The sequence below is a fragment of the Nicotiana sylvestris genome, chromosome 9, assembly GCF_000393655.2.
Source record: "Nicotiana sylvestris chromosome 9, ASM39365v2, whole genome shotgun sequence".
In the NCBI taxonomy this organism is placed as follows: domain Eukaryota; kingdom Viridiplantae; phylum Streptophyta; class Magnoliopsida; order Solanales; family Solanaceae; genus Nicotiana; species Nicotiana sylvestris.
The window spans coordinates 97,815,056-97,887,144 of record NC_091065.1 but is presented as its reverse complement, the minus strand read 5'-3'; the positions used below and the strand labels follow the sequence as shown (position 1 = coordinate 97,887,144).

General features: G+C 38.0%; 3 protein-coding genes across 5 annotated transcripts; 2 read left to right on the top strand and 1 right to left on the bottom strand.

Annotated features, from left to right (window-relative positions):
- The first annotated feature begins 27,596 nt into the window (after positions 1 to 27,596).
- LOC104230237 (protein PHOSPHATE STARVATION RESPONSE 1-like) lies at positions 27,597 to 36,839 on the top strand. Of its 2 annotated transcripts, none has more exons than XM_009782996.2 (8): positions 27,597 to 27,819; positions 29,814 to 30,504; positions 30,633 to 30,843; positions 30,924 to 31,000; positions 31,099 to 31,138; positions 32,213 to 32,270; positions 35,509 to 35,578; positions 36,109 to 36,839. In XM_009782996.2, the coding sequence occupies exons 2-8, from the start codon at positions 29,899 to 29,901 to the stop codon at positions 36,424 to 36,426; spliced, it is 1,380 nt and encodes a 459-aa protein (XP_009781298.1). In that variant the 5' UTR covers positions 27,597 to 27,819; positions 29,814 to 29,898; the 3' UTR covers positions 36,427 to 36,839. The 2 variants fall into 2 exon arrangements, with proteins under 2 accessions (XP_009781298.1, XP_070012023.1); XM_070155922.1 differs by having other exon boundaries at positions 27,612 to 27,721.
- A 1,503-nt stretch (positions 36,840 to 38,342) lies between these two features.
- LOC104230239 (cellulose synthase A catalytic subunit 4 [UDP-forming]) lies at positions 38,343 to 46,716 on the top strand. 2 transcript variants are annotated; one of them, XM_009782998.2, is made up of 11 exons: positions 38,343 to 38,485; positions 38,576 to 38,801; positions 39,089 to 39,195; positions 42,294 to 42,366; positions 42,464 to 42,623; positions 43,265 to 43,877; positions 44,169 to 44,432; positions 44,537 to 44,749; positions 44,829 to 45,347; positions 45,459 to 45,809; positions 45,898 to 46,716. In XM_009782998.2, exons 1-11 carry the CDS (start codon positions 38,432 to 38,434, stop codon positions 46,477 to 46,479), a joined length of 3,162 nt encoding a protein of 1,053 aa, XP_009781300.1. In that variant the 5' UTR covers positions 38,343 to 38,431; the 3' UTR covers positions 46,480 to 46,716. The 2 variants fall into 2 exon arrangements, with proteins under 2 accessions (XP_009781300.1, XP_009781299.1); XM_009782997.2 differs by having other exon boundaries at positions 38,376 to 38,485; positions 38,573 to 38,801.
- A 331-nt stretch (positions 46,717 to 47,047) lies between these two features.
- LOC104230240 (MDIS1-interacting receptor like kinase 2-like) lies at positions 47,048 to 51,223 on the bottom strand. Its single transcript, XM_009782999.2, has 2 exons — positions 47,876 to 51,223; positions 47,048 to 47,639 (listed from the first exon to the last, which is right to left on the bottom strand). The coding sequence occupies exons 1-2, from the start codon at positions 51,171 to 51,173 to the stop codon at positions 47,275 to 47,277; spliced, it is 3,663 nt and encodes a 1,220-aa protein (XP_009781301.1). The 5' UTR covers positions 51,174 to 51,223; the 3' UTR covers positions 47,048 to 47,274.
- Positions 51,224 to 72,089: the final 20,866 nt, after the last annotated feature.

The window sequence follows — 72,089 nt, the reverse complement described above, 5'->3', positions numbered from 1 at the left end:
ATAAAAATGTTGAGATGAGCCTCGCCGAATAAAATGTACAAATTACGGGGCCGTCATTCAAATACTTAACTAAAATTTTAGAATTCGGGATGAGCCGTTTAGCGAATTTCATGGCCCGCCAAAGATAATAATGCGTTAGTCAGTTTAGGCGCGCTTTTAATAATTCACTTTCCTAAATTCGGGGGTGCATTTCATGTGACCCAAATCAAATCCCAAAATGTTGAATAAAATGTGTTCAGGATGGTGGCTGCATTTCATGTGACGCGATCCAATGACACATTTTAAACAACGTTCAACTTTCTTTAAAAAATTAAATAAAAGCAGTTAAAAGTAAAAATCGGCACACAAGTTCATCATGTAATAAAGTCAGATAAATAAGCTAAACACGACAGTTGAGCGACCGTGCTACAACCACGGAACCCGGAAATGCCCAACACCTTCTCCCGGGTTAACAGAATTCCTTACTCGGATTTTTGGTTCGCGGACTGTTAACAGAGTCATAATTTCCTTGGTTCGGGATTCAACCGGTGACTTGGGACATCATTAATCTCCCAAGTGGCGACTCTGAAATCTTAATAATAAATCCCGTTCCGATTGTCCTTTAATTGGAAAAACTCCTTTATGTCCTTGTGGGTGTAGTGAAAAGGAGGTGTGACAACTCTGGCGACTCTGCTGGGGATCGAACCCAGAATCTTTGGTTCAGGGTTCAAGAATTCGAGTTTAGAATAATTATTATAGTTGGCTTTATCCATTATCTGATTTTGTTACATGATTTGGGGCCTAATGTGCTAATTGATTGTTTTTACCGCTTTGATATTCCATGAACTGTATATAAACTGTTGCGAAATCCCTCTTCTCTCTGAGTCTTTTAAATCATGAAGAAGTGTGCACTTCGTGTGACTTCTTTTCTGTTAGAGTCATATCCCAAATTTAGAACGAGGTTCGGACAAGTTGCAAAGCCGGCGAAGCTTCTGTATTCCCGGTACGCTACCCCCCCTTGGCTCGAGTTGTCCGCTCGGGTAAGCCAAGTCTAGAGCACACACCCAGGTTCTGAACCTAGAATAACTCAACTTCATGCCGGATCCCTAGTAGGAACGCTTATTTGCATCATGTGCATTTGACTTAGGGGACTCAACACAGGGGTTGGGTCCGTCTAGGACAAGCAACCTGAAATGAAAAAGACCATCCTGATGCATCCTACTTGTTTTCTGTGCATTTATTTGTTCGGGCTTACATGCTGACCGGCTTCTGAATCTCGGGAATATCAGAAATTTGAGAAAATAAAAGAGAGAGAAAATAGCAGTGTAGAGAGTTAATTACCTATTTTTAGAATAAAACCAATGCCAAGTACTGTCAAAACTCTGCCGAACTTTTGAGAAAAATAAAAAGAAAATATTTTATGTTTCTAATTGTTTGTTTTACTCAAAAAGCAAATATGCGTGAAAGAATATTTTATTTTAGTTTGTCTTGTTTTCAAAAACGGAGGAGAAAAATAGTTTGTTTGTTTGTTATAAAAGGGAAATCTTGTTTTCAAAAAATAGCTAGTTTCTCCGCCCGAACTACGCAGGTTTGATTCTCACCGGATGTGAGATACGTAGGCAAACCTCATCGGGTCCAACCTCCCCTTTTGCAAAAATAGCCAAAAATGTCAAATTTTAATTGTTGTCATAAATAAGCCGGGTGATGCCGTTTTGTCAAAAATAGCCGAATGTCCCCAAAAGGGACGCTGGAAGGCCGATTTTGCATAAATAACCACCTTTGGTCATTTTTAAGATTTCGATCGGTTAATCCACACAACCTTAAAATCCTCGTCTCCGAAGTGCTGAAAGGCCGTGTTTGAAAAACCAGTTCCTTTATTTTAGTTTGAAAAAAAAAATAGTAGTTTTTGTTTCGAATCAAATAAATTTACCTTTTTCTTAATCACCTTAATAAATGTGCAGGATGAGCACAAAGGCAAGCGAATCTTTCACCGTACTTAATGAGGTCCCCCTCCAGCTCCACATGTGGTGGAATGATCTGGGAAAAGGCAACAAAGAAATAGTGGCTAGAATCCTGGGAGGTCTTGTCGGTTTACTAAATGTCAAGCCAAAGTCGGATGTCATCGAGGCCTTAATACCATTTTGGGACCCGACCCGCAATGTGTTTCGCTTTGGGGGTTTTGAGCTTACGCCCACGCTGGAGGAAGTCGCGGGTTATACGGGTCTGAATGGAAATCTGAGGGGTCAATATTTGTTGTCACCAAGACCGGTATCTCCGCACAAATTTTTGGATTTGCTAAACATCAGTCGGAGTGTTCAGAATGATGATTTGCCGGAAGGATGTTGCACTCTTCAGTTCCTGTATCAGCGTTATGGTAATCCTCGGGGTTTCGAAGAAACAAATCTGGGACTGACCCATGCTGGAAACAGAAGTAAGTGGGAAGCAAGACGAACCTTGGCGTTCATAACGGCATTCTTGGGAATCGTGATTTGCCCACGAGAAGATAAGAAAATAGAAGCAGGTCTTGTGGGGATGGTTGATGTTGCGATTAAAAGGGCAGATAGCACTATAGTCCCCCTGATTTTGTCAGATATTTACCGAGCGTTGACTGTGTGCAGGGAGGGAGGAAATTTTTTCCAAGGTTGGAATTTATTACTTCAGTTGTGGATGCAAGAATATCTGTGCCACCGGGCGGGGTACATGAACTATGGGCTGACTGGGTTAAGCTGTATCGAAGAATTTGAAAAGCGGGTAGGGGGTATTGCATTTCCTGAAGGTACCGAAGCTTGGCTCATACGACTGAGGTCATTGACTGCCGATCAAATTGAATGGGCATTTGGGTGGTTGCCTGTTACCGAGGTGCTATATATGTCAGCGGGAGAGTGTCATATTCTTTTAATGGGTGTTCGGAGTATCCAACCGTATGCTCCCCATCGGGTACTATGCCAACTGGGAAGGTTTCAAGTCGTCCCCAAAGATGAAAACTTGAGCAAGCACGTCATTGAGTTGAGTCCGAGAGCCACATTCCCGGAAGATAAAATTCGCAAATTATGGAACGAATGTCGGTTCCTCGAGCCTAAGACTATGGTCCGAGATCTGGCTAAAGGTGAGGTGGACCCAAAGTATAATGCGTGGTTTGGGAAAAGGTTCCAGATTCTCCAAACGCCCACCAAAAGAGCCCATGTCCAACAATTTACTAATGATTCACAAGAGCAATGGGGTTGGTTAGCAAAAGAAGAGGGTTACAGGGCAGAAATAGGCAAGCTGAATCGACAGATTAGAGACCTGGAATTTGAAAATAGTTTACAAGTTGATGCCGAGCGGGGAGAAAAGAACAAATTGGCCCAAGAAAATGAGGCGCTGAAAGCCCAAATCCGACAAATGAGGATAGATGCTGACAACCAACAAAGGAGTCGGTCGGATGAGCGGTTAATAAAAGGGTTGAAAAGGGAAATCAGTGAGTGCCGGGATGATTTGAAGAAATCTGAGGATACCATAGCACAACTCCAGGCACAATGGGCAAAAAGAACAAAAGAGCGCACACAGTACTTATAGCAGGCGAGGAAAGATTATGAAAAGACCATTGTCAGTCTAAAAAGGAAGGTGACCACCCTAGAAAATGAGGCAGCTAAACAAGCCAAGGCTTTTGAAACCGAAAGTGAGCACTACTATGATCTAATGGCCTTGATGGAAGATGAAATACAGTAGTTACAGAAACAACATCTGCATGATTCTCGGGTTTTGAAGGCTAGAGGGGATCAGATAGAACGCCTACTCCTGTAGAAAGACCGAATCAGGGACAAGATTTTGACTATTGCTCATGCTATTACCAGGAAATGTCGGGTGTGTGAAAACATGACCTGCACTACTTTCTTCTCGGCAGTGATGATATTTGTAAAGCAAATCATGTATGAATTGGAACAGCTGGAAAGGGGCCTTACACCTAAACCCGCGGCCAGGCTGGATGACGCCCCACGAGCACCCAAATTTAAAGCTTTAATGTATTCGTAGGTTGAGTCTGCATTTTCTTTCTCTTTGGAGTCTGTTGTCTGTTAGAGTCTGTTTTTCCTTTCGCGTCAGAGTCTGTCAAAAGTTTTTGAGTTTGTATTTGGTTTGGTTTCGAGTCTGTTATTTTCCTTTCTCAAAGTGTCTAGTTTGTAATAGAATGTTTATTAATGAAAATTGAAAATTTCCAAAATTGTCTCTTTACTTTTCGCACTTATCTTCACGAACTACGCTCGGTCTGATTCGTGCGGGGTCACGATACGTAGGCAATCCTTGTCGGATTCGGCCGTAACTTTAAGAGAAAAGCAAAAGAGAGAGGGAAGAAAATGAAAGAAAAACAAAAAAAGAAGTAAACGAACGGGAAAACAAGAAAGAGTGAAAATAAGAAGTCGAGGGAGTGAGAGAACCAAAATAAGCAGAAAACAAAGGCAAGAATTGAAAAGGAAACAGAGAAAAGAAAGGAAAATCAAGGAAAAAAGAAAGAAGGGAAAAAGGAAGCAAAAAGAGAAAGAAAGTTGTCGTCGGAAATAAAAGTCGGGATGACGCAAGCAGCCAAGCAAATGCATAATAGCATCCGTTAAACTGCTTAGGTGCATTCATTCCCCAATATGCGGTTATCAAATCTGCTCATGCCCTAACCATTGACCAAGCTGTTGTTGATGTTGAGTCCAGGTAGGTGGTTAGTTGTTTGGCATTCTGGCAACCTATCCATACAACACCCGGTCTAAAGATAAAGTGAACATGACTGGCCCGGAATCTGATATGAGTATTGCTGACCCATCAAAAGAAGTAGAAGAAATGGATGTTCATGCAATGAGGGAGGAAATGTATAAGCTGAAGCAACAAATGGCTGAAATGTACCAAGCCTGGGTGAAGGGGTGTCCACCGCCAGTTTTTCCCGCTAACCCCGCTTATATCCTACCATTGGCTCAGCCTCAGGAGCCACCCACTGTGAATTCATCTCCAGCATTTCCCCTCTACCAACAATGCCAAGGCACCACTTCTCATACATCACAGGCTCCTCTATCCAAACAAGTCTCATACCCTCCTCCACCAATCACTCCCATTTTTGTGGCACCTCCGCCTGCTACCATACACCGATCCCCCAGTGAACCTCTGTTCCAGATGCACGACAACCAATATTATCCCCCTGAGCCTACCTTCAAAGTTCCAGAACCCTACTCTCATACCCCTCATCTTGATCTCACGGAAGGTACCGAGAAGCCGCCCAAAAACCCTGAGCAGGAGGAGATGACCAGAAAGGTCAAAAGCCTGGAGCAATCATTCCGAGACATGAGGGGGTTAGGGGGCCAAGTAAGTGTGGCCTATAAAGATTTATATCTGTTCCTAGATGTTCAGTTACCGGCCGGGTTCAAGATGCCTAAGTTTGATTTGTACGACGGGCATGACAACCCAGTAGCACATTTAAGGGGATTCTGTAGCAAGATGAGAGGAGCAGGAGGGAGAGATGAATTGTTGATGGCATATTTCAGCCAAAGTTTGAGCGAATCGGCGTTGGAATGGTACACTAGACAAGACCATAGCAGGTGGTACACCTGGGACGACTTGGCCCAAGCCTTTGCCTATCAGTTTCAATATAATTTTGAAATTATCCCAGATCGACTGTCATTGACAAAGATCGAGAAGAAGCCCAGTGAGAGCTTTCGAGAATATGAGTTCTGTTGGAGAGAGCAAGCGGCGAGGGTTGACCCCCCGATGAAAGAGAGTGAAATGGTTGATTATTTCTTGCAGGCTTTGGAGCCCACCTATTTTGGTCATTTGGTGTCAGCAGTGGGCAAGTCCTTTAATGAAGTCGTGAAAATGGGAGGCATGGTTGAGGAGGGACTCAAATCTAATAAGATCATGAGTTATTCAGCAATTAAAGCAACCACCCAAGCCATTCAAAACGGCACTGGGGGTGTGCTTGGGAAAAAAGAAGAAAGAAGAGGTTGCAACTGTCGAATCCGGAGCATGGTCCAGGTCTAGAAGCCCTTCACCCTATTACAACCAACCTAGACCCCACCACCCAAATTATCCATATACCTCATATGGCCCTCCTCAACACTATTATCCACCACCAGAGCCACACTTTTCTGTCCACTATGCCCAAACTTATATGCAGCCTTCGGCTCACGCGCAATGGCGTACGCCGGCTCCCCAAAATACATACTCAGATCCGCAAAACACATATCCACCCCCGAGGTCTCACAGGCCAGGATCCGGCTTCCGCCCAAACCAAGCTTTCAGAAACGAGAGAATACAAAAACAGAAAACATTCACTCCGCTGGGAGAATCCTATACCACTTTTTTCCACAAACTGAGGCAGTTAGGCCTGTTGAACCCGGTTGAGACCAAAATGCCAAATCCACTTCCTAGGAATCTAAACCATTCAGTGAGCTATGAATATTGTTTAGGGGCTCCCGGACATGATACTGAGAAATGTTGGAGATTGAAAACTGCCATGCAAGAGCTTATTGACACAAACAGGATCGAGGTTCAGGCCCCGGAGGCACCAAATATCAACCAGAACCCGTTGCCAGCGCATCATGAGGCCAACATGATTGAACTGATACATAAGGGAGCAGAGCTTAAGAAGCCCTCACAGACAGTCATGATGATTCGTTCTAGCAAAGCCAAAGTGAATGAAAAGTCAGCTAGTGTGAAACCAGCGGTTCAGTTGAAAAGTATAGACAACAAGCCAGTTGTGGTGATGGGGAAAGGATCATCCATTGTTGCGAAGAAACCAGAGCCGATCAAGGTAGTGGTTCGGGAAGTATCAAGCATACCTGCGGTAGTCGTGAAGGGGGCTCACATAGAACCAGTTGTCATAAAGCCAGTAACCCAGTTACCAGTAATTGATAGTAAAGTCGTTCCATGGAAGTATGAACATGTAGTTGTGACCTACAAGGGGAAGGAAATCAAAGAGGAAGTCTATGAAACACAAGGTTTAACTCGCTCGGGACGTTGTTTTGCCCCCGAAGAGTTGAGAAAGGCTAGGGCTCCCAAGGAAAATCCGGTGCTAGTTAAGAAAGCTATTACGGAGGAAGAGGCAGAAGAGTTTTTGAAAAAGATGAAAGTGCAAGATTATTCTATTGTTGAGCAGCTAAGGAAAACACCAGCCCAAATCTCGTTTCTTTCATTGCTTATCCACTCGGATGAACATCGCCGGGCTCTGATGAAGATATTGAACGAAGCTCATGTCTCCAATAAAATTTCAGTGAATCATTTGGAGAAAATCGCGAACAAAATCTTTGAGGTAAACAAAGTGACATTTTCTGATGATGAATTGCCCGTGGAGGGTACAGAACATAATAGAGCTCTTTATTTGACCGTGAAATGTGAAGATTCGGTAGTCACTCGAGTACTGATTGATAATGGGTCCAGTGCCAATATCTGTCCTTTGTCTACATTGAACAAGTTGAAGGTTGATGATGACAGAATTCATAAGAATAGCATCTGCGTTCGGGGGTTTGATGGTGGTGGTACAGACACAGTGGGTGACATCATACTTGAATTGACAATTGGTCCGGTCGAGTTCACCATGGAGTTTCAGGTGTTAGATGTGGCGGTGTCTTATAATCTTTTGTTAGGGCGACCATGGATCCACGCTGCCAAAACGGTGCCTTCTACACTACATCAAATGGTCAAATTCGAGTGGGATAGACAAGAGATCGTAGTACATGGGGAAGACAACATGAGCCCTGTAAGTGATGCCATCGTACCCTTCATAGAGACTGATGATGATAAGGGGCCGTGGATTTACCAGGTTTTCGATAGAATCTCGGTAGAAAAGGTTCCTGAAGGAAAAAGCGTCCCGGTCCCCAGAATAACAGCTGTAACTGTCATGGTAGCCTCTGAAATGTTGAAAAACGGGTTTGTACCAGGCAAAGGGTTGGGTGCTGATTTGCAAGGTATTGTTCAGCCAGTTTATTTGCCCAAGAATGTGGATACCTTTGGGCTGGGGTTCAAGCCTACGACGGCGGATGTGAGATGAGCCCGCAAGATGAAGAAAAGAGTCTGGGTTCTTCCTAAACCAATTCCACGTCTGTCCAGGTCCTTCGTCAGGCCAAGTATCGGGAAGTAATTATTGGCAATGGTGTCTGGTCCACTGATTGGTGCGGATGGGAACTTGGAGAAAGGGCTTGAGAGGGTATTTGCTGAGGTGAACATGGTTGAGGCCGGGGAAAGGTCGAGCAAAGCAGATATACAGTACATCGGGCCATATGCTAAGGTCAACAACTAGTAAGCCACTCCTCTTCCATCTCATAGGGAGTCGCGGTAGTGGGTTTTGTTTTCCTTTTGTTCACCTGGATTATTCCAGGGTTTGTAATTCAGTTACTATGTTCCGTCCGTTTGGATGAGTTAAAACCCTGTTATCTTTACATTCAATGAAATGCAATTCCTTTTATTTCTTAATTCCTAATTTTGTTTCCATTTTTTCTTTTCTTTTCTGTACAGTTTTGTTATGCTGATATCAATGACATGACATGCATGAGGAATCTTCGGCCCAGTTTTAAAAGCCAATCTAACTCAGAAATAATAGTACAAGAAATCGGGTGTGATGATGAGGTGGAGTATGATGATGGAGAGGCCTATGAGGAAGTTAGTAAAGAATTAAGTCACTTTGAAGAAAAACCCAAACCTAACCTAAATGACACAGAAGCAGTTAATCTAGGGGACCAAAACAATGTCCGTGAAACTAAAATAAGTGTTCATCTGGAGCCACAACTCAAGGAGCAGATAATCAAAGCATTGTTTGAGTACAAGGATATTTTTGCATGGTCGTATGATGATAGGCCGGGGCTAAGTACTGATTTAGTGATTCACAAATTGCCCACTGACCCAGCATTCCCTCTTGTCAAGCAGAAGCTGAAAAAGTTCAAAACAAACATAAGTGTAAATATCAAAGAAGAAATTACCAAGCAGTTCGATGCGAAGGTCATTCGGGTTACACGATATCCCACCTGGTTAGCTAATGTTGTGCATGTGCCGAAGAAAGATGGCAAGACCAGGGTGTGTGTCGATTATCGGGATCTTAACAAGGCAAGTCCAAAAGACAATTTTCCGTTGCCAAACATCCACGTATTGATTGATAATTGTGCCAAACATGAGATTGGTTCTTTTGTGGATTGTTAGGCGGGTTATCATCAGATTTTAATGGACGAGAAAGATGCAGAAAAGACGACATTCATCACGCCATGAGGAACATACTGTTATCGGGTCATGCCGTTTGGTTTGAAAAATGCTGGGGCAACTTATATAAGGGCAATGAAAACAATATTCCATGATATGATACACAAGGAAATCAAGGTGTATGTGGACGATGTGATTGTAAAGTCTAGACAACAATCTGACCATGTCAGGGATCTGAGAAAGTTCTTCCAAAGGCTTCGCAGGTACAATCTCAAGCTTAATCCTCCAAAATGCACGTTCGGGGTGCCGTCTGGAAAGTTGTTGGGGTTCGTAGTCAGCCGCTGGGGTATTGAACTGGATCCATCAAAAATCAAGGCCATCCATGAATTGCCACCTCCGAGGAACAAGACCGAGGTGATGAGTTTGCTGGGGAGATTGAATTATATCAGCAGGTTCATCGCCCAGCTCACGACAACTTGTGAGCCTATCTTTAAGCTATTAAAGAAAGACGCTGCAGTCAAGTGGACAAATGAATGTCAGGAGGCGTTTGATAAGATAAAGGGGTATTTGTTCCGTGTTGGTTCCGCCAGAACCAGGGCGACCTTTGATTCTATATTTAACGGTATTGGACAATTCGTTCGGTTGTGTATTGGGTCAACATGATATCACTGGAAGGAAGGAGCATGCCATCTATTACCTCAGCAAGAAGTTCACATCCTACGAGGTTAAGTATACTCATCTTGAAAGGACATGTTGCGCCCTAACTTGGGTGGCACAGAAGCTGAAACACTATTTGTCATCTTATACTACTTACCTCATATCTCGTTTGGATCCGTTAAAGTATATCTTTCAGAAGCCTATGCCCGCAGGGAGGCTTGCAAAGTGGTAGATCCTGCTCACAGAGTTTGACATTGTCTACATGACTCGGACTGCGATGAAAGCACAGGCCTTGGTGGACCATCTGGCCGAGAATCCGGTTGATGAAGATTATGAACCTTTGAAGACTTATTTCTCTGATGAAGAGGTGATGCATATTGAAGAGTTGGAACAAGTTGAGAAGCCAGGATGGAAACTTTTCTTTGATGGGGCTGCAAACATAAAAGGCGTGAGAATAGGAGCGGTGCTTATTTCTGAAACAGGGCAACATTACCCTGTTACAGCTCAGCTTCGTTTCTATTGTACGAACAACATATCAGAATATGAGGCATGTATCTTGGGGTTGAGATTAGCTGTAGATATGGGTGTCCAGGAAGTCTTGGTCATGGGTGACTCGGACCTACTGATACACCAAATTCAAGGAAAATGGGAAACACGGGACTTAAAGATTATACCGTACCGACAATGTTTGCATGAGCTTTATCAGCGGTTTCAGTAAATAGAGATCAAGCACATTCCAAGGATTCATAATGAAGTGGCCGATGCGTTGGCTACTCTGACGTCGATGTTACACCATCCGAATAAGGCTTATGTAGACCCTTTGCAGATTCAGGTCCGCGATCAGCACGCTTATTGTAATGTGGTGGAAGAGGAACTTGACGGTGAGCCGTGGTTTCATGACATCAAGGAATATATCAGGATGGGTGTGTCTCCGATACAGGCCACAGGTGATCAGAAACGAACAATTCGACGGTTGGCAAGCGGGTTTTTCCTTAGTGGAGGAGTGTTGTACAAAAGAACTCCAGACCTCGGGTTGTTGAGATGCATTAATGCGAGACAGGCCACATCTATCATGACTGAGGCACATGCCGGAGTTTGTGGACCTCATATGAGAGGGTATGTTTTAGCAAAGAAGATTCTCCGAGCAGGTTATTATTGGCTCACGATGGAGCGGGATTGCATCAGCTATGTACGCAAATGTCATCAGTGTCAGGTGCATGGAGATTTGATTTATTCTCCACCCTCGGAGTTACACACGATGTCCGCACCATGGCCTTTTGTTTCATGGGGCATGGATGTTATTGAGCCAATTGAGCCAGTAGCGTCAAATGCGCACAGGTTCATTTTGGTGGCTATAGATTATTTTACCAAGTGGGTAGAGGCTAAAACATTCAAGTCCGTGACCAAGAAAGCTGTAGTGGACTTTGTGCATTCGAACATTATCTGTCGGTTTGAGATACCCAAAGTGATCATTACAGACAATGGAGCTAATCTCAACAGTCATTTGATGAAGGAGACATGTGAGCAGTTCAAGATTACTCATCGTCATTCTACTCCATACCGCCCAAAGGCAAATGGTGCGGTTGAGGCGGCCAATAAGAATATAAAGAAAATACTCCAGAAAATGGTGGAAGGATCTAGACAGTGGCATGAAAAGCTGCCTTTTGCATTGTTGGGATACAGCACCACTGTTCGGACTTCGGTGGGGGCGACTCCTTACTCTTTGGTGTATGGTACGGAAGCAGTGATACCCGCAGAAGTGGAAATCCCGTCTCTTTGAATCATTGCGGAGGCTGAGATCGATGATGATGAATGGGTGAAAATCCGCCTTGAGCAGTTGAGTTTGATTGACGAGAAGAGATTGGCATCCGTGTGTCATGGTCAGCTGTACCAGCAAAGAATGACAAGAGCGTACAATAAGAAAGTGCGTCCGAGGAAGTTTGAGGTAGGACAGTTAGTGTTGAGACGTATTTTGCCTAATTGGGCCGAAGCAAAAGGAAAGTTCGCTCCAAATTGGTAGGGACCATTTGTCATAACCAGAGTGTTGTCTAATGGTGCATTATATCTGACAGATGTGGAAGGAAAATGTGTATAAATGGCCATCAATTCCGATGCGGTCAAGAGATACTATGTATGATTTCTTTATTTTGATTGTACTTGTTTGTATTGGCATATTTTAAAGATTGAAATGACGAAAGCGTTTTGTTCTGCTATCTAAACACTTTTACCTCTTGTCATACCCTTTGAGCCTTACTTATTCTCTTTCATATCCCTCTTTCGGAATCAATGGCACCATTAAGAAATGCGAGTGCGGAAGAAAAGAAAATGAAAAGAAAAGAAAAAGAAAGAAAAGTGAAAAGAAAGGAAGAAAAGAAAGAAAAGAAAAGAAGAAGAAAATTGAAAGGAAAAAAAAAGAAAAAAAACACACAACAATGTAGTCTCTATAACGTGAACTACATTTGACTTGATCCCGCAAGGGTACGTAGGCAGCCTCGCCGAGGTTTATTTATACCAAGATAAAAATCCAAAAGTCCCCAAGCAAGAAAGTGGGGCAGAAGTTGTGGTTGTTGTGAAAGAAATTGGATTCCGAAAGTTGTAATTTTAACCCATTTTGAAATTGTTTTGAGCCTTTCATACCCTTTCTTTCTAACCCCGTCCAAAGCCCACATTACGGTCCAAAGAAAGACCTTCTGATCAGTCTTTGGGGAATGCCAAGTCAAGCAGGTAAAAGTAATTCCCGTCAGGGGCAACACTCTGGTACATGCAAGGAGAGAAATTAAAATGAGAGAGTCTTATTGGTGAAAACCCTCACGGGTACCGTAAGGCGATGGGAGTTGAGAGAAATTAAAATGAGAGAGTCTTATTGGTGAAAACCCTTACGGACACCGTAAGGCGAAAGGGAGTTGAGAGATGAATGAATGAAAGAGGGATGCTGGTGAAAATCTTTCAAGGCACCGCAAGATGAACAGGGTTAAAGATTTGGGTAAAGTAATCAAGTGATGGAAATTCTGGGGCAACAAAGTGTGGCAACCAAGAGCTGGGTAGTTGGACAGATTGGGCCGATTAGTCCAAAATGCATGTCATGACCATTGGTACCAGCTTTTCCGGTCAGATAAGTTTCTTTCCCTTTTCCTTTTGTAGCCGTCATCTGGTTTTGGATTCTTCTTATCCTTAACCCGCAAAGTCATTGCATTTCATTTCCTTTTGGGTTCATTTGTCTAAGATGTTTTAATGTCAGTCTTGTTCAAAGCAAGTCAAAGCTCACTACCAGCTTCCACATTTGCAAAGCACAGCGTGGTCAGAGCGTACTAAGGATAACGTGATGTGAGGGGGAGGGTTACAAGGAATCACCGGAAGTTTCATCGGTGGAATGGTTTGGTAATGTCATGGGAGATGCAAAGGTTCGGATAAAGGGGTCAGAGGCAAAACAACAGCATGAGTATGGAACACTCGGTTCGTCAAAGGTCAGGGGGTTCGAAGGTCAGTCGGAAAGTCAAAGCGGTTCAGGGCCAGTTCGGGAAGCCAGTCGGAACAAAACAATGCAGCAGAAAGATCTCCAACAAGAATGCCACCAACTAACCACCATTTTTGAACTGACAAATTTTCTTTGATTAAAATAGGGGTAGAAAAGTTCGTTTGTTTCAGAGGAACTCTCTGTGGAGAAAGGCAGTCACCAAACAGTTACCAAACTGGGACAGAAAAATTGTCTTTGTTTTATCTATTTTTGTGAAGTCAGGAACCCGCCTGGAGAGCAGGGAATACATTGCGAATTGAAGCCAGGAACCCGCCTGGAGAGCAGGGAACACTTTCAAATGCAGCAGTCAGGAGCCCGCCTGAAGAGCAGGGAATACATTCCAGTGCAGTAGTCAGGAGCCCGCCTGAAGAACAAGGGAGTACAATTTAAGTTTTAGCTTTCAAATTCTTTGTTTTGACTATTTTGAAGTCAGGAGCCCTCCTGGAGAGCAGGGAATACTTTCAAATGCAGCAGTCAGGAGCCCGCCTGGAAAGCAGGGAATACTTTCAAATGCAGCAGTCAGGAGCCCGCCTGGAAAGCAGGGAATACATTTCAAGTTCAGAAGTCAGGAGCCCGCCTGGAGAGCAGGGAATACATTTCAAGTTCAGAAGTTAGGAGCCCGCCTGGAGAATAGAGTCAGAAGTCCGCCCGGAGAATAGGAGAATCCATTTCGAGCTTTGAAGTGGGGAGCCCACCCGTACAACAGGGGAATACATTCAAGTTCAGCAATTTGAAGAAAGAAACAACACCTCAGTTTGTAGTTTGCAATGATAACAAGGGATTTTACCAAGAGAACACAAGACAACAAGGAAGTACAAGAACAAGTTTGAAGAACTTAGATAGGATTTCTTGTAATTCATAGATCATAGCTTAAGTTTAGCTTATTTTATTTTGACATGGTGTAATAAGGGAGGTCAGCAAGTAGTAGCAGTAGTAATCGCAGTGAAATCACAGATCCTGGTAGTCTCAGCTACCAGACACTCCTGAGCTACACCGACCTGATTCCTGTTTAGCACAGGATATGTAGGCAAACTCCGAAGCAGGGTGCGGTCAACTCTTTCAAAAATGCTTCACACGGAATATTCAAACGGGCAAAAATTGCTCATATTTGCTCACTTATCTTTGCCCGAAAACTTTTCATGTTTCCGAGCAAAGAGGGGCAGCTGTGAGCATGTGATTTTTGCCCTATATATGAATTATTCCCAAAATTCCAAACAAAATGATTTCTTTATTATTTCACAACTTTTGTGAATTTTGGTGTTATTTTTTGGTAATTGTTGCATTTTATCTGTGCATTTTTATTCATATGAAAAATACAAAAATATACATCTGCATTTAGGATCTAATTTCATATTTTTAGAATTAATTAGGGGTTAATTTGTTTTAGAATAAAATATAAAGAAAATAACAGAAATAATCCACTCTTGCATTTTTAGTTGTTAATTGTTGAATTTGTCATGAAATAGATTTTAAAACAATTTTAGGAGTTAATTAGTTTAACTTTGAATTATATTAGGTCTTTGTTTTAATTTTTTGTGCATCTTTACAAAATCAGAAAAATAATACAAAAATACAAAATGCAAAAACAAAGGAAAAGAAATAAAAGAAATAATTGAAAAAGAGTAAATAGAAAAGGTTTGGTCTTAAGAGACCTGTATTTGGGCTAAATGGGTAAGCCCAAACAAAATAACCTTTAAAATCTATACCTAAACCGACCCAGCCCAGTGCCCTAAACCCGGCCTGCCCTTTTTAAACGACCAAACGACGCCGTTTCGGCGTCAATCAATCTGGGCCGTCGAGGTTAATCAATCCAACGGTCGAGAAGCTTGGGTCGTTTGGTATATTAATGTCCAAACGTTACCCCCCCTACCTCTCCTCTCAGAACTCACCCTACCCAAACCCTAGAGATGTCGCCCCTATACGCTCCGTCAAGTTCTCCAGCGGCGATGACGGTAACCACGCCGTCCCCACCCAAAATGACACCATTTGTTCCCCTTCTCCTCCTCTTCACAAATCCACCCTCTGTTTCCTTCGAATCCCACCCCATCTCGTCAAATATTGGATCGAAGCTTTTCCGGCCATGACTCAAAGTAGCCCAAACACCACCAAAATTACACCATAGGACCATCACAATCTCCTCTATCAAAATCCCAAGGTCCTGACCCTCGAACGTGGCCGGAACTGTTCGAATATTAGTTTGACCTTTTCCGGCCAAAACCCTAGTTGCACCAAATTACCCCAAATTGATACCACATGGTCCCTGGGCTTCCCTCTTGAAGAATCTGCAGTCAATAACACCCAATTCCCACTGGAGATGATCGAATCTGGACTTTGAGAGTTGGCCGGATTTTGGAAGTTGAATTAGTGAGCTTTTGAGTTTTTCCCTTTCTTTGTTTAAATTCTTGCTTTTGATTCTGTTCTCATATTTGTTGACGTTTAGTTTAATTTGCGTTTTAATTTTTTGTCAATATTGTTCTAATCTTGTGTCCTGATTTGTTTTGATTAATCCTAGTTGTTTGTTTTTAATCTGTTCCAATTCCGGATTTTAGTTTGATTTTTAGTTAAGCTTTTGATAATTTGTTAACTAGTTTTATTAAGTTTTGTTTGAAGTAATTTCTGGTATTCCTTTAGTTTAGGTTAATTACTAGTTGGTTCAGTTTCAGTTTAATTAATCGTCATAGTTAGTTAAATTTGGTTATTGGTTCTGTGGTTATCAATTCTGATTAGATTAGCTTGTGTTAGTCTTTCTTTTGATAGTTAGTTTGGTCATTAATTCTGAGTTCAATTGCTAGGTTCAATAAGAGTTTAAATTGGGATAGATTCAGAGTTTAGGAAAATGTTTGGTTATAGATGTAATTTAGTTTAAGTTCAGGGGTAGCTTAGACATTTAGGATTGGGTAACACATAGTAGTTGAAACTAGAATCTTCTAGGGCCTTCCAAAGTAGGACTTTAGTGTAATTTCAGTAACTGTAGAGTATTAACTTGTGACACAAGTCAGAAAACAAGGGACTAATAGGCAACTGAAAATCTGAAGCTTCCCCTTAGTTTTGCCTATAAAAGGCAGTCTTTATTGCCTTGTTGGACAAGTTTTAAGACCCCAAAAAACCCTTGGTTGCAGATCTGAATTTCAGATTTGAATTTCAAAAATCTTCTTCTAGATTTTAGTTTCGAAAAATCCAGTAGAAAAATTTCAAAATTCAAAACCAAAAATAACAAAAAACTAAAAATCAAAACAAAACTCTATTGTTCCATTGAAATTGGAAGTTGATTTCAACTTCTGTTTACTGATTCACATTCTGCAGTTGTTGTCTTTGCTTGTTGAAGTGTAGAGGTTCATTTCGAGTTGAAATTAGTGTTTTAAGTCCAGCTTGGGTGTTTTTGTTGGCTGTCTATGCATTGGTGTTCGTTTTTGGGTTGACTTGCTGCTGTGTTGGAGTGGATTTGTTAGCTTTTGTTTGGTTTAAACATTCCTGAGCTGTTTGATTTTATTGCTGGGCTATTTGTGATTGATTGCTGATTGACGTTGACCTCTTCTTCTCCTTCATTGCTTTCTACTTCTAGGTACCTCCCTTGATCCCATGTAAGTTGTGATGGATCTTTGTAATTCAATTTGAAGGATAAATGAAGTTGAAGTGGATCGTTGAATTCACTCTACTATGTTTGATTTTAACGTGTTAGAACAGTCATGTGTAATTGACAATTAGTGTTTTTTTTGTAATAATTGGACTCTATGACTATTACTTTCATATTCATATGATGTTGGTTCTCGTGTTAACGATTAATATCAGTTGTCATGACAGCTTTTAAGCATTGATTTGTTTCCAATAATTGTAAAAACAAGTTTAAGTAGTTCTGTGTTTCCTATAACTCAATTCCATAGTCCAGCTAGTTTAAAATACTAAATTGCTTGAGTCTTAGTTTAATAGTAGTGGTTTAAATAATGAACTGTGTTGATTTGGGCCTTTAGCTGACTCGTATATAATAGGTAAGGTCACATGACTTCAACCTGTACTCCTAGTTCATTTTCACCATTAATAATTTGATTAGTGTTAGTCATGTTGTGAACTATTTGAATACATTTAGAATAATTTGAAAAGAGACAGCAGAATGAAGTTCATTTATTATTGGGCTTTAAGAGACAGGGCTGCCGATGGCCCAGTCTCTAAGACATTTAGTTTTGATTTGAGAAACAGTTCGTGGGTTGACTGGCTCAGGGAATTGATCCCTCGACCTTTCTCACGCAGCCTGACCAGTTTCAGTCTGTTCGAATTGAGCTGTTTGGGGCCCGAAACTGAAATGGGAATTGGGCTTTTCACAAGCCTGGTTCACTGGGCCAGCAGTCATGAAATAAGTTCATAAGGTTTGGCCATTTCAAATGAAATAATTGTTTAGGATTTTCTTTTATTTTTAGAGACAAATAAATAGAAAAATAATAGTCACTTTAGGATTGACCTTTAAATAAAAATGTTGAGATGAGTCTCGCCGAATAAAATGTACAAATTGCGGTGCCGTCATTCAAATGCTTAACTAAAATTTTAGAATTCGGGATGGGCCGTTTAGCGAATTTCATGGCCCCCCCAAAGATAATAACGCGTTAGTCAGTTTAGGCGCGCTTTTAATAATTCACTTTCCTAAATTCGGGTGTGCATTTCATGTGACCCAAATCAAATCCCAAAACGTTGAATAAAATGTGTTCAGGATGGCGGGTGCATTTCATGTGACGCGATCCAAAGACACGTTTTAAACGACGTTCAACTTTCTTTAAAAAATTAAATAAAAGCGGTTAAAAGTAAAAATCGGCACACAGGTTCATCATGTAATAAAGTCAGATAAATAAGCTAAACACGACAGTTGAGCGACAGTGCTAGAACCACGGAACCCAAAAATGCCCAACACCTTCTCCCGGGTTAACAAAATTCTTTACTCGAATTTCTGGTTTCCGGACTGTTAACAGAGTCATAATTTCCTCGGTTTGGGATTCAACCGGTGACTTGGGACACCATTAATCTCCGAAGTGGCGACTCTGAAATCTTAATAATAAATCCCGTTCCGATTGTCCTTTAATTGGAAAAACTCCTTTATGCCCTTGCGGATGTAGTGAAAAGGAGGTATGACATCGGAGACTGTCATTCATCACCAATCGCCATGCACTGGAAAACTCGAAATTGTAAGACCCCTAGCGAGCAAACTCGGCGTAACCAGATCTATTCAACATTACAAAAACTGTAAGACTTAAATAGGAATGACAAACTGTAAGGCCTCAACGGGCATGAAAATCTCGAAGTTTAGGCTATACGTCGCATTTGTAAGAATCCCGAAAGGGCACACCCTCGGTGTAGACGCCTAAACTGTCACTCGGGATCAAAAAATGGCTACGGCCAAACACATATGAATACGGCCAAAACGGTTGATACAGCCAAACTAACGCGACTCGGGGACGCCTGACCGTCGCTAAACGAAAATCGCAGGCCACTACTTTGAATATACTTCGGAAAGAACCGGTTAAAACAGGCTTCCCTCAACAGGCAAAAATGAGCTTCGACCATATCAGCTCCAAATCACAAGGCTTCGACCTACTCATCCAACGAGCTATGAACCTTTCGAGGTGCTCAAAACATCGCTGATAACGACTTGAAGTCGAGGTTCTTCCAGAACCGATGACGGGTCAGGCAAAAATCTTTCAAAAGACCTTAACGAGCGGAAAACAAAGCCTACAAAAATGCCCACAGGCAAAAACAACGTCAGAGCCATTGTCGCCAACTAAGCAAGCCTCCGGGCCACATACTAAAAGGTCTCTACGACCAAACAACGTGAGAGCCATCGTTGCCAGCTAAAAAATTGATAACTTGAGGATTTAAATGAGCTCGAATCGTAACCTGATTCGAAGACCGGATCCAAAATAGTTAACTATGCAGCCTCCGGACCACATATTGAAAGGTCTCAATGACCAAAATAGTGTAAGAGGCACTATCGCCGGTATGAAAATACTTAAGGGTCAATTAAAGCTCGAATCGGAATGCGACTTGGAGACTGGACCCGAAATAGTTAAACTGCAACATACCTAAAGGCACAACATAAATGCCACTATCGCCAGCCGAGTGAGCCTCCGGCCCACCCACCTGTAAGGTCACTTCGACCCGAAACACAGAAGGCCATCGCCATTCGCCCATGCAGGTAGGAAAGAACTTGAAGGTCAATTGAAGCTCGAATTGCAATGCGACTCGGAGACTGGACCCGAAATGGCTAAACTACAATATGCCTAAGGGCAAGGCATAAATTCCACTATCAGTGAGCCTCAGGGCCACCCACATGTAAGGTCACTTCGACCCGAAGCACAAAAGGCCATCGTCGACCACCCATGCAGGCAGGAAAGAACTTGAGGGTCAATTGAAGCTCGAATCGCAACGCAACTCGGAGACTGGACCCAAAATAGTTGAAACAGAAAAATGCCCAAAGGAAAAAGATAAGAACCATCATCACCTGATCGGGCGGGCACGGGAAAGCGGAAATCAATAGGGCTCAGGACAAACCGGCCCGAAAACTCAACGTAAGATAGTGGGGTAAAAGCGTGAGATCCCTCACGACGGTTCATGTCGGAGGACGCATAACCGGCCACGCGACAAATTCCCGAGCCAGCCCAAAAGGGCCACAAGGCTATATTGCATATCTCAGGTTTTTTCGCCAAAAATTGGTTAATTCAAAACAGAAAGGGAAACAGAGTCGCAGAATTCTCTGCATACAAATGCCAAATTAAAAAGTACTGTACAACAAACAGGGAGATCGACAGGAAAAAACATCAGATCCTAATCTATTGTCAAACCAACGGCCTCAAAGGTTGCATCCAGGCGATTACAGATCCCCCAATGGCCTTTTCTCGACAGCGTCGCCCCTCTCCGGGGGATCCACCCCCATTTTTAACCCCGTTTGAGCTGCCTTCCAATATGCCCTCGACGGTCAGCCCTCGGGAAAACGGCCAAGCATGACTTATGGTTCGAGGCAAATTCGGGCCAGCCCCCTCGAACGCCCTCTCAACACAAGAATCTACGACAACCGCTCCTCCCCCATGAGAAGATACAAGCGTCTCAGCCTCAACTTTGATCTGGAGCAATGTAGCCACCAACTCGAAATGAAGGCTCTTATACTTGTCGCTATCCTCCCTCGCGCCCTGAAGCTGGCGCTCAATCAAGGTAACTCTCTCTCTGAGGTTGTCCCTTTCGGAAGACACCTCGCTCACACGCCGGCTAAGCCCGGAGATTTCATTATCCTTGGCCCGAAGCTCCCCTCTCAGCAGGGCATTTTCCTTCTAAAACTGCACAAGTCGAGGCACGAAGAGTTAAAAGCGATGAAATTTTACAAGGGCTCAAATGATAGCAAAAGCAAGGGATAGATGACCTGTTTGGTGAAAAATGATTTCTCGCGCTCACGATGACTCACCTCATCCTGACACTAGGTAAGGGCCTGGTTATAAATCACCTCGGCCTGAAACCATATAAAAAGTAAAGAAGATAAAGGACGGAGCAGCCCGAAGCAGCAAACAAGGCTAGATGAAGTTACCCGCTCACAAAGCCTGCCCATCTCGCCAAAAATAGATGAGGCGTCGACCTCGGAACTACCTTCGAGCATGATCGCCGGCCTCCTGAGTGCGTCTCCGCCTTTGACCAGTGCTCCCGCCACGAAAGGCTCCTCACGAGATTCCTCTTGCATTCCAGAAGATGGAAGGATATCCCTTTTTGGAGAATCAACAATATCCAACGGGCTAACAAGGTTAATCTGAATCTCCATCCTCTGTTCATCCCGAGACACAGCTCGAGGTACCTCCAAACTGCCTGTCAAGGGCATCCCAGTTCGGGGAGAACTCCGGCCACCTATAAATTCAAGGTCAGTACTCGATACCCCATCCGTTGCCTCGCCACCACGAATCTGAGTTGCACAAGTATTAGACTCCTGTCCGGAACCATCTATTCTCACGGCCCGAGGATCAGTCGACCCCAAACGCTCTTCAAAGGGTGCCGAGAAGGTGCTTTCTCCCTCACCTTCAACACGAGGATTTCTCGTTGCCCCGGATATTGAGGTCAATGGGTCAACCTTGGAATCCTCTACTATGGTCCTCTTGGGCTCCGACGGCTCAATCGATAGGCTCTCTTGCCTCTTCCTCTCTTCGTCATGCATCTGAATATCCCCTCCAACGAACGACACCTCCCCTACCACTAGGGTTCCTTCCAGACCTGCATAGATGCAAATGTTAAAATGCACGGTACGGATAAAGCTACTAACGTCAAGCTACATCAAAATGCACGGATACGTCGGGACTCAAGGCTTACCAGGGCCCCCGGCCTCCCACCGAGCTCGGGATAAATCTCGCCATGCTTGGTCAGTATACGGGCAGATTGAGTGCAAACGACCGATCCAACCCTGAAGGTCCGGCACCGCGCCGGGGTAGATCGTTGTGGCTAAAAAGACAAAAAAGGCAGAGTCAAATATATAAAGAAAAGTTACCAAGAAAGGGCAAGTGCACCACGGCTACTTACGCCCAACGTTCCATTTCTCAGGGAACATCATCTTTTCCACTGGAATTAGATCAGACGTCCTCACTCGGACAAATCGGCTTAACCACGCATTATCCCCAAATTCCTCGGTGGGGGCAAAAAGGGACCTCGAAGATCGACAGTGAAGCTTGACTAAGCCTCCGCGAAGCAGACAAGGGCAATACATCCGGATCAAGTGGTTCAGGGTGAAGGGCATTCCCTCTATCATGCTCGAATAATGCCTGATCATATAAACCACGCACCAGAACGAAGGGTGGACTTGACCTAGATTCACCTGATAACTCTGGCAGAAGTCGAGAATCACGGGGTCAATCAGGTGCGAGGACGGCCCCAAAGAGAATGGGTAGGTATACACACTCAAAAAGCCGGCTTTATGAGCCTAATATCTTTATCCCGATCGGGGATCTCCACGAGCACGGTATCTCCCCAGCAGCAGTCTGCCTTCACTCTTTTGATGTCCGTTATAGAACTAATATATGGAGTTACAGGCTCGCGGCGCCCCGACTTCGAGGAGGGTCTCTCGACCCTAAAATTGGAGGTCATCACAAAGCGTCCCGGAACACACTCCTCAGCACGGGGAGGGGGGGATGGCCACTTCACCTCGAGAGAAAAGCGAAGAGGATGAGCCCGCAGCCTCTTGGGAAGCAGAAGTGGTAATATTCGTCATCCTTGGAGAATTCTGAGGAAAGAAGAAAAAGGGGATTGCGTCCCTGAGAAAGAACGAGAACGAGGGGAAACAGACCTCACTAAGGGTTTTTGAGCACAAGATGGAATCTAAAAAGGAAGAAACAAGTATTTATAAAAGCATCCTAGGCATATTGAAAGAAGCCAACTGCCGCAGTCAATGCCGAAATCTGTAAGAACGATGCATGTAATGCTCCTTAATACCTTGTATCCGTTCGCAAGGGCACCAGAGGAAGCAGGGGTCAGAACCGTTTCTTATTGTTTCTTGTCGCCTTCACTCTAAGCAACGCGGAGACTATCTGTATACGGCGAATACGGGGGCCTGATTCCCCCCGTCATAGAATCGTCTCACAGTCGTGCCCCTCGAAGCCAAAGGTCGAGACTCATCCTCGAGGCTCGATGTATATATCGGCCCGAAGGATATTGTATTTTGACAAGTACAGTAAGCTATGACTGGCGAGAGGGGAGTTCCCGAGGCACGCAACTTAACCTGACATGGTTGGTCTATCCGGGGCCTATTTTAAAGATGTCATGTCTAGCCTCCTATCTCCATACCTTTACGATTAAGACGTTCTGTACCTTAACGGATTCCCCTCCTATATAAAGGGAATCCCCATTACTTTGTAGACTCGACTGATGTTGCTCCAATTCCCTTCAAGAGCAATAATATCTCTCTCTCTCTCTCTCTCTTTTCTTTCTAACTTGTTCGTTCTCACTAGCCCGAAGTTGCCTCGATATCCGTCATTTTCTTACTTGTTCTTCATCATATAACCTAGTATTGGCCATAAAGAGCCTTGTTTAATTATATCTTCAATTGTTATCCCATCCCCGACTATCCCCGATAGCTCAAACTCGACCCTGACATCGACCCCGAGGTCCCTCATCGACCAGACCTATATCCGGGCAGCAGGCCCTTCGGTTCAATTATTATCTCGTTTTAGCCTGTATTTAATCTTTAAACTCCATATTATTAGCATCAACTGCTCTAACTAGCTCGGGAATAGATCACGTATTTTTAGAATCTCATCTATAAATTTAATTGTTGTTACCATTTTTATGATAAACAATTTTGTTTCTTAAAAATTTAGAAGAGTTTCTCTCTAGTATATAAGGGGGACAAAAACCTCGTAATAGGGCATCGATACTATGGGAAACTTACTATTCTTGAATGAAAAGAAACTTAACAACCATCTTCTCTTTATCTACCATTATTCATTCTAGAGATTATTATTTTCAGCTAAGATTTGCCCCTTCATCTTTGATTGATTTGTTCAAAAGGTTTTAACATCTTTTGAGTCAAACAAGGAGAACAAAGAGTGTAAATTTGACTAATTAGTTTCTTAGTTAAATAATATCCTTTCTAAGATAAGTTAAATAATGTTCTTTTTATATCACCGTAATTTATGTCAATTCACTTTCTTTTTCCCTCCATCGCATGTCCCGAAATTTTCATTTGAAATGAAGCCATGTTTACAACAAAAATAATTACTGAATTATGCAACATTCTATCCTTGCTCCGTGTCATAGTAATACGGGGAGGGGACAAAAATAATTCTCTCTGTCCCAATTTAGTTTTTTATGTTTGGTAAATTGATTATTTTTTGTTCTTGTTACATTTAAACCACGCGACAACAATAATTTTGTGAAATTGGTTTATGAGAAGCACATGATCTATTATTCTCTCAGTCCCAATTTATGTGATACTCTTTCTTTTTAAGTCAATCCCAAAAAGAATCTTAATTCCTTATTTAAAAATATTTTATCCTTAGTCCTATTTTATTCCTAATAAATTAATTTATAGTGACATAAATATTCATAACTTATTTTAGATAATAAATTTTAATTTTTTTTCTTTCTTAAACTCGATGACGAGTGTTAAATTGGGAGAAAGAGAGTAAAACAGAGAAACCATAGAGTCAAGTTTCTAAGAGCCCGTTTGGGTTAGCTGAATTTAAGTAGTTTTTAAGCAGTAAATACTTAAAAGCACTTTTTAAGTGCTGGAGTTGAATTTATAATTAATCAGTTATGTATTTAGATAAAAAAGCAGGATCTGAAAATAAGCAATTGGTGTGTTTGGTAAAAAGTGCTGAAAAGTTCTTTTTCTGTTAAGATGATTGAAATACTCTTAAAATTGTTAAGCGAAAAATGAGTTTGTTATTGCAATAATTTTAAATTTTAAATTAATTCAAACACAAATTAAGTTATATCTCAATTAACTTTAAGTTATAGATTGTTTTGATAAGATTATTTTTAATAAATATAAATTATTTTATAAAGTATTTTTAAAAAAGCATTACCTTTGTTTTTGAAATATACAATAAATTAGAGTCGTCTCACCAGCACAACTTGAAATTTGCTACATAAAAGCCAAACAAAGAAAGGCATCCACAGTGGCAATATTGTCACTGCCCTATCAAGATACTTGTATTGAATCAAATCGCTCAATTACTCCATTATTCTTAAAAGAGGCTACAGAACCATGACCAAAATATCTAGAGCCACATCTATACCTGGTAGAATGTCCAAAACAAAATTGAAAATAGCTAATGCCAATTATCTTATAGAAATTACAAGCGTTCAGCATATTGCCAAATATCATCAGCAATCACGTCACAAGTAGCCATCCAAATGTTGTCACTTTGATTTTTCACCTTTTCTACGTTTACGCTATTAGCCCCAGAGATGTGCCAACATCATACTCAATAGATGGAATATATTTCTCATCCTCGACTGCTCGAAATGCATCATCCACCTTACATTATTTATAATATAATTATGAATGGCCATAGTAATGACGGTATCCCTCTGGATATCAATGTGAAGAAAATAAAAATTCTTCATAAGCTCTATACAATAATATTCTAGCCTAAAAAGTAAATAAATAAAAAATATTTCATCATAAAAGGAAATAGAAAATAGTAGCTTCTAAAATTCTTGATTGTGATAGAAGCTAAATGTAATGGGTGACTAATATTCTTTCTGTAAATAGAGCATCCACATGATGCAAATAATAAAAACTTCCTTTTTTTCCTACAAAAATAATGATAATTTCAACCTCCTAAAGTGCATGTTGCCACATTCTTCCTTACTTTAAATAAAATTCATATATAACAAGTTATCGACGATAGAGCAATACACTTGCACTCAATCTAATTAACGGAAGAATTTGCAGATAAACAATCTATAGCTTCCCTTGCAAAGAATGATCGATCAGCTATACTTTTTCTTCATTTGTAGCCAAACAATGCATTATCTTCGGGAGAAATTCAAAAATAGCCAGATTTACAAGTGATCATTCAAAAATAGTCATAGTTTCAAAAGTAACCGAAATTTAGCCACTTTTCATGTAAAGATAAATCTGAACGAAAATACTATTCAAACTCCGGAAAATACTCCAGCATAATATACTGGAGTTCCAGCATAAGTATATTGGAACTCCAACATATTATAATGGAGTTCCAGCATAAGTATATTGGAACTCCAGCATAATATACTGGAGTTCCAGTATAATATATCGGTCCAGCATAATATGCTTGAAGTTCATACACATGTGCTCCAATCTCCAGTATATTATGCTGGAACTTTTCGCGTGTTGGAGTTCCAGCATAATATGTTGGAAGTTCATACACAGGTACACCGATCTCCAGTATATTATGCTGGACCGGTCCCTGTTACAGCAAAATAGTGGCTATTTTTAATGACTTTGCAAACGTTGACTATTTTTAAATGAACAGTCCAAAAACTGGCTAGCCCGTGCTATTTTTATATTATCTTCCTCGTGAATGCAAAAACTCATAAATTGTTCATAATATTAAATTGTTTATTATTAGAGCAATTATTACTTATGAATTGTACGATGCTATAAAGTGGACTATTTTCTCCAATATGTTCAATTTTATGATAATGATTCTCTACTATGCAACAGAAAAAAATTGCATCAAATAATGACAACAATATACTCAGGACTATAGTGATTTTATGACTGATATATAATAGAAACAAGGATATACCATAAACATTGCAACTATTCATCCATGCAACGTTAAATTGCTTCAACCATTCATATTAAACTTTCTTCAAATAATAAAAGAAAAAAGAAGGGACATAATTGTTTGGTTAGTAAATCACTAATATCTCATAATGATCTTAAAACGAAATAAAACCAAAGTAAAAGAGAGGATCTTATCTTAAATTGATTAACAACGTTGTCTACCAAGCAACTCAACCTCCAAGTTTCTTTACTGCATGTAGACTTTTATCTCCAAACGAGGAAGAGATTGTGAGCTCGAGTGAGAGATGAGGGATTGAGAGATTGCAGCGTAGGAAGGAAAGTTACGTTCTCTGGAGAAAGATTGCAGAAAGAAAACATCAAGATTGACTGGGAAAAGAAAAGAGTCGTAGTTAGGGTTTTAACGAGGGTATTTTGGGGTTTATAAAATAATTGAAGGGATAGTAAAGTAAGTTTTTTGGTCAAACGAAAAAAGCTGTTAAGCTAAAAAGAACAAGTTTGGGGTGACTAACTTATGACTTTTAGCTTGTTTTGGCTTAAAACACCTGGACTTAAAAGTACTTAGATGTTGAGCAAACACCAAATTAAGCCAAAAAAATGCTTAAGCCCACACAAACACCCTCTAATTAATTTTTCCAACTCGTACCTCAAAAAAAAAAAAATTGAATTGAATATCCGTTCAGTGATTGACATGTGTCCCAAGATTCCCCGGAACCACTCATACTTGAGCAAGTGAAGAAAAAAGAAGCCTTCAAAATGATTCATTTTAGGCCTTCCGAATTGGCCTTTTAACCCACTCAAAGACCTCACAATTATTAAAATCCTTTTCTAAGAAATAAAATGATTATTAAAATCCCAAATAACGAAAGGGAGATTTTAACCACACGTGCACCGCACGAGGCAGTCACCTCACAAACCAATGGGCACGCGTTTATCAAAAGTGGGACCCGTCACATGAGAGTCACCAACATCTCCTCATATTCCCCACTGTCTACGCGCTCTTCTCAAGCGCGTCTAAATCACCTCTCCACGACAACAATCTCTGCAACTAGCACTGTAGACTAGAATACAAAATTCGCAGCCAGCCAACCAAAATCAACGCTCACCGATCAATTCCGCCGGTGATGAAACCTCCCCAAAATCCGCACCTACGATTTAATCTACACCACAGGATTTATGCGTACAGTATACAGGTGATTGATATACGTTTATGAGCTCTATGATTGGCGTCTGCCTCCGATTAATCATGGAGCTTTTTGATTCTCAATTGATTACTTTTTTGCTTTTTTAGGTAATCATTCGTTATACCCTTTTCTTCTTCTACTACTTCAATAATTTCGATATTTTTCTTTAATTTGAGTTATTCGTATGTGAAATGGCTTATCTTGATTTTTAGCTTCCTTCTTTATTGTAATTTCTTAAAATTATTTTGTGTGTTTGTGGTTGATGATAATCTGGTGATTATATTAAATCTTTTCCCGTGTGGATAATCCTAAAGGAGTGATTTTTATGTTTGCATGGCTTCATGACTGTAAATTTATCTTTTAATTTTTTTTGATTATCTGAGTAGTAACTCTAATTGGAATTCTCTTGTGGGGCGGTGGGGGTGGGGGAGAAATTGTCTCGAATAACCTATTATCTCTCAGAATTAAACGGTCTGAGCTAAGAACAAATAGGGAAAAAAACAAAGGTTTCATATAGGCATATCAACTAGTTGAAATTAACTTAGTTGATAGAGAACATGCATGAGGTCAGGAGTTCCCTCGGGGTATTTTTTCATCTCATTAGCAACTAGGAATAAGTGCGAGATTTTAGAGAAACTCTAATTTTAGAAATTAAAGAACCCCTAATTTGTCTTATTCACCAATATTAGAATGAAATAAGTCTGAGTAAAGCAAAATGAATATTAGAGGATTCATACATATAGCCCATTCTAACTAATAGCTTGAGGCATAGTTAATTGATCGAGTTGCCTGTTTTTGTTTAGATTAAATTGGTTGGGAATACAAAGCTTCAATATTGACTCTAAGTCTGGACTTCTTACAGCTCTGCATTCAGTTTATCTGGTTGGGGTACTTAGATAAAGGCGGGCGCTTTAGGTTATAGCGTATTTCTAGTGCTAAATTAGCTTGACATGATCAATTCTAGTCAGAGCAAAAGAAAAAGATGAAGATAGGAGGTTAGTCTCATTCTTTGATTGTTAGGAGGTTAGTCTCATTCTTTGATTGTTAGGAGGTTAGTCCTTTATAGACAGGGTTTAATTAGCAAGTGGGTTCTTCTTGCATTTGGAAATTTACTCATCTCTTATCCGGACGTGACGGTGCTACGCAGCTGTTCAACATTGTCCAACTCAGTGCTACATTAGTTTGTTACTGTCTCACTTAAGTCATTCATTTTTTGGATTGAAACCAAAGGCATACAAGCCTTTTTCTTCTAACACAAGCTATGCTCATGTTTTGTGCTAAATTACTTGATTTTTTTGCCAGTAATCTCGACTCTCATAACTTTGTTCTTGCATGGTTGAATCCTTACTATAGACGCGAGAGAATGAAAGCCTTGATGTCAACCTAATGCCTTTCATTCTGAATTCATGGCAGAAATCATAATTCTTCTTGTTTGACTCATCAATGAAATAATCCTGTTGGGATTTCTAATGTGGATAAGTGTGAAAATGCATAATACTTCCATGTGTAGGAGCTGCAATGATGCAATTCCGCTTTATTTTATTCAACATTGCTACAACATAAGATTGTGACTGTGATGAGTTTCTTTGGTTGGCAAGGTTGCAATAGTAGTGTTAAATTACATAGAATTACTATGGTCACAAAAAAGATTCCAGATGTACCATATGTTCTACTTGGCAGTGCCAGTGTCCTGCATCATCGAGCGCTTGGTTGTAAGTTAGCTGTCATATTTTGAAATATGACTTTCATGTGTTGGGTTTTAGCATGTACCTATCTTGCACTGTTTACTGAATTTTCTCCATTGACAAAACTATGCTTGACCATCTAAATTATCCTTAATATGTCAAGACTCTAAGTTTATCTTGTATATTCCTTTTCAGCTGTAGTACCCTTGTTGTTTTCATTCATAATAATCCATGCTACTGCCTATTGATGTTGCTAACCACTTAATCTTTAATATAGTTACTTCTTTTTTATTCTTTCAAATTTTGTGTCCAGTTATGAGCACCGTGGGTGCTTAATAATCCTAAATGCAATGTATGCATCGTATTGGCTTTGAGGTTCTTGGGGTTTTGAATCTGATGTCCTGCCGGTGATGCAGGATCTGGCCGCAGGTGACTAAGAAATTAAAAAGACATTATTTGAGGTGAATATAGCAGTGTGCCGTATTCCTGCACAAAGTTCAAATGGAAGCACGTCCCGCCGTGTCTGTTCAAAGTGTGGTTGCAAGTCAACTCAGTAATTGTGGTGCATCAGGGGCACTTTCTTCTTCTTTCCCTATGCTTCCAACAGTCCTAGGAGAGAAGTATCCTTTGTTGCCAGACTTGCAGCAGGCTTCGATGGAAAAGGAACTCAAGCAACATCCTGGAACTTTTGTTTCTCATTTGCCTTCCAACAGTGGGGCTGTTGGTCTTATGTTTTCATCATCATCAGGATTCTCGGCGGATCTTCATTTCTCATCTGTTCCACCCCAAGAAAGTCACTCAGGACCTGCACCTTTCATTTCTCAGTCAACAAATAGTGAGACATCAATCCTATTACCTCATTCTGGAGTTCTTCAATCCACAGCATCTAGCCAATATTTGAACGAAAACAATGAACCCTGGTGTATAGATCCATTGCCTGATTTCCTTGACTATTCGATGAATACTCCTGTCCAGAATAGTCAGCTAGCTTGTAGCAATAAACAAAGTGATTGGCAGGAATGGGCGGACCTCGTAATCAATGAGGAAGATGCTCTGACTTCTAATTGGAACGAGATCATGGCTGATACAAGCCTTGCCGAGACAGAGGTGAAAGTCAGCTATATTTTTCTGAATTTTAATCCTCATTCATTTACTTTTCTTCTTCTTACTTTTCTTATTGATGATGAAAGAACAAAAGGAGACCCATTCTTATTTTGTTTGTTGTGTGATCAAAGATGCAAGATCAGGAGGAAAAACAACATTCAAATTTCCCAATGCAGCAAGTCCAAACATCACAGCAAATCCCAGCTGTGGCTGTAGAAAATTCAGCTATTGCTCCTGCATCATCCCCTGCAAGTGGTGCTGCAACAAAGCAACGCATGCGTTGGACACCAGAACTTCATGAAGCCTTTGTGGAAGCAGTCAACAAGCTTGGTGGAAGTGAAAGTGAGTTCTCTTGTTGTGCATCATAAATCAATTTTTAGTATTACACTGTTGTCTGACTCAGGATTTTACTTGAACTGCAGGAGCTACTCCCAAAGGTGTGCTAAAATTGATGAAAGTTGAAGGTTTGACCATCTATCATGTAAAAAGCCACTTGCAGGTTTGTGCAACCTCTTGTCCTCAAACTAGTTCCCTTTTGAGATGTACCTGTTGTTTTTCCTTACTGATGAATATGAACTTTTTTTTACTGAAATGCAGAAATATCGAACAGCTAGATATAAACCAGAAGCATCAGAGGGTATGTAAAAATTTCTCATTGTTTTGTGTCTGTCCCAGGAATTGGACTTGTGCTCTGTTTGAGATCTTCTTATGCGTGGTATTTTTGCCATGCTTGGGTTGGGAATTGTTTGAGATATGTTAAGAACTGAATGAGATAATGTAGTGGGAAAGTTATAGCAGCGGAAACTATACAGAGTGTTGGGGCTACTTAAGGGAAACCAAAAATTTTGCACACGATTTCCGAAATCATACTTTTCTTTTGTTTTGTATACTTCTCGTAGCCTTGTTTCACTCGTTTAAAAAACTCTTTTCTTATGTGTGTTTTTCCCTCCCTCCCTCCCTCCCTCTCTCTCTCTCTCTCTCTCTCTCTCTCTCCTTAGCCAAATCTTTTCTTTCAAACTTACACTGCATGCCTTATTTTCGTCTTTACTCCTATCCCTTTTTTCCGATAAGTAAAGAAGAACATAACAAACTGATACTGCACCAGCACAAAACAGTCTACTGGATTCCAAAAGCTCCAGCATACATCAATGTCATTAGCAAAAGAAGCATTACACCAGCATTTCTAAATATGGATACATCTAAATCAGATTCTTACAATTCTTTCTCAGTCAAAAAATAACCTCCCATATCAGAGTACTACTCCATCCATCGTTTTTTTTCCGGTCATTCTTTTGCTTTTTCACTCATTTTAAAAAGTAGCCACATTTTTCCTTATATTTACCCACTTGAACTAAAACCTGTCTTATAAGGACATATTGTGGTGAAGGCTAGTTTTTGAATGAAAAAAATCTTATTCGGAAGTGCGACACTACGTTGGACATCCCAGACAGGAAATAGTGACAAATATTTTAGGATAAAAGAGTATTATGAACTTGATAATGTTTTGTAAAAAAAAGTCAAGCTGTCTTTCTTTACATGAGTCATTGGCTCTTCAAATTAATGGTTAATCAGCATAATTATTTCATTGCTAAATATCCTGTGTATCTCTTGTCATTTCTTATTTCCAGGTTGTGCTTAATAAGTTTCTCCATCCGTTCTTGTCTTCTGATGATTTTGCTTGCTGACGACCTTTTCTTTGATCTCATTGCAGAGTCTTCAGAGAAGAAACATTCTTCAATTGATGATTTGTCATCTCTGGACTTAAAAACGTAAGTTGCCTAGTTCCTGTCCAGAGCTCTATTAATCAGCTATTTACATCCTTTGAAATATTGTTTGATAGGTAAATGCATCCTTTGAATGCGTATCATTCTATGTCACTTTGTTATTCTATGCATAAGAAAAACCTTCAACGATATATCTTTTATGAAGTATTAATTTATTCATATAACGAGAATCCTGATATACAAGATGTGGAGAGTGGTAGAGGCTCTTACAAAAGAATATTATTCTCTACGAGGGACTACTATCATATGTGCTTTAAAAGTATTCTAAAAACAAAAACATTATACTAACTTTTACGTGGTTATTCTCTACTTTTTCGAACACTTTTCTTCTCTTTCCATATTGTTTACAAAGCAAAGGAGCTACTTTTAGGGGTACTACAATACAATAAGTTTCTTGGATAAACTAGTGATGTCACTGTCTTCTTCGATGAGCCGACTGTTTGTCATGGAAAATGGTTTCCTTTTGGGCTTGGCCTTGTGATTAATGCATTAGACTGAAGGTTTTTTTTTTTGGACTTGGGATGTCTGGTTTTGGTGCTTGAAATCTCAGGCTCTGGATCTTAAGTTTGGGTTATTGGTTCAGATCTAGATTTTGGTGTTTTAATCTTTTCTACATTGTGGATTTGGTTTAATATGTGTTAGGTTGGGTATAGGCTTGTAGGTTTGGTTGTTATTAGAGGGACGCACGTTGTGTCATTTTCGTTGGCATTGGGCCAAGTTATTTTACAATCCTTGGACCAAAACAAACGTTAACATCAATATCAAGTACATACTTGATTTATCCACTTTTTGGGGGCATCCTTTACCTGGTCAATTTGGATTGCTTGTTTGTCCTCTAATTTACGAAAGAAGTGACTGACTATTACCAGCATTATCTTCATCATTTGCAATCACAGGGCAGTTTTAAGAAACAATTACTGCTGGAGTATTTAGAACATTAACATGGAATGTTGCCCCCCCCCCCCTTTTCTACCTTGCTTCATCCTCAAATGGGGCTTCCCAATGTGGATGCTGCATGCAGAGTCTCTGAAATGCATTTACATAACCTTAGCATGTGGTATGTCCCCTTTCATTATGCATCATATTGATGCTTAGGTTCTATTTCTTAACTATCTGATTTAGCTTTCATGATATCAGGGGTGGGGTAGGAATGTGATTTGGAGGTAAAGTATTTATCATATATATGCTCATTCCCAATTTAATCATCTTGTTTCACCTTTCATAGATCAAGCCAACAATATCTGAAGTAAACAGGACATGGATAAAATATCATCCAATACATTATTTAGAGATTACAAACTGAAAATTCAACAACTTGTAAAAATCTTCATTTGAAAATATTCAAATAATTACGGTAGAAACTTTTACATTAAGATTGACCGGTGGAAAGCCCAAATTGACAAATTTTTCTGGAGGGTAAAATTGAGTTGATATCTGAAGATTTGAAATTCTCTTGCACATATTTAATGAGAGCAATTTCTACTTCTCCATGAATCAGGAGTATAATTCATTCATTAGAAGTAACTGTATAATGGACTTCGTTGAGAGTACCATTTCCGCATATGCCCGGGGATTGAAAATATAGTATAAAGAAAAACCCAAACAAAAATATGTTGGGACAAAATAATTTTATTATCGTGGATTGTTACACCACGAACACTTACTTATATAAACATGTTATTAGAAACAAGGAATTTTCTTGGTATGGCATATGTTTATGCTAATTCTGAAAAGGAAAAGGCTGACAATAATACTGGGTGATGTTTAGTAGAAGCAGAGGCGGATCCAGGATTTTGAGACCATGAGTGCACCACTGGCTTTAACGTGGTGCTTGTAAATAGTGTCAAAAAATAATTTGATTCATAATGTCAATTGATGTGAGAACTTTTAGTATTTTATGACTTATTATCAATTTTAAATATTATTTAAAGAGATAATTTATACACTTCTTAAACAACTCAGTTCTAACCATCAAAATTCAAAACAAAGAGGGGAAATAAAATGCTAATGACAATTTAATACTGTAAAATTTGAAACTTGTGAAAATTTTAGTGCAAAAAGAAGCACAAAAAATATTACAAAAATCTTAACATATGACTAATTCTTTATATGTAAATTACTTACAAAAATAAACTAAAATATTCCTTAAGAAACTATACTAACAATTCAAAATTCTTTGAGGTTAAAGCAATTAAAAACTTAGAAGCAAAAAGGGTAAATAGAAAATTACTTGAGAGATGTGATTGAGGTTGCCATAAATTGGTATTCGGGGGAATAAAACACTGTAGGACGAGAAAAAATTAAAGATTAAAAAAAAAAAAAAAAAACTGTAGAATGAGATAGTCCAAGAGGAATCGATCCTTTGTCCTTGGATAAGTAAAACAACCATCTAGCCGGTGCACCACTTATCCTTGTAGTGCATGGGTTCCTAAGAATTATATTAGACCATTTATGTAAATTATATACATGAAAAAATTAATTTGCCGGAAGACCATGGGTTCACCGGAACCCAAATTTATAGGGTGGATCCGCCCCTGAGTAGAAGGATGTATTTGTTCCCCCAATAAAGAGAGAGGGAGGGAGGGAGAGGGAGAGGGAGAGGGAGAGGGAGAGGGAGAGGGAGAGGGAGAGGGAGAGGGAGAGGGAGAGAGAGATGGAGAGCGAGAGGGAGCGAGGGAAAGGGAGAAACAAGTTGAAGGACAAGGTGCAGAAAAGGAAGAGATTCAAATAGTTAAATTGAGGGTTTTGTGACTGAGGCCGGATAGCTGCAAGAGTTTTGTGCATTTATTATGTGCTAATTCTGAAAAGTAAAAGGCTGACAATAATACTGGGTGATGTTTAGTAGAAGGATGTATTTGTTCCCCCAATAAAGAGAGAGGGAGGGAGGGAGAGGGAGAGGGAGGGGAGAGGGAGAGGAAGAGAGGGAGAGAGATGGAGCGAGGGAGAGGGAGAGGGAGAGGGAGAAACAAGTTGAAGGACAAGGTGCAGAAAAGGAAGAGATTCAAATAGTTAAATTGTGGGTTCTGTGACTGAGGCCGGATAGCTGTAAGACTTTTGTGCATTTATTATGTGACGCTGGCAATAATGGTTCTCTGAATACAAAGAATGGGTGGTACCTTTAAGGGCTTTATTTATGTAATTTTGAGTTTCCCGTTATATCTTATTGTCGTGTATTCTTATGCAATGGTTTTCATTCAAATATGATGTGTTGGCTGCGATACAGGGGAATTGAGATAACAGAAGCATTGCGACTACAGATGGAAGTTCAGAAGCGTCTGCATGAACAGCTTGAGGTATGATTTCTTGCTTTGAAGTAAAAAGTACTTACAGTTTGATACTTTGATTGGTGGTCATTGCTTACATTCAACAAGGAACTGTATCTGTCACATGAGGAGAATGTCTGTCTGCCTGTGATGTTTTAGTTGGTTGCTTGTGGCCTTTCTGATCTTCCAATCGTGATAAACAGTTCTGAAAATAAGGAGAAGCGCAAGTCATAGTTTCTCCTTTTGTATGTTCTGTTTAATTTATGATGCAAGCAATTCCCTTAGGTTTCTCTTCCTCCTTGTGGAAGACTATTGAGATATAAGCAGTCAATCTTGAGTGCCTCATTTTTGTTGTTTTTAAAAAAAAGTAAATCTTGAGTTCCTCATAGTTCAGTACTGGGATACGAATCCTCTCTATCATAGGTAATAGAATAGCGTTCATTGATAATATGAATAGCCAACTCGTCCGGTCTATTATTTGATGGTCTTGTGGTAGCTAAAGATGCATGTGCGTTATTTATGATGTTATGTGCACTTATGGTTGTCATGTCCTTTTGCAGATTCAAAGAAATCTGCAGCTGCGTATAGAAGAACAAGGGCGATACCTCCAGGAGATGTTTGAGAAGCAGTGCAAGTCAATGCCTGGCGTGGACTTGGCTAAAGGCTCATCATCCACAGCAGATGATGCCTTTGCACAATTGTCAGATGCCGTTCAAAGTTCCTCCTGCAAAAATGATCCTGGAGTGTCGCAGGTTGATATTTCTAAAGAGGTTGATGAGAAGCAGAAAAAGCGGGAAAAAGAAGTTGGAGAGCCTGAGACAAATATAACCAGCACATTTGATTCACCACCTTCAAAGCGCTCTAAATTGGATGAATAAGCCTCCCTAGGTCACAAAACCTTTGGTAGGATAGTTATATTTTGATGCTTGGAACATCAAATTCTTGAGTAGAACAAGGTTTGGCTCGCGAAGGAGCTAAAAATGCCATGGTGTTCTTTTCATGGCAATACTTCGATGAACCATGGTGTATCCTCTCATTTGACACAGATCATAAAGAAATATCGAACTTTTGATGTTAGATTTGTCAATATGTGTCATTCTAGACTCTAGAGCTACCAAAGGTAGAACGAGGAACTGGTGGTCCTCCTGATGTCTATTTCTTGTTCAGTAAGGTTTGAGGTACCAAGATTCTTCCCCCCATCATTTGAAAATTAATGTAGGTCGTTTGAGTTGTCCGGTTACAGTGTATGTATCAGGAATGGAAGTAGTTCTTATTGCTTGGATTCTCATCAGTCGCATTATGTAGTCTTTGTTAAAGATAATGGTTTTATCATGTTGAAGCAGGCTTAGGAATTCCAGAGTAGTGAGTATTTTTCCTAAAAATTGAAAGGGACTTTCGAAAAGATTGCAGCTATTGCGAAGCAACTTAATCATATAACAACAGTTTTAAATTCTCTGACTGATACTACTGATAAAACATTTACAAAATCAGATCAGTTAATTACATGTAAGTTTTAAGGGACAAATTCAAAAATAGTCAGATTTACAAGTGGTCGTTCAAAAATATCCCAGTTTCAAAAGTAATCGAAATTTAGCCACTTTTCATATAAAGATAAATCTGAGCGAAAACACTGTTCAAAACTCGGAAAATACGCCAGTATATTATGCTGGAGTTCCAGCATAAGTATACTTGAACTCCAACATAAGTACACTAGAACTCCAGCATAATATACTGGAGTTCCAGCAAAGTATACCGGTCCAGTATAATATGCTGGAAGTTCATACACAAGTGCTCGAATCTTCAGTATATTATGCTGGAACTTTCTGTGTGTTGGAGTTCCAGCATAATATGCTGGAAGTTCATATACAGGTGCACCGAACTCCAGTATATTATGCTGGACCGGTCTCTATTGCAGCAAAATAGTGGCTATTTTTTATTGACTTGATAAACGTTGGCTATTTTTGAATGACCAGTCCGAAAACTGGCTAGACCGTGCTATTTTTACAAGTTTTAATGATAAGCATTAGCAGTAGTCTGGCGTTACTTAAAGGAAAAGTGACACTATGTAGTTGCTCTCAAAATAATAGTCGAATAAATGTATATATTTTTTTGTATATATACATTATAAAAGTTATAGTACATAAGTTTTATACACTTTTTCGGCTATCGATTGTATATGGTTTTTGATGCGGACTAAAAGTGAAAAAAACCTTTGCAACAAATTGAATTTAACTAATATACACTTGACAATGTTAAAAAGATTTTACTATCAGGATATTTAAAAATCACTTATAAGTAACTTTATATCGCAAACATGTTAAATGACCCATTACAATGCACTTAGGTGTATGTGCAACTGGTTCAGATCATGATCTAGCACAAATACAAAAGCAAGAGAAAAACTTTTACAAGTAAAATTACACTGATATTTAAATACAAATTACTACTAATAAGTAAATATCCAGATATAAATGGTTGGATACCTTTGTGTCAAAGCTATGTACAGCCTAACCATTCATCATACACTACTACCATCTAATTAGTACTCCGTATAAATAGAGAATACTTTAAAAAAGAACAATTTTATGATCACTACTACCATCTTATTAGGATAAAAAATATCGAGAACAAATTAAAAAGAAATTTTTAAAAAATGAGTCTGCATGTGTAGAGAAATAGCATGTAGAAGAAGCAAGCGTCAAGCTGTCCCTAGTTCCAAGTAACGTCTCTTCTAATCAAACCAATGACCCTTCAACTATCAGTTGGTGAGAAATCTGAACCTCCCACCAAAAAGTAGAACATTTTTTCTCCTTAATATACTCTCTTCTACTCATTCCCTTTCATTGCTCATTCCCCCAATTTGCCTTAGTGGCATTTAACACAATGGCTGGTTCTCATTCTCGCAGTGAACTTCATGTTTTCCACACTGGGGATGATGTAATATTCTTAATTATTTCTTCTTAAAATATACTACTACTCATTTTCTTTTGGTTTCTAACACGATTTAGATCATTTTTATATCAGCAGCGACCTCAGCCAGCAGAAACCAGAGATCAGTCAGAAGCTCGGATGTCTTCTTTGAAGAAAATATGCAAGATTTGTGGAGACGAGATTGGAGTGAAGGAAAACGGGGACGCGTTTGTTGCTTGTAGTGAGTGTGGATTCCCAGTTTGCAGGCCATGTTATGAGTATGAGAGGAGTGAAGGCAATCAGTCTTGCCCTCACTGTCATTCTCGCTATAAGCGTCATAAAGGTGCATGCCTCTCACTTTTATTCTTTCAAAATCTTACGTGCACCCAAGTATAGATTTAGTTTTACCGCTCTATCATCAGGTTAAGTTATGAGTTTAATTTGTTTTTCTTTTTATGTAATGACTGCGTAAAAATATTTACACGATTAGTTCACTTATAAGGTAATTACATGTAATTAATATGTGCATGCATGCATGCATGGCCATCAAAACCTGTTTCATATATATGATGCATTTGATCTTGAAATGATCTGTACCTTACAATAGCTGTATTCTGCAATGTGGTTTAGGTTGTCCTAGAGTTGCAGGTGATGATGAAGATGACTTTGATCATGATGATTTTGACCAAGAATTTCAGATCAAGAATCATCATACTTCTCCCAACCACCACCACTCGGTTAGTTAATACTTATTCATTTCAACAAATCACCAACCTATTCTTTTTTCTCTTTTCTTAGTTAAATGAAACACAACATTGTCCTTTATGTATGTGTCTAACTCTCGTCCAAGTTTAAACGAATTGAATTATTACCTTCTGAATTGAATTCGAAATGATCCATTAAAATCAGGTCAAGTCGTATAAACTACACTCCTTCCGTTCCAACTTATGTGAATCTGTTTGACCGGACACAGAGTTTAAAAAAAATGAAGACTTTTGAAATTTGTGGTCCTAAACAAGTTAAAAAGGGGCACATAGTATTTTTGTGATTATAAAATCTTCTCATTAAGGGTAGAATTGGAAGTTTAAGCTAAATTATTTTCAAATTTAGAAATGGGTCATTCTTTTTGGAACGGACTAAAAAGGAAATAGGTTCACTGGAACGGAGGGAATACTTCTATTGGTCAACATGCAGCCTAAACATACAAAATCAAGTTTAGAGAGTAGGAATTATGTAAATTTGGAAGAACTAAGTTAATACTTGAAAAAAATGAATGAGCTTGCACCTTTTTTTTTTTTTCTCAAAAAAGCAAAACAGGAAAAATTAGGGAATGTTGGATGATGTATTGTTAGGGGACTTGGATTATGACCCGTTATTGGACCCATCCAAAAAGACCCAACAAATTTTGAGTGACTTGGGGTTATGAACCGTTTATTGATATAAGGAATTTTTTCATTCCTATACACTATTGAAAACTTTATTATCCTAAATGTTCATGTTTAGTAAATTACCCTACCTACACAAGTTTTATTTACAAAATATATACATTCTACCTTAAAAGACTCTCAATCTATTATTAGTGTCTTCAATTAAGGGATTTAGTTACACCCTTTTCCTTTTTTTTTTCTCCTCTTCTCTTTCCATATTTTTCAACAATCGTAAACTTAGTTTCATGATAAATCCTCACATTTCAGTAAACTTATTTGTTCATGAACTGATTGCTAAATAACTGTAAGTATTACATATATTCCACATATGCTAGCGGCATGATAATATCGTAAATGTAAAATCATAAAAAAAAAAAAAAAAACTAAACAATAACCTAAATAACTATTTCTTCAAGTGTTGATTAATTTCCTTTGTTTTTTCTTCTTGTCTGCGACGAAAGTTATATTTTTTGGTTAGAATTCTGTAAATTTCAATTTCACCTTCCATCAGGATGCTTTCTAACAACTTGGATCAAGCTTCTGTAAGTTTTAAAATTTTAATACTTATCTACAACTTCGATCAAAATATATACAATCCACCTTAAAAATAAATTTCATACAACTAATTATATATTATACAATTTATCTACAATTTTCACACATTATTTTTACCCAGTTAAATACAATTAATAACATACAACTTAAATACATATTTTATACAAATATGTCTTTTGTCATAGTAAAAATAAATTTCATACAACTAATTATATATTATACAACTTATCTACAATTTCATACATTATTTCTACTCAATTATATACAACTATAATATCATACAACTTAAGTATAATTTTTATACAATGTTGTTCAACTTTCATACAATAGTTAAATAAACAAAATAAAAATATATAAACAACAGAATATAATTTTTCTACAATTTTACTACAATTTCTGCAGTATACAATATGTCATGTCGTCTTCTTCTTCTTTTTCTTCGAGTTTTACTCTGAAATTCAGCCAAAACCAAGTCTAATCTTCACCAAAACCCCTCAAAATTGAGATATAAACTCCAAATCATATTCCCAATTATTTGCAACAATACCCAATCCAAACAAAAAATGATTTTTGAAAACCCAAATTCGAATTCAAAGCTTCAAAGCTTTTTAATGGCTGTCAGTGGTGGAATTGCTGCTCTCTTTTCCTTTATTTTATATTATTGAAATTAGGGATTGAGAGATAGAGAGAGACGTAGAGAGAATTCTCAATTCTTTGCAACAACATCCAATTCAAACAAAAAAATGATTTTTGAAAACCCAAATTCGAATTCAAAGCTTCAAAGCTTTTTAATGACTGTCAATGGTGGAATTGCTGCTCTCTTGTGCAAGATACGTGGGGGAGGGGGGTGAGATGTGGAGAGAGAAATGTGGGGGAGTGGAAGATATGTTAGAGTAATTTTAGGACACTAATTATTATCATTAATTCTCTTAAAATGTACATAAATGGTAATTGGGTATATAAAATGTAATTATAGTAAAACTTGAGTAGGGAGAGTAATATAGTTTTATATAGTGTATTTGATCCACTCATTTGGTAAAAATAGCACGGGCTAGCCAGTTTTCGGACTGTTAATTGAAAAATAGTTGGCGTTTGTAAAGTCATTGAAAAATAGCCACTATTTTGCTGCAACACGAAAAGTTCCAACATAATATACTGGAGATTGACTGTGTATGAACTTCCAGCATATTATGCTGGAACTAGGGGGATTCATAGGGTAAAATGTGGGGCACGTGAACCCATGGTCTTTCTTCAAAATTAAATATTTTATGTACATATTTTTTAAAATTGGTATATTATTAAGTGTTGGCACCCATGCTCCAAGAAAGTTGAATGTTGCACTTGGTTGAAAGTTGAGTTATTTATCAGAAGGAAGAGGGATCAATTCCCACTTAATACATTTTTTTCTCTTTTTTAGTAGTGCACTCATATACTAAAAATCCTAAATCCGCCTCTGGCTGGAACTACAATACACGGAAAGTTCCAGCATAATATACTGGAAATTGAAGCACATATATATGAACTTCCAGCATATTATGCTGGAACTCTAGTATATTATGTTGGAAGTACAATATATTATGCTGTAAGTCCACTATATTATGCTGGAAGTTCACTATATATTGCTAGAATATTTTTCGGATTTTGAACAGTATTTTCATTCAGATTTATCTTTACGTAAAAAGTGGCTAAATTTCGATTGCTTTTGAAACTGTTACTATTTTTCAATTGTCACTTGTAAATGTGACTATTTTTGAATTTCACCCGCTCAAATGTGACCTAATCTGTCCATTTGCAACCTCTAACTCCATACAATATTAGAAATGAAATGAAATCAAGTGTTTGTATGTTGGCAGGAGAATGGAGACTATAATCAACAGCATCACAACGCAAATGGCGCTGCTTATAATCAATCCGTTACTGGAAGCGGTAAATCAATCTATTCTCATCCAAATAAGTAACTGTTGCACTTTATTATTTATTGGAGCATGTCAATGTGACTTTCTTCTCAATGGAAAAATTACAGTGGCAGGCAAAGATTTGGAAGATGAGCAGAAAGAAACTTATGGTGACGCAGAATGGAAGGAAAGAGTTGAGAAATGGAAGAACAGGCAAGAAAAGAGAGGTCTAGTAAGCAAATTGGGTGATGGTGGAAATGATCAAGCTGATGAAGATGATGACTATCTGTAAGTCTTTTCTTTTTCTCCAATTTATTTCTCTCCCTCTGCCTTCACAAGGTCTGCGTACACACTACCTTCCACAGACCCCAATATGTGGGATTATACCAGGTTTGTTATGGTTGTTGTTGTTGTTATTTGACCTATGTATTGTATTAGTAATAGTGGAAGATAATATTACTTCCTCCGACCCTTTTTATCTCTTACTTTAACAAACGAACTTGGTTTAAAACATTTGTTACATTAGAAAATCAAGAATGCATTAAGTTTTTTTTCTTTCTAATTCCACCCTTACTACTCCAAGTAGGCATATAATCATTCAATTACTCATTTAAGGAAGAGATAAAGTTAATTGAGTCAAGTACCCCATATAATGGTGATAATAAATGGTTGTCTTAATAGGTGCCCAAAACCAAGTTGAGAAGTTATTGGTAATGAAGACATTACATTCTTAAAGTTTGAATAGTTGCATGAATTTGAAGTCTTGCTAATTGTTGAAGTTGTATATGTAATATTACTAACAAATTGGGTCAAATACTACAATGGTCCAACATGAAAGGAGTATTTATGAATTGAAACAGATCAAGCATTAAGCATATAAAACTTGCAAAGATTTCAATGTTTTAACCATTTCAATGATTTTCAAACAGTTTGGCTGAAGCTCGGCAACCACTCTGGCGAAAAGTTCCACTTCCATCAAGCCTAATTAGTCCATATCGCATAGTCATTGTACTCAGGCTTGTAATTCTTGGATTCTTCTTCCATTTCCGGATCTTAACGCCAGCCAATGATGCTTATCCATTATGGATTATCTCTGTAATATGTGAAATATGGTTTGGTCTATCATGGATACTTGATCAGTTCCCCAAATGGTCACCCATAAACCGTGAAACTTACCTTGATCGCTTGGCATTGAGGTTTGAGCGTGAAGGCGAGCCGAATCGTTTAGCTCCAGTGGATGTGTTTGTGAGCACAGTTGATCCCCTTAAGGAGCCTCCTATTATCACTGCAAACACAGTTTTGTCGATCTTGGCTGTTGATTACCCTGTTGAGAAGGTCAGCTGTTATGTATCAGATGATGGTGCATCAATGCTGCTGTTTGATGCATTAGCAAAAACGGCGGAATTCGCAAGGAGATGGGTGCCATTTTGTAAGAAATATAACGTAGAGCCTCGAGCACCTGATTTCTACTTCAATGAAAAGATTGATTACTTGAAAGATAAAGTTCAGCCTACCTTCGTCAAGGACCGCAGAGCCATGAAGGTATCTATTAGTACTTCATTTGTCTCATTTTATATGGCTTTATCGGAGTAGACGTGTTGTCTAAATAGTTAATTTGAATTACATCGTTAAAAAGTTAGTTTAAAAGAGAATCCTATTCAAATAGTTTATTGTGAAAGTTGTAGAAATGGAATCGTGTCAAACATTTTCCGACGTCCCATAATGGAAAGTGTCATATAAATTCGGATAGAAGGAGTATCACTTGTCAGGGGTTTAAGTTTCTTTGGCTAAATCATATTTGCTGCAAATTGAAAAGTCATTATCTTGTGGCAGAGAGAATATGAAGAATTCAAGGTAAGAATTAATGCATTAGTGGCAAAGGCTCAGAAAAAACCAGAAGAAGGATGGGTAATGCAAGACGGAACTCCATGGCCTGGTAACAATACCAGAGACCATCCTGGTATGATTCAAGTTTATCTTGGTAGTGAAGGTGCACTTGACGTTGAAGGAAAAGAGCTACCGCGCCTTGTCTATGTTTCCCGTGAGAAACGACCAGGCTATCAACACAACAAGAAAGCTGGTGCCATGAATGCTTTGGTTAGTAATTCGTACTAGTATTAATTTCTGGCTGGCCTTCCTTGACATTCTTTTAAGTCTTCTTCGGCATGTTATATGTAATTGATTCTGTTTTTTCTAAATAGGTTCGAGTCTCTGCAGTGCTGACGAATGCACCATTTATGTTGAACTTGGATTGTGATCACTACCTTAACAACAGCAAGGCAGTTAGAGAAGCCATGTGCTTTTTAATGGACCCACAAATTGGAAAGAAGCTCTGTTATGTCCAATTTCCCCAGAGATTTGATGGTATTGATCGCCATGATCGATATGCCAACCGTAATGTTGTCTTCTTTGATGTAAGTTTAAACGCAGCAATGTGGTTAGCAAAGGGTTTATTCTCAGTATTTAATGAGTTCTTTTTCTTCATGGCGACAGATCAACATGAAAGGCCTGGATGGCATTCAAGGGCCAGTATATGTTGGAACAGGTTGTGTTTTCAACAGGCCGGCATTATACGGCTATGATCCACCTGTTTCAGAGAAGCGGCCAAAGATGACATGTGATTGCTGGCCTAGTTGGTGCTGCTGCTGTTGTGGTGGTTCAAGAAAGCCCAAGTCCAGGTCCAAGAAGAAGAGCATCAAGTCCTTACTTGGGCTATATAGCAAGAAAAAGAGAACAATGAATGGAAAGAACTACACTAGGAAGCCATCTGGACCTGTCTTTGATCTTGAGGAAATTGAAGAAGGACTTGAAGGATATGATGAGCTTGAGAAATCATCTCTTATGTCCCAAAAGAACTTTGAGAAACGATTTGGGCAGTCCCCAGTTTTCATAGCTTCCACACTCATGGAAGATGGTGGGCTTCCTGAAGGGACAAATCCAACAACACTCATAAAAGAAGCCATTCATGTTATTAGCTGTGGGTATGAAGAGAAAACTGAGTGGGGCAAAGAGGTTAGAATCATAATGAGTTATCAATGGTCGCTTCGCTAGCTTCTACTAATTGGTTTGATGGTCGCTTCACTAGCTTCTACTAATTGCTTTTCTTTCTTATTTTCTTGACAGATTGGGTGGATTTATGGTTCTGTCACAGAGGACATTTTGACTGGATTCAAGATGCACTGCAGAGGATGGAGATCAGTTTATTGCTGTCCAAAAAGAGCAGCTTTTAAGGGATCAGCTCCCATCAATCTATCAGATAGATTGCACCAAGTCCTGAGATGGGCTCTTGGTTCTGTCGAAATCTTCATGAGTCGTCATTGTCCCCTTTGGTATGCCTGGGGTGGTAAACTCAAATTGTTGGAAAGGCTAGCTTACATTAACACCATTGTTTACCCTTTCACTTCCATTGCTCTTCTAGCTTACTGCACCCTTCCAGCTGTATGCCTTCTCACTGGAAAATTTATCGTCCCAACAGTAAGCGAACTTTTAAGTCATCTGGTTCAACAATATGTTGAAGATTGATTTTAATTTTCTAAGTCAAAGATCATGTTTCTTTTTGCAGCTTAATAACTTTGCAAGCATTTGGTTCATGGCTCTCTTCCTCTCCATCATAGTCACAAGCGTACTCGAGCTGCGATGGAGTGGAGTAAGCATTGAGGCCTGGTGGCGTAACGAGCAATTTTGGGTCATTGGAGGTGTTTCAGCACATTTGTTTGCAGTTTTCCAAGGCCTTCTTAAAGTTCTTGCTGGTGTAGACACAAATTTCACCGTAACAGCAAAAGCAGCTGAGGACACTGAGTTTGGGGAGCTTTACCTCTTCAAATGGACCACACTCCTCATCCCACCAACCACTCTGATCATCTTGAATATGGTTGGTGTTGTGGCTGGTGTTTCGGATGCCATCAACAATGGTTATGGTTCATGGGGTCCTCTCTTCGGAAAGTTATTCTTCGCCTTTTGGGTTATTGTCCATCTCTATCCTTTCCTAAAGGGATTGATGGGCAGGCAGAATAGGACTCCCACCATTGTGGTCCTATGGTCAATTCTTCTTGCTTCAATCTTCTCACTGGTTTGGGTCAGAATAGACCCTTTCCTACCAAAACAGAAGGGCCCTATACTCAAGCAGTGTGGAGTGGAATGCTAAATACCATGCCTGGTATATGTGTGATGTATTCTTTGCCAATTTTTGTTAGGTAGCTATTTTGATTGCAAGCGACACATTGTATCTTTCTGCTAGTGATTTGCCTAGCAATAAAGTGAAGACTAGGAAAAGGAGAAGGGCACTCTGTAGCATCCAAACTTGTCCATGTATATCAGATTTTTAAGATGCTAAGCATCTTCTCCTATAATCTTTAATGACTTACACCTCAATTTTCATCTCTGTGAGGCTGTATTCAAGCTCATATTTCATACACCTAGTCACTTCCTTTGGAGAAATTGTTATAAAATCACATGGAAATCTAGTGTACTACCAACCTCAGCAGGATTTTGTGGTTTCTTTTGTTTTATTATTTGTTCCTGCTGGAAGTTAAGATATCACTTAGAGAACTTCTAATATTATTATTACTATTATTTTTATGTAGATTTAACTTTTCCCCCCCTTTTTGTCTTATTGGGTATGATGATGATATGATCGAGCCTAAATGAAGAAGTGAGGATTCATATAGTCGACTCCAACTAGCTAATGATTGAGGCATAGTTGTTGTTGGAAGTAAAGATATCAATATAATTAGGATTATAAGACTTTGAGATCTGAATATCATGCTCAACAGGATGATATTATTTCTTTCTCTCTAGAGAAAAGTGCACCCACAACGTAATAATTCGGCCAGCCCCAATGTTTCATCATTGAAACTATATAGACACTAACACTAGAACTCTGCTGCAGCCTGTACATTTTTCACACCTATACCTCAGGCTTGTCATCTCATACTTTCTGCTATTTCTGGAAACTTGTTAGTTTGCTCACTTCTATTGACCCCAATGGCTGTGGAAGGTAAGGCAAAGTCTGAGCAGATAATTCTTGTGCTACAGAACGCATGGTTGGTCGTGACTCAGGAGTGGTACGTGTGCATGCAAAGGCAATCGTGATAACAAAAACCACTGCTTCTGCCAAGTGGCCAGTGGGCGGTTGAAGTCTTTGGTCAAGAACATCCTTCAAAAGAATTTCCGATGATAAAGTTGTTGCTGCTGATAATGAGGTTAAAAGCTCCCCTGGATGCCTTCCCATCATAATCTCCATAGCCACAACTCCAAAACTATAAACATCACATTTTTCTGTAACGCGCATGGTAAATGCAAGCTCTGCACAACAAGAAACACAAGATGTTAGTGAAACATTCTTCTTTGCTAAAACAAGAATATCAACTATCACAAGCCTGTTTAGCAGAAAATTAGCTGCATCAGGGACACTAAAATCAGAATACCTAATAAGGAATTGCAAGGGTTTAAAAGTGAGTGTCTGCCTGCATTCTTCCAATGAACATACTGAAAAAACCAACAGATATATATATGGATGCATTAGCTAATGAGTAAAATACCTGGTGCCATGTAGCCATAAGAACCAGCAACTGAGGTCCAATTTGATGATTCTGAAGCTAGCAGCTTTGCTGTGCCAAAGTCAGAGAGTCGTGGCTCGAACTCTGACTCAAGCAAGATGTTATTCAGCGATACATCACGGTGCACGATGGGTGGGGAGCAGTCATGGTGCAAGTAAGCAAGTGCATGTGCTATTCCTTGCACAATTTTCACTCTTGTGCCCCACCCCAGTTCCGTTACCATCTCACTGTCATACAGAACTTTCCCGAGGCTACCTTTTTCTATATACTCATAAACCAAGTACATGCACCCATTCTTGGAACAGTAACCAAAGAGCTTGATTATATTCCTGTGTCTCACCTCTGTCAAAGTTCTAATCTCATTCTCAAAGCTTCGACGACTTGTTAAAGGAATGTCACTTGAGTCTGACATGTTGAGTCTTTTGACTGCAACAACCTGCCCAGATGGCAAAATTGCTCTATAAACACTTCCAAAGCCTCCTCTTCCAATGCAGTTTTTCTCATTGAAATCTTCAGTAGCTTTCACAATGTCACCAAATGTAAACTTCCCTTCTCTTTCCCAAATGAGAGACTCTGAATTCTCATACATCTGGCTGGCTTTGATCTCCTCATCGTATTGCTTAGCCTTCCTTCGAGATACAAGGCATGCAACAAAAATGATTGCCAAAAGTATGAGGCAGGCCACCGGTACAAGTACCCCAATAAGAACCTTTTGATTCTTGTTTCTGGACTTCTCATCCGGGGTAGCCAAATTACACGAGGATAATCCTTCTACATTTCCACACAAACCAGAGTTTCCAAGAAAAGATCTAGCAGCCGCTCCTTGAAATACTCCATCGGTTGGAATTGGTCCTGAAAACTCGTTGTAGGAAAAGTCCATTTCCTGAAGACTGACCATGCGAGATAATGACGGAGGAATTCTACCTGAGAGGTTGTTATGTGAGAGGTTGAGATCCTCCAATGAGGTAAGCTTGGCCAAGTTTTGTGGGATTGTTCCCGATAGCGAATTGCCACTGAGGTCCAAAAGAATACTCAACCCCATCAAATTTCCAAGTTCAGAGGGAATACCACCTGATAATGAGTTGTTGCCAAGATTCAAGCTCAAAAGTCTCTCGCACTTCCCAACATCTACCGGTATGTTACCACTTAACTTGTTTGTTGACAAGTCAAGATACTGGAGCTTAGTTAAATTTCCAACAGACTGAGGGATGCCTCCTGTAAGATTGTTTTTGCTCAAGCTGAGATTGTAGAGCTGGCCTAACTTTGCCAGTTCAGAAGGAATTTCACCGGTCAATTCATTTCCTTCCAAAGTTAACACGCGCAGCTCCCTCAGATTCCCTAGCTCAGCTGGGATCACACCAGAAATTTTGTTTCCATCCATTCTTAGACTTGTGAGTTTTTCACATTTCCCCCATTCAGGTGAGAGTTCACCTGAAAATTGGTTGTCAATGAGAGAAAGGAAATCAAGATTCGGGTGCACGCCAAATGCCTCTGCAAGATTACCAGATAAGTTGTTGCCTTCAAGCCTTATTCTTTTTAGCTCTGTGCAATTCTTCAAGCAATCTGGTAACTTTCCACTGAATTTGTTGCCATTTATTGTCAACTCCTCAAGAGCAAACTGGCTACATAATCCAGGAGGCAGTTCACCACTGAAGCTGTTATTTGAAAAGCTGACACTGGACAATTGAGGACTTTTTTTTCCAAAATCCTCAGGAACACTGCCCGAGATATTATTACTATATACAAAAAAAAGGTTCAGACTGCTGAGGTCAGAAATGATGTCCGGCAGCTCACCACTAAGTCGGTTGGTATTGATATCAAGGATCTGAAGAGATGTCAATTTCCCAATCTCAGGAGGAATGGTTCCACTGAGAACATTGCGAAAAAGATGCAACGTTGTTAGATTGGTTAAGTTTCCAATGGATGGAGGTATTGTTCCTGAAAGCTGGTTGTCAGAGAAATCTAGCTCCAACAAGTTTTGCAAGTCTCCAATCTCAGAGGGAATGGGACCAGTGAAATTGTTATGAAAGAGGAAAAGATATTTGAGGCTTTTCAACTGACTGATTTCAGATGGAATATTCCCAGTAAAGGAATTGTTTTGAAGCTGCAAAGATGTCAGCTCAGTCCAATTGGTGATGAAATATGTTGAGATCTCACCAGAAAGAATATTAGAAGACAACCCCAAATCAGATAACTTGGTCAGAGAAGAGAAAGATGGAGGCAATGGTCCTTGCAAGAAATTCTCTGCTAAAGCCAAGACGGTGAGGTTAGTACACAGGCCAAGCTCAGAAGGAATGGTTGAATTCAAACGATTCTTTCGAAGGTCTAGTTGTTGAAGATTTGTGAGTCTTCCTATAGAAGATGGAATATTTCCTAGAAATGAATTGTTGAAAAGTACAACAACTTCAAGACTAGTGATCAAACCAATTTCATCAGGAATTAGGCCAGAAAACATGTTAAGACCAATCCGAAGTTCTTTTAACTTGGACAACTTGGTAAAATTTGGTGACAATAAACCTTCAAATGAATTGGATGAAAGATTAAGGTACTCAAGCTTGTCTAAGTTGGTGAATACTGTTTCTGGGATTGAACCATTCAAATGGTTTAAAGATATATCGAGGTAAGTCAGATTATGGCAACGGAGTACAAATTCAGGGAATTCTAACCTCAATTCATTGTAACCAAAGCTCAGATGTGCCAACAGAGGCATATTCCTCAATTTAGACCAATCAGGAGTTTCTAAGTAATTTGATCCAAGATCCAAGTACCTTACCTTCTGAAGATTGCTAATTTGATAGGGAATAACACCATTTAAATTGTTGTTATAAAAACTGAGATATTCAAGTTGTGTTAACTTCCCAATCTCTTCTGGTATGACACCTTCCAAGATATTGTTACTCAGGTCCAAGAAAGTGAGCATAGAGGCATTGCCAATATTCGAAGGTATCGATCCACGGAAGTTATTGCCATTGAGATTAAAACGAGTGAGGTTCAGGAATGAAGTAAAATCAAGCTGATCAAGAGAGCCAGAGAGGGTTGCATCAGAAAGATTGATCTCAGAAAGTGTTCCACCAGTATTGCAAACAATAGCTGTCCAATTACACAAGTTTCTGAGATTGGAAATGGACCAAGAATCCAAAAAAGAAATAGGAGATAAGTTACTCTTCCATTTGATTAGAGCTTCAGCTTCAGTTCTTGCTGAAGATGTGATATTTAATGGAAGTGAACAAAGAAGTAGCACATGTAGAATGTAAACAAAGGTACTATGAAATGTTGTCATGTCTAATACTTGGTTTCAAGAAGAATACAACATTTTTGAGCTTTTACTTCAAAAGGGTTGTCATATATAAGTGGACGACAAAAAGGGATAGTAAAATTAGTGGAAAAACAATCATATCCAAATTAAAGATGTAGTTGAAAGGTACAAGGCTTAATGGTCCAATACAAGATGTCACAATAACACGGTTTCAACTCATTAATAAATAATCTTGCCAATATCATATTCCACCTTGACCAATAATATATAAATACAAGTTTTGAGTGTGAACAGTTTAGTGCGAAAAGTGTAGTAAAATAACTTGCTCGAAAACCAATATTATCCCTACGGATGGCCCAGTTGGTTTGGAGGGCGGTCATCCGTACAAATAACCTGGGATCTATCCCTCCTCAATATCTTCTGGGTCGAGTTTGCGCACACGGCTTGCCTAGTGCGATTTACATTTCCAATATGATTTGCAGGCTATTACATAGCAGGGAGTTTACCCAGTAAGCATAAAGTGCTTACCCGAAGGACAGAGACTATGACAAAGACTGTAACAGCTGCTGATTTTCTGGGGTTTAAAAAAAAGGGAAAACCAATATTCAAGTACTAGTTGCAGTTTCTATGTTGACTTTGAAAGTGGAAATGCCCACAAACCTCTCCACCACTAAAGAAAAATGCAAAAGTCAATGCTTATTTTTTGTTTACTTCAACATGGTGTGAAAACTAACAAAAACGTTTATTGAACATTTGTATCTGACTGTCTGGTTTGGTTTTGACTCTATAGACAAAAGGCAGAAATAGTTGAGTACACACAAAACACTATTATATTTTTATTTAAAAAGAACATTTGTATTCAGTGTGTATTATTTGTCTAATAAGTTGACCTGCAGATGCCATGACAAATATGAGTTGTAATAACTGGATTATTGACCTTTCATAGCTCATTCAACAGCCTAAAATTGGAAAAATCTGCGATTGATAATATAACAGGTCTTCTAAAGGAAACCCATGTGCCAGTGGGTCAAAAATGATGGCTTTGTTTTATTTAATGTTATATTAAAATGTGCACCTACTCGTTCTTCCTTCTCTTGGTTTCTCTGAACCATAGGAAACTGTTAATATACTACACAATTTATTGGCTCATTGATAAGGATGTTGACTAACTTCATTCGTAATATAAAGAAAGAAAATGGTACTAGTCTTTAACTAATTAATAGTATATGACTTAGTGAAATAGCATGATAACCCGAATAATTAATTATAGTGTTGTAATAATGAATCCTTGCAAGAAATGTAATATATATTCAGTGGTGCATTCAATATTTAGATTCTTAGGGTTTTGAGCTTTTGTTATTTTTTTATTTTTTAAATACAGAAAAGTTTGGACTCTGATGACATATTTAATTTTATCTTTGCTTATTTCTTTAACACACATACATAGGGGTGTTCGTCGGTCGGTATGATACGGTATTTAGACATTTCAGTTTAATATTTTCGGTATTTAATTTCTTAAAATGTTATACCAATACCATACCTAATTAAATTCGGTATGGTTCGGGTTTTTTTCTTTCGGTTTATTCAGTTTGGTAAATTCGCTTTGTTCAACTCGAATATTAACAGTGCATAAAGTCATAGACTGTAATATTCTTAAGTAAGGTACCCACCACTACGAAAATAAAAATGTTATAATATAGTAAAAACTATGAAAACTAAAAATGTTAAATTTAGATGGGAGAAAGGTTGAAACATAAGTAGGCAACGAAAGAAAATGGGGGAAAGTCAAGTATAATGGGAGAAATAGGGGATTAATGTTAAAGGAAATTATAAAAAATGACGAAAAATAAAATTTAGAACTTTAATATTCATTTTGTAATCAATAATATGTGTATCGTGTAACTTATTATATATTTCGGTACGATATCGATGTTTCAGTATTTCATTTTTAAATACCAAATACCAATTTTTTTAAGTACTTAAACCAAATACCAAATATAATTTTTTTTGATTTCTGTACGGTAATTCGGTGTTTACCAAATTATGCACAACCCTACACATACATGTATGAAATTAGAGCCAAAACTAGGGGTGTATATGGACCGGGTTGGTTCGGCTTTTATCAAAACCAAACCAACTATATCGGTTTGGATTGGTTCGGTTTTGTCGGATTTTTCAGGTTTTTTGTTACTTACATATTATTCCATTCTTACTTTGTCAAATATTTGATAAGTAAATATCTATTTAGTAAAAATATAAAAAAAAAATTGACAAACATATTATCGATTAAAATATTCTTATGGGAAAATTCTATTAGTAACGCATAATAGTTATTTTTTTAGTCGTGTGACAATAATTTTTCGTTGATATACACTTTCAGGTTAACCAAATTTAGTAATTAAACATAAAATTCAATATGATACCTAAATATAATAACCACTTCACATTCGAAAAAGATATAAAAATTTAATAGATCTTAATATATGATATGAATATGGAAGAACAAATAGATAGACGCATTTCAATAATATCTGATAAGAGAGTAATCATACAACCCATTATTTAAGGTCAATAAATATGGAGCACTTCATATTCTATTAAAATTTATATCCTGCAAGAGAATCCCAAATATTTCTAGACATTTTTTAAAGAAAATTTTACATAAAGTCTTAAAATATATATAAAAATTAGTTCGGGTGTTTTTACTCAATACCAAACCAAACCAAATCAGATTTTTTAATCGATTTGATTTGACTTTTCGGCTTGGTTCGATTTTTCGATTCGGTTAACTATGAATTTTGCCGAAACACTGGATACATAGGCATGTGTCTAAATCAGTGTCACAGTGAAATAGTAACAAAAACTTTAAACATCACGATGAGAGTTTTTTCAAGAAAAAATCATTTCTCTCAATCTCATTATCGGTTTAATCAAATAAAAAAAGGTCAATCGTTATTGATTGTTATCCAACTTACATTTGGCTAAAACCACTAAATTTATAAAATAATTATATTGGTTGGTTTTTGGTGCTCAGACAAGCAAATCTGCTGCCATTTTGATCGTCGCAGTTGAGAATGATTTTGTGCCCCTAATTAAAGCATATCTTTTTCGTAAACCTGGTTTGATTTGATGTGATGCATCCTCCATACGACATTAGTGTCCGAAAAAAAAATTACTCAAACTAATTTTTTATACCAGACAAATAAATACATAAATGTGTCTTTGTATATAAATTATTTTCATATAATCATAATTAAGTGATACTATATTTCTTTACTTTAATTTGTGACCTTATAGTTAAATTGTTTAATTGGTGTAAAATACTAAAGGATATTTCCCTGATGATTAGCACTTCAGATTACAATTTCCCAGATGATATTTGAAATGAGTCAAAATTTAATAGAGAAATTAGTTCATGAACTACTGTAACTGAGTAGAAACATGATCAAATACTAGCTAACAATAAACACACAACACATATATTATAATATAAAAGTCCAAAAAAATAAATAAAAAATCAATTGCATGCTCTTTATAAATTTAAGACATGGCAATATAATAAATTTGAGGAAGATTAGAGGTAATTTGAAGTTTTAACTCCATTGATGTTTGCTTAAGCTTGAGTTAGAAATTCGGGTTATCAAAGTTAGAATTTGTTTCGAGTGGGTGTTGTTGAAATATATTGGGTACATCTCAATGAGTTTGACTCTCAGATTGAGACGATTTTTGCGGAGATCTATGGTGGTTTGAATTGAAATTTGAGCCAAATTTGAAGTTGAAGATCAATATGGAAGAAGATGGTATGTGATCCCATATGTATTTTGTATCAATGTTTATCCACTGTATATTCATGTATACTTGTGTGGGAGATACATATGAGATATATGTAAGATACATTTGGCATAGAGAAAATTATAAACCCAATTTCAACTACAAATTTTGATTCTAAATCGGTCCAAATCACCTTAAATTTTGTATATTGCCGCATCTATGTCTTTTCAACGAATTCCTATCATACAAAAAATATCCTTTTTGCCTATGTTTTTTGAGTATTATATATCAGCGATAATGAATTTTGATTCCAAACCAGTCCAAATTACCTTTATTTTTTCTCAAAATTCTGTATATCTTCTCATCCATGTGTTTTCTAACCATATCTATTGAAAAAAATCCTCTTTTGCCTAGGTTTTTAAATGTTGAATATCTTTGATAGCTTTTTTAACTATTTTGTATAGCATGACTTAATGGAAAATTATTTATAAGTAATATCGATTTGTTGCTATTTCGTTAATTTTCTCTTACTAGTTTTCAGTTGTTGGCCCCAAACCCCGTATATAATTGATTTTAGGGTGAAAATAGTACGAGTTAACCAGTTTTTGGATTGGTAAGTAAAAAAATAGTCTGCGTTTGTAAAGTCATTGAAAAATAGTCACTATTTTGCTGCAACACGGAAAGTTCCAGCATAATATACTGGAGATTGGTGCACCTGTGTATGAACTTCCAGCATATTATGCTAGAACTCCAACACACAAAAAGTTTCAGCATAATATACTGGAGATTGGAGCACATGTTTATGGACTTCCAGCATATTATGCTGGACCAGTATATTAGGCTGGAAGTCCAGTATATTATACTGGAACTCCAGTATATTATGTTGGAATATTTTTCGGATTTTGAACAGTATTTTCGTTCAGATTTATCTTTACATGAAAAGTGTTAGAAAACTTACAGAAGATTAAAAGAGAAGTATAGCTTTGAGGCTTGAAATATCACTATCTTTCAAAAGATATTGCCCGTATATTCTTTAGGGTATTACAAGCAATTCTCCGTCAGGATACAACAAAGCCAGAATTACACTTGCAAAAAAATTGAATATCGCTGCTCTTGGAGTCTCCTTGTATTTATAGAATTCAAGAGAAGACTTTTCAGAAAAGTCACACTCCTATACGAACAGTTATATCTGTTTTATTTAAATTCAAATTTAAATTCGAATTTAAATAATCGGAAACTGCTCCAAAAAATAAATATAAAAATAAAACCTTTATTTAAAGATCCGACCCGACCCGCGTCCAAGTCCAAGTCCAAGTCATTTAGATATATAATAATATATATTACACATACTTTTAGAAGTATGTCAAATACTCATTCTATATGACTTAGTGTGCTTAGCCTTTTAAGGCCTCAAAAGTGACTTAAAGTCACCGATGTGGGAAACCCCCACATATACAAACTAACTATGTCTAACAATCCCCCACTAGTTTGTATATGTATCATGATATCGTGTATAATGGAAGTATCTTGTGTAGATTTGAACTTTTCACTAGTGCAAATACCTTAAAGTTGGACGAAGTTATTGGTATCCTAAGATTTCTGTCACGACCCAAACCGAAGAGCCGCGACGGGCACCCGGTGCCTTACTCAACCGAGTACCAACATAACATATCTTTCTTATTATACTATCTTGAGTAAATGAGCCAGAAACCCGTCATAAGACAACAAGAATAAAACATAAGGGAATACTCAACATATGACGACCCAACATGATATACAAAGTTATACATGTGACATACGGGCCTATAAGGCCGACATGACCATTTGTAAACTCAACACATAGGCCAACACGACCATACAAGTATCCATAAACCTGACATCTGTCTACAAGCCTCTAAGAGTACATAAAATCATAAAGGTCGGGATAGGGCCCCGCCATACCAATCAATACATATCCAAAGCATACTGACCAAATAGGCAACTCCGGAGTAAGTGGAGTGCACCAACACCTCCGCTGAGCTGATAGCCTACTCGGAGGAATGTCAACCTATCAATTGGACCTGCGGGCATGAAACGCAGCGTCCCCAGGCAAAAAGGACGTCAATACAAATAAAGTACTAAGTATGTAAGGCAAGAAAGCATAAATAAAAACAGTAATATAAAAAGAGATAGGGGAGATACAACATGTAACATCTGCGTGCCTCTGGAGGCTACTGACATGAAATGCATAATACATATATATATACATAAACTTTTAAAAACATACGCCTCTGTAGGCATTATCATCATCATCATATCGTACCCGGCCTCAAAGAGGACTCGGTAAAAATGTACCCGGCCATCATAAGGCTCGGTAGAATCGTACCCGGCCATGTGGAGCTCGTTAACCCAACTGATCAGTGGTTGCACAATAGGTGCCATACCCGGTCGACTATAGCGCGGCTCGGTAGATTAAAGTAGATACATATATAATGCATGTTGGACTCATAGAATTACGTTCTAAACTTTTCGGAGTGATGTAAGGTCATTGCACCTTCGATTAATATTATGGACATCCCTACCATCAATATGAGACTTAGTAGGATTTAAGGATCATACACACTTGCTTAGAATAACTTTATAAGGAAAGAACAACATGGAAAACCTTAGTTTCTAGGAGTAGATCCGTTATGAATTAGCATACCATTTATGTTTGTTTCACTTTAGATCATGCCAATATAAAGAAGTAAGTGCCTTAACATACCTTAACCATGGTGAGTCCTTAATACCTCCTAATCTACTCTTCAAACAACTCAACTCAATCTACCATTGCATAAGGAGATTCAAAATCAGTGTTGAATAAAGGCTAAGTCTGCAACTTAAACTTGTAGTTCGTTTATATAAATTCGGGCAGCATCTCCCCTAAAACAAAGCCTCATCCAATACCACATACCAACAACAATTACTAGAGAAATCCAGCAATACATATTTATCAATAACAAGACACCATAAAACAACAACAAGTCATAACTATTTTACGACGAGCAACAAGCTCCAATTGGAATTCGTATACCCGATATCATCCCTTATAGACTTTTTACTTTAACTTAATAGTATCATTAACATGATAATGAAGTCATTTATCAATAATTCCAGTCTTATACCATATATCCATAACAAAGAAAATGATCCACAACTCCAATTATTCTTAATTAGTAACTTTATACACTAGTTCATGTCTAGTTCATCCATTTAACTTAACCAATGCCAAGATAACCTTAAGCGCCTGTAGGAACACAATATAATTACCTGCTACAGTGTATGCAAGTTGAAATCCATGTTATATTTAGACTACAACATCCCAACACACCCCAATCAATTCATACCAAAAACGACGACTATAGTTGTGTCCAACGCCCCGGAAATATTACAAAGAATGACTAATCCATCATTTCGCCATTAGGTGGTGTTTCTCCACACAATTTATCTTCCAAAAACTCCATTAAATAGTAGCAAAATATACAGTCCAAAAGCTACACGAAACAGCCCACAAAATAGTCCATTACAAATCAAATAACTCGAACCCACGGCTTCCGATCACCGTCCCGTGAATTCTAACTATTATGAAATAAATTAATCAATATTCCTTGATGTTTAAGAGCTTGGAACCAGAAATTAGGCATTTTTATTAACTTCAAAATACCTTCCAAAACTCAAACTACAAAGAAAAAGAGAGGCAATATAGCAATACTTACGTTGTGGGGATCGTTCTAGTGTTATTACTTCTTGATTTCATGCCCGGGATGATGGTATTGTTTGAAACCCTTGTAGAGAGCTTAAAGGTGATGTTAGGGGTCTTATTTGGTCGTGCTCTCTGGAAATATGCAGAAACAGACAAGATAAAGGAGATAATCTCCATTTTGTTGAAAAGTCAAAAGATGCTACTTGGTACCCTATAATTGGCTCGTCTTCCAACGCTTATAACTTTTTATCCGGGTGTCGTGTGAGCAAACAGTTAAGAGTGTTGGAAACTAAATTTCAAGACCTTCAATTTGGTATATAATATGTCCCAAAAAGACCTCATATAGCACACGAAATTTATTACTCAAAAAACTTCATTACAAGACAAATCCTTAGTCGGTTTTTCCGCAACTTAAATCCGATTTTTCTCAAACTTTATACTTCATATACAAACATCATATATAGTCATATCATGACTTTAAACTCATTTAAATCATGATTAAAAAGTCTCATATTCATCTTAACTTGCTTAACACTTCGGCAAACCTTTCTTGTCCTTATAGAAGGATTTCATCCTTTTCGAGTTTACGTTAGATAATACTATAATGATAGTAACGTATAAAGTACGGGGTGGAACAACATATACCCTTATAAACATTTATATTTGAATATAACTCTTAAAGTCTTGCAAAAAAAATATGGGACATAACACCATTAAATCACTTTATATACTTTCCAAGAGGATCTCATTTCTGAGCTTACATCAACGGACTTACGACGTACTTTCACGTACAAAAACATGGGTTGTAAAATTATTCTCCCCTTTGAAACATTCTTCCTCGAATGTTGACTGATGCGCTTCTCATTCTCATACCATTTGGCTCTTTATGAATACTTTAATATTGTCCTTTGTCATCTAGGTAATTGTTCTGTGAATAAATTTAAAAACCAGAGCATTCCCCCCTTTAGGCCTATTCTCACCTCGCGAATTATGGCCGGAGTTCTTCCAATCTCGTAACTTCGACGACCTTCTATGATGTATCCTATATGACTATGTCCTTTTATGCACGACTTTTCTCTCTTTTTTTCCTCCAGGTTTTTGCCAATCTCTTGGCTTCAGTTTGTGAATACATTTATAGAACTATGACATAATGTCCCTCTAGGCATATATAGGTATACTTAAGCTCTTCGCTTGGTACTTTGATGAATGTACGACTATTGCTATATTTTGTTTTATAGCCTTGGTATTATTACCGAGGTGTGCTACATAACTCTAGGTTACTTTCTCATTGCTTGTCCCATAACGTGCTGGCGCAACCCTGCCACATTAGGAACATATAATCGACCTTAATATTTGAGGACTCCATCTCACCCTGCCACATTAGGAACATATAATTGACCTCGATATCCGATGACTCCATCTCCTGTAATCTGAAAGTCTTCTCCTTTTGAGGGGTTGTATCTCTATAATGACCTAGCACATGATATTCATACTGGCATTCCTTCACTTCAGTTACTAAAGAGGAGGTTTTCATGTCCTAAATAGTAACTCTGGTACCACCTGCATCTAGTAATCGAATTCCAATATTAGCTAGCAGATGAATCTCACAAGCTATCTCACTCTTCTATGCCTGTAAATATGATAGGCTACACATAGATCTAAGATTGAGGGTGTTGACTACTACATTTACCTTCCTTGGATGATATAAAATATAAACATCATAGTCTTTCACCAACTCCAACTATCGCCTCGGATGTAATACATTGTCACTAAGGCTCACGTCTTATCGGAGAACATCTGAAGTGATTTTCTTGATGCACCTAGGGACGATACTATACTTTAATAACTGCATTTTCATAACATCCTAACGTATTCATCTTAGGGGGGCATTCTAATACCGTACCATCTATGAAATCCCTTTTCTTTAAATCATTACTCAATCGAAGGCCCAAACATCATTCTCTTAACTAACACAATTACACTCTTATTCTAATACCAGGGCAGTATCCATCTCTTCTAATTGCTCATATTCTTAGACTCCTCTGAGTTCATTCAGAGTGTACCGAGCTTTCTATAGCTCATGGAAAGCATCAGCTCTCTTGTTTTGACAGGTTTAATCATGAGACCTTGACTATTATTGTCACCTTCTCACTCACATTTACCATACTTACCTTTAAATCTCGCACCGTATCTTCTATCGATTTCATAACCTCCCTTCTACATTGGTGGAATTCACATCCATACCTTAAATCTCTACTATAATACTTGCAACCCTGGTGCATACATAATCTGGTGGGAGCTTCGTATTAACGTCTTATGAGGCTGGTACTCTTCTAATTGCTTTATTATAGAGCTTTATAGAATATAATTGTTGTATTATCTCTTTTATATCTCTGCTATTAAAAGTGTTCCTACTATGGTTTGAGTCACGATTTCTATAATCATCTAAGTCTAACAATCGGACTCATGATGTAACTTTCGAGCTTCCTCTTCCTTCTCAGCCTTTAATTAAGCTTAGGCTATCCTCCAATCTCCAGCTTAGGGTATTAGCTATTACATTAGCCTTTCATGGACTCTATGTAGCATCAATGATATAATCTTCTAACAATTCAAGCCTTTATAGGTGACGTAGACTTAATTCTTTCTTTTAACTTATACCAGAGTCTCCTATAGCTGTATGAATGTCAACATATATGCTGCATGGATATAACTCTGAAGTCTTAAGTGCATTCACAATGTAATTAACACTGGATTATTGATTGAATAATTTCTTTCGTGCCTTCTCAGCATTTTTTTTAAATGTAAGCAATCACTTTTCCTGGTTGTTATGCCACTTGTTGCATGAATACTTGGCTTATCTTATTGCCCACCAATACTTGAATTTCCTATAACTCATATGATCTCAAATATCACTTTTGACTTCCCGTTCATTAGTAACGATAGGTGCCACTTTCTTATGGAGTGTATACCATATTGTAGTGAGACTGTTGTTACAAGACCTTTTCTTCTTTATATCGTTATGCTTAAGTTGAAGCCTTCTTCCTTATTTTCTCAGCTAGTCTTTCTTTGTAGTACTTAAGGAGACCTTCTGGATCTTGTAAAGTTATGATCTCGGTATACTGTATACCCGAAGGAATTTTCGATGTTCTTACTCGCCTACAAACATCCTTAGTTATATACCTCGTGCCTTTGGGCTTGTAGGGTTACTTGTAAACTCAGATTTTTGATTGTTTCCTTAGTGGCACTCTCCATTATTTCCATAACACTTATACGATACCTTTAGTAACCCAACTCCTAGCTGAATATTTCTCAAGGTTACGACATTATATCTGCGAGACTAAATTTACTAGATTAGGATTCACTACGTTTATCATGCATGATCTGCTGATTTGCTTATAAACTCTTGTATAGCCATAACTTGGCTCTTCTTGAATCAACTACAAACTACTCGTTGGTCCATTCCCATATCTATATTCCGCGTAATCTCTCTTTAGTTATTTACTTTGTCTTAAGTTACCTCTTGTATTGGCTCATTATGTATCAAGTGTTCATTTGCACTTATTTATCAATATCATCGGGAGCGCAACCCTTACCGCTTCTCTCTAGTGTCATGCCTGCATAATGTTCTAGAGTCATATCATATCTATAGGATCTGAATAGATACTATCTCATTCCTTTCACCCTTTTACCGCATTTCTCCTTTACTATTCCATAGTTACCTCTTCATCTTGCCATTTTTTTCACATTTTCACTAACACCTTACTCGCCTTGCTAACCTCTCTATACTGGGGATAATTGAATTTATTAAGCACAAGGGTGATACTTAGCGTAACTAGCACACTTACTCCCTTAAGCTTAACTCTACTCCACGTGCTTGCTTTAGGAAATCATCTTCCTGAATGAACCTTGAAGGTTATTATTTTTTTTTGTCCATTCTATTATTGCCGGAATGTTATCTCTGAAATTCTCATGATATCAACCATTATAAAATCCTTCAGTCCCTAATTTATATTTAGTTTATCTTGTTCACCAGCCCATACTGATTTTTATTACTCTGGGGTCTAACCTTTCCTCCTGGTAATCACGTTGAAGTCACCAACTCATTTCTCGAAATAAGGATATGACTTTATGTCTTATACTCTTTTATTGCCTCAAGTCCTGCCACCTCTTGTATTTTTCCTTCACTTGACTATAGACTCTGTCATCGTGTCATATTTTGATTTAATGTTATCACTCATATATTACATCTTACTCAGGATGCTTCATTTACTCTCTTCTTATTCTCCGGATAATATCTTTATCTATCACTTTATTCTGAAAACTCTAACAAAATGTTCTTTCCCTTTTAGCTCCCCTTGCTTCATCTCACTAGCTCTTCGGAATGCCTAACATTCTCCCTTTTTTTTACTCGGGGTTGGAGTCATACTAAGGTAAATATTTATCCCTTCTAGGATCCCACTGCCTATCTTCTGAAATTTCTGAATATTTCAGTATTCATATCTGATTGTACTATTCTAAAGCTCACCATCTAGGTGTCTCACAAGGAGATCTATTACCACATTTGCACTATCCTTCGGATACATTAGTTAATGATAACAATCCATCCATAATTTTTGGTTACTCTAACCCGAATTGGATCTTGATATCACCTTCTTCTTTTAAACTATATTTGTTAGCTCCCATAGGGCACACCTGAGATGTGTGTGGTCAATTGTATATATCACCGTTAACATTGAAGGTAACACCAATACTTACATTTCTCTGCCTGAATTGTAAATACTGATAATCTTCATTAACTAGGTACCTCGTAACCCTTTGTCATCTTGCTTGTTTTACTTGCTGAAACTTGTGTCTACTTTCCGATTCACTTATTCCTTTTTACCATACGAGTGGATAGATATTCTTGCCTTATGGCTCCTTATCAAGAAGCTTACACATCTTAGAACACACATGATCTGCTGAAGACCCCACATTTGCTCATCAAAAGCATGGTGCAAAATCGAGTTCCTCTGACTCAACTCTTCCACAACCACAGTCAATGTCATACCAACTGTTTATTTAGATGAGGTATCGTTGTATTACGAATATAATAAAATTTAGAAGTTTGAATTCTTACAATTGAGCTCTACAACACGATCTAGAGCAAGAAAAAAGAGTGACAGCCCTAAATGCCCTGTAGCTTCATGCTTATAAGTGTGGTGCACAACACACCCATAAACAATATTCTACTAGACACAGCTTGTAGACTTCGTAGGACAGAACTGCTCTGATACCACTTCTGTCATGACCCAAACCGAAGGGCCGCGACGGGCACCCGGTGCCTTACTCAACCGAGACCAACATAACATATCTTTCTTATTATACTATCTTGAGTAAATGAGCCAGAAACCCGTCATGACATAACAAGAATAAAACATAAGGGAATACTCAACATATGACGACCCAACATGATATACAAACTTATACATGTGACATACGGGCCTATAAGGCCGACATGACCATTTGTAAACTCAACACATAGGCCAACAAGGCCATACAAGTATCCATAAACCTGACATCTGTCTACAAGTCTCTGAGAGTACATAAAATCATAAAGGTCGGGATAGGGCCCCGCCATACCAATCAATACATATCCAAAGCATACTGACCAAATAGGTAACTCCGGAGCAAGTGGAGTGCACCAACACCTCCGCTGAGCTGATAGCCTACTCGGAGGTGCCAACCTATCAATTGGGACTTGCGGGTATGAAATGCAGTGTCCCCAAGCAAAAGGGATGTCAGTACAAATAAAGTACCGAGTATGTAAGGCAGGAAAGCATAAACAAAAACAGTAATATAAAGAGAGATAGATGAGATACAACCTATAACATATGCGTGCCTCTGGGGGCTACTAACATGAAATGCATAATACATATATATACATAAACTTTTAAAAACATACGACTCTGTAGGCATCATCACATCGTACCCAGCCTTAAAGAGGACTCGGTAAAAACGTACCCGGCCATCATAAGGCTCGGTAGAATCGTACCTGTCCATGTGGAGCTCGTTAACCCAACTGATCAGTGGTTGCACAATAGGTGCCGTACCCGGCCAACTATAGCGCGGCTCGGTAGATTAAAGTAGATACATATATAATGCATGTTGGACTCATAGAATCACGTTCTAAACCTTTCGGAGTGACGTAAGGTCATTGCATCTTCGATTAACATTATGGACATCCCTACCATCAATATGAACCTTCGTAGGATTTAAGGATCATACACACTTGCTTAGAATAACTTTATAAGGAAATAACAACATGGACAACCTTAGTTTTTAGGAGTAGATCCGTTATGAATTAGCATACCGTTTATGTTCGTTTTACTTTAGATCATGCCAATAGAAAGAAGTAAATGCCTTAACATACCTTAACCATGGTGAGTCCTTAATACCTCCCAAGCTACTCTTCAAACAACTCAACTCAATCTACCATTGCATAAGGAGATTCAAAATTTGTATTGAATAAAGGCTAAGTCTGCAACTTAAACTTGTTGTTCGTTTATATAAATTCGGGCATCATCTCCCCTAAAACAAGAGCCTCCTCCAATACCATATACCAACAACAATTACCAGAGAAATCCATCAATACATAATTATCAATAACAAGACACCATAAAACAACAACAAGTCATAACTATTTTACGACGAGCGACATGCTCCAATTGGAATTCGTATACCCCATATCATCCCTTATAGACTTTTTGCTTTAACTTAATAGTATCATTAACATTATAATGAAGTCATTCATCAATAATTCCAGCCTTATACCATATATCCATAACAAAGAAAATGATCCACAACTCCAATTATTCTTAATTAGCAACTTTATACACTAGTTCATGTCTAGTTCATCTATTTAACATAACCAATGCCAAGGTAACCTTAAGCGCCTGTAGGAACACAATATAATTACCTGCTAAAGTGGATGCAAGTCGAAATCCATGTTATATTTAGACTACAACATCCCAACACACCCTAATCAATTCATACCAAAAACGACGACTATAGTAGTGTCCAACGCCCCGAAAATATTACAAAGAATGACTAATCCATCATTTCGCCATTAGGTGGTATTTCTCCACACAATTTATCTTCAAAAAAGTCCATTAAATAGCAGCAAAATATACTACCCAAAAGCTACACGAAACAACCCACAAAACAGTCCATTACAAATCAAATAACTCGAACCCACGGCTTCCGATCACTGTCCCGTGAGTTCTAATTATTATGAAATAAATTAATCAATCTTCCTTGATGTTTAAGAGCATGAAACCAGAAATTAGGCATTTTTATTAACTTCAAAATACCTTCCAAAACTCAAACTACAAAGAAAAAGAGAGGCAATATAGCAATACTTACGTTGTGGGGATCGTTCTAGTGTTATTGCTTCTTGATTTCGTGTCCGGGATGATGGTATTATTTGAAACTCTTGTAGAGAGCTTAAGGGTAATGTTAGGGGTCTTATTTGGTCGTGTCTCTGGAAATATGCAGAAACAGACGAGATAAAGGAGATAATCTCCATTTTGTTGAAAAGTCAAAAGGTGCTACTTGGCACCTTATAATTGGCTCGTCTTCCAACGCTTATAACTTTTTATCTGGGTGTCGTATGAGCAAACAGTTAAGAGAGTTGGAAACTACATTCAAAGACCTTCAATTTGGTATATAATTTGTCCCCAAAAGACCTCATATAGCACACGAAATTTATTACTCAAAAAGCTTCATTACAAGGTAAATCCTTAGTCGGTTTTTCCGCAACTTAAATCCGATTTTTATCAAACTTTATACTTCATATACAAACATCATATATATCATATCATGGCATTAAACTCATTTAAATCATGACTAAAAAGTCTCATAGTCATCTTAACTTGCTTAACACTTCGGCAAACCTTTCTTGTCTTTGTAGAAGGATTTCATCCTTTTTGAGTTTACATTAGATAATCATATAATGATAGTAACGTCTGAAGTACGGGGGTGTAACAACTTGTACCCTTATAAATATTTATCCTTGAATATTAACTCTTAAAGTCTTGTAAAAAATATATGGGACGTAACACCATTAAATCACTTTATATACTTTCCAAGAGGATCTCATTTCTGAGCTTACATCAACGGACTTACGACGTACTTTCATGTACAAAAATATGGGTTGTAACAATTTGAACCATAACTCCTTTTGTCAAATCGAAAGTATCACACACACAATATTATTAAGTAGCGAAACAATCCAATGTAGAGCTTTAGAACTTTTATGGCTATGTGCTACTCCTGATTTCATGAATATTTATAAGACCAGCCTTTTAAGTCTTATTCGAAGCGGCACCACTTCATATTCATATAGGTGAAATTTAAACTTTATATCTCTGTTACTCAGACATTTGCTAATTCCATTAAGAATTAATTCAACCTCTTCAAAGTAATAGTTTGCACTTTCAAGTTTGTCATTGTAATAGCTCTGTAGCTTCTCATATAACAGTAAGCAGTACATTAGAATTAAGGCTCCTAAGAGAAGATCAGTGCTTAAACAACACAAATAACTTGTTATTACCCTTTGAACTTATATTATTAGAGTGTATACTAACTCAAACTTGGGTTCCCATCACTTGTGTTTTAATTTAAGAGTTTCAGCCCTATTCCTTCACTAGTATGTTATACAGCTTCTTTTGGCAATGCCTTAGTAAGTGGATCAGCCAAATTTTACATTATATTATGAGCTACGCACATTGTAGTCTCACTATCACAGAATATAGAAATGGCTGACATATAATTAAATATCTATATAATAATATATATTACACATACTTTTAGAAGTATGTCAAATACTCATTCTATATGACTTAGTGGGCTTAGCCTTTTAAGGCCTCAAAAGAGACTTAAGCCTCATTTGTTTTTTCTAAGATTAAGACGTCTAAATCTGAATACACATCTGAATATCAAGATATGTATTAAGATCAAGATATTCGAATTTGAATACACATCTGAATATATTAAGATGTGTATTAAGACCTGAATACTAAAAATTAAGACTGTTTGATTTTTAACATCTGAATGCATAAAATTTATCTTTATTTGAAAAATAATAAACATAAAATTCAAATGAATAGTAACTAATCTAATATTGTATCAATAAAATATATAATTTTTTTAAAAATATGATAGTTGTTGGTGGTGATGGCTAACGGGTGAATGTCGACTAGAGGCGGTGGTTGGTGGTAGTTTTGGTTGATGTGGTTCATGCCAGTAGCTACTAACGATTGATAGTGGTGACGATTACGATTGAGGATGGCGGTGGTGGGTGGTGATAGTTAATAATGGCGGGTGGTGGTTTGTAATTGAGGAAGGTAGTGGTAGGTTATAATGATCGGCGGTGCCAGCTATGGTTGTTAATGGTGTTGGAGTGGTTGGTTGTGGTGGTTGAGGTGGATAAGTTTTGACTATAGGTGAGAATGATGGTGGTCGGAGTGGTGGGGATGGTGGATGGTGATGGTCGATAATGGTGGCGACTATGATTGAGGATGATGGTGGTGGTGGTGGTTGACTATGGTGGTGGTGGTGGTGGTCGAGTATGGTGGTGGTGGTAGCAAGGTGGTAGTTGATAATGGTAGGGGGTGGCGACAGTTAATAATGAATATGTGATAACATCTTAATGAAATTAAGTCTCTATTATAGATTTTAATCATACATACCTATTCTTACCCATTAAGAGGTTGTGAAGTAAAAAAAAAAATAAACACACTTAATGATTAAGATCTGAATAATTAAGATTCAGACTTTAAAAACAAACGCACTTAATGTCTGAGATCTGAATGATTAAGATTCAGACCTCCATTAAGTGCAAACAAATGAGGCCTTAAAGTCACCGATGTGGGAAACCCCCACATATACAAACTAACTATGTCTAATAAAAAGTGACTAAATTTCAATTGCTTTTGAAACCGTGACTATTTTTCAATTACCACTTGTAAATCTAACTGTGTTTGAGTTTCAGCCGATTTTAGTTCCGTTATTTTAACCAAATCACCAATTTTTGAACAAGAAAATAACCAAGCCTAAAATATCTTCTTCTTTATTTTTTTAGCAAACCACGTCAGAAGTAACGTTTGCCATCTCCCACCCCATTTATTAAACAACAAGCTATGATAGAAGAAGACACTTCTTTAAAAAATTAGATCTATATACGTACATCATTTTTAAAAAATTAAACTTCTGAACAACAGCCAAAGTGATAAGAAAGTCAAAGCATTTAACTGATCAGAAATATGGGGCAAGAAGAAAAAAACTACTACTGTAGTTCACACTGTTAAAATATGTGCCAATGTCTCATCTGAACTTTGAACTTATAGACTAACCAAATGTGGTCAAAGTAAACGTTGGCATTTGAAGTTAAAAATTGTTATTTGCATCATTATTGTATTCCTTTCTTAATTTGTGCTTATCTCGCTTTGATATTTTCTTATTCTTCCAAATCTCACTTTAGCATTTGAGACTGACGTATTGGATGAATTGAATTTGACATTTTGGCAAAGATATAAAAGAAAATCGACAAAATTAGGCTTTTTCTTTAAGGGCACTCAAAAGTGTCTATTTACACTACTTAAAGGAATCATATCTCGCACCACATATCTATCCTTTTCTCTTATTAATTCTCACCCGCTCAAAACCCAATAGCTAGGAGTGACAAGCGTGCGGGTCGGGTCGGATATGGTTCGGGTCGAAAACGGGTAAATTATTCGATCCGACCCATATTTAATACGAATAAAAATCGGGTTAACCGGTGGATAATATGGGTAACTTCTTGCATATGATCACTATTGGGAGAATTCTTAGTCTCCCTAACATGAAGCACCGCCTGAAGCTTTACAAATATAAAAGTTAGACCCATTGGTTATCCATTGGTTTACCATTGGTTCTTATCCATATTTGACCCGTTTTTAAAAAGTTCATTATCCAACCCATTTTTTAATGGATAATATGGGTGGTTAATTGTGTTTTTTGAACCATTTTGCCACCCCTACCCGTAGTGTACGCATGATTTTAAACGAAAAACCCACGACATAGGTTCAAATCCGTCCCGCACCGCACCCGCACCGGTTCATTTGCCATCCCTATTGCCAGTCTGCCATAAGCTACTGGTTCAAGAACACTTTGATACTCACTATACAACATAATAAGAAAAATATAATGCATATGACCCAAAAATAATATAATGCACATGCACTTTTGAATTAATTAGCATGTGTGAAAATGTACAGTAAGTTTTTGGCAAAAGAATTTGAAATATGTCAAAATTCTGCTTTTTGGTGTATGTACTTGGCGCCCCGACAAGCAGATCGGTTTCTGAATCTTTTGCCATTTTTGGGTTGTTTGAAGTTGCGCATGATTTTCTGTCCCTAATAAGGTTTCTCCTTTTCCTAGTACCTAGTCCACTTATACTTGATAGTATGATTTAGTGCAGTTTTTGTTCCCCTTGATAAGACATCACTATCATCCCACTTTCATAAACAATCATCGGGGAGAAGAAAATACGAGGGGCAAATTATGCTAATTTATTATGATTAAATAAATGATATATTGAGATAAGAATATATATAGATTAACCGTGGCTAAATGATATATACTTAAAAGATTATAGCATAGTTGTGGTGCTTTTATTGCTTAGTTGGTGATTAATAAAATGATCAATTACCCAAAAAAAAAATTATTTACCTGGTAAATAGGAGCATATATGGAAAACACATGTACGTGCACTCATTGTTTTGGTGCATATGGATTGGATACTAATAAGTATTTTCTTCGTAATGGTTGTAGGTAATGCTGACACAGGGATGATGCCAGCTCTATCATGGCACTTTCCAAATTTAGAAACCTTCCAAAGAAAAAAAAAAAAGAACACCAAAGTCAAAGCCTTCAAGTTAGAAATATGGTGAAATATATGCCACCATCTCATGGTTTGAGATTTGAGCATCTAGACTAACCAAATCTGGTCAAAGTAAACGTTGGCATTTAAAGTTAAAAATTGTTATTTTGCATATTAGAATATGCAATGAACAAAAAGAAAGATAAGTTGGAAAAAACAATTGATTGTATCCCTCTCATTCTGCTTTATCTTAATTTAGAATTAGAACATGATTCAAGTAGTTGGGATTTGACATTTCTAAAAGTTGGCTAATTTACTGTTTTTCCAGTAATTTTTGTTTGAATTCTTACTGTGTACAAGAATGCATCAGAAATGAATATTAAGTAATCCTGGCTAATGAGTTGATGTGCTGTGTATATTGTTATCAATCTGTATTGCAGTAAATATATTAAGTAATAATCTTTCTGAAAACAGAAACAGAAAGTTAGTAGAAATTAAATTTCGAAAACAGTAAACTTCTTCAAAATAAATTCTGGAAAAACGTTGTAGGAACAAATCGAACCCACTGAATACACAGTGTGTCCTTAAGGAAATTATTCTCCTCAAGTACCCAAGGTTTTGGAATATATCCTCCCAGGATAGAACGATTTAACTCACCAGTGTATCGGTACCTAAAACTCTGGTGATCGGCGAACTACTCAATGGTCGTAAAACACACTGGAATATTTTGTGCAGAAGAAGAAGAAGATTCAGAAAATTTCGTAAGTTAATATTCTGGGATTTGAAGGTCTATTTATAGCCAACTTGGTGATGTTTCTGAAGAGGTTTGCAACCTTTCAGAACAGTCATAGCTGTTGGAACAGGTGTGACACTCTGAAGAGGTTTGCAACCTTTCAGAACAGTCATGACTGTTGGAATTTTTTTTTGAATTTTCTTTAATTAATTTAATTAAATATTTGAAAAGAATTTTGTCCAAAAAGATTAATCAATCAATCTTTTCTTTTTTGAATTTTCTTTAATTAATTTAATTAAATATTTGAAAAGAATTTTGTCCAAAAAGATTAATCAATCAATCTTTTCCAAATCCGAATCCGAATCCGAATCCGAATCCGAATCCGAAGCCGAAGCCGAAGCCGAAGCCGAAGCCGAAGCCGAAGCCGAAGCCGAAGCCGAAGCCGAAGCCGAAGCCGAAGCCGAAGCCGAAGCCGAAGCCGAGCCGAGCGAGCGACGACGACGACGGCGCGAGGCTTGCCTTCTTACTAGCTCTTTAAGAGCTAAAAGATGAGCTTCTCTATATAAACACCAAGACTTTCTTTCTTTCTATCAATGAGGGACAAAGTGCATTAGTGAACTCATTCAAAATTTCACTTCCCTCCATTTCTTTCCCACCATTTTTCATTCACCCTTCTTTTGTTATTAAACAAAATCCAACAATCCCCCACATGAATGGGGAATGACTATAAACTTAAAGGAATGCACGGACGTGTGTGTGTTTTACAAGCAAGAATTGATTGCCTCTGGATAAGTAGGTTTCCCTTTGAACTTAATC

Coding starts and splice junctions, on each gene's coding strand:
- LOC104230237 (XM_009782996.2), top strand. CDS start 29,899: ATGGAAGCACGTCCCGCCGTGTCTGTTCAAAGTGTGGTTGCAAGTCAA. Junction 30,505..30,632: donor CAAGCCTTGCCGAGACAGAG/GTGAAAGTCAGC, acceptor GTGTGATCAAAG/ATGCAAGATCAGGAGGAAAA. Junction 31,139..32,212: donor TAAACCAGAAGCATCAGAGG/GTATGTAAAAAT, acceptor ATCTCATTGCAG/AGTCTTCAGAGAAGAAACAT.
- LOC104230239 (XM_009782997.2), top strand. CDS start 38,432: ATGGCTGGTTCTCATTCTCGCAGTGAACTTCATGTTTTCCACACTGGG. Junction 43,878..44,168: donor AGGACCGCAGAGCCATGAAG/GTATCTATTAGT, acceptor ATCTTGTGGCAG/AGAGAATATGAAGAATTCAA. Junction 44,750..44,828: donor GTAATGTTGTCTTCTTTGAT/GTAAGTTTAAAC, acceptor TCATGGCGACAG/ATCAACATGAAAGGCCTGGA.
- LOC104230240 (XM_009782999.2), bottom strand. CDS start 51,173: ATGACAACATTTCATAGTACCTTTGTTTACATTCTACATGTGCTACTT. Junction 47,640..47,875: donor TTATGGCTACATGGCACCAG/GTATTTTACTCA, acceptor CTTGTTGTGCAG/AGCTTGCATTTACCATGCGC.